Source organism: Prionailurus viverrinus, chromosome A3 (assembly GCF_022837055.1).
Source record: "Prionailurus viverrinus isolate Anna chromosome A3, UM_Priviv_1.0, whole genome shotgun sequence".
Classification (NCBI taxonomy): domain Eukaryota; kingdom Metazoa; phylum Chordata; class Mammalia; order Carnivora; family Felidae; genus Prionailurus; species Prionailurus viverrinus.
In genome coordinates this window covers 4,312,859-4,381,380 of record NC_062563.1, presented here as the reverse complement: position 1 = coordinate 4,381,380, position 68,522 = coordinate 4,312,859, and the positions used below count along the sequence as shown (strand labels likewise).

The 68,522-nt window shown below is 51.1% G+C and overlaps 5 protein-coding genes across 7 annotated transcripts in view; 2 read left to right on the top strand and 3 right to left on the bottom strand.

Annotated features, from left to right (window-relative positions):
- NELFCD (negative elongation factor complex member C/D) overlaps positions 1 to 3,943 on the top strand; it is a 12,448-nt gene extending 8,505 nt beyond the window's left edge. For 2 of the 3 annotated variants that reach the window (XM_047851461.1, XM_047851462.1), the window contains exons 9-15: positions 119 to 253; positions 690 to 829; positions 1,521 to 1,635; positions 2,639 to 2,734; positions 2,814 to 2,954; positions 3,306 to 3,435; positions 3,529 to 3,943. In XM_047851461.1, the coding sequence (XP_047707417.1) occupies positions 119 to 253; positions 690 to 829; positions 1,521 to 1,635; positions 2,639 to 2,734; positions 2,814 to 2,954; positions 3,306 to 3,435; positions 3,529 to 3,563 (792 nt within the window). In that variant the 3' untranslated portion in view covers positions 3,564 to 3,943. The remainder of the gene's footprint in view (positions 1 to 118; positions 254 to 689; positions 830 to 1,520; positions 1,636 to 2,638; positions 2,735 to 2,813; positions 2,955 to 3,305; positions 3,436 to 3,528) is intronic. The other variant, XR_007150712.1, reaches the window with a different exon arrangement.
- A 48-nt stretch (positions 3,944 to 3,991) lies between these two features.
- CTSZ (cathepsin Z) lies at positions 3,992 to 12,676 on the bottom strand. The gene is made up of 6 exons (XM_047851465.1): positions 12,509 to 12,676; positions 11,969 to 12,132; positions 7,711 to 7,890; positions 5,810 to 5,960; positions 5,357 to 5,519; positions 3,992 to 4,513 (listed from the first exon to the last, which is right to left on the bottom strand). The coding sequence occupies exons 1-6, from the start codon at positions 12,637 to 12,639 to the stop codon at positions 4,403 to 4,405; spliced, it is 900 nt and encodes a 299-aa protein (XP_047707421.1). The 5' UTR covers positions 12,640 to 12,676; the 3' UTR covers positions 3,992 to 4,402.
- Positions 12,677 to 25,898: 13,222 nt separating this feature from the next.
- Positions 25,899 to 33,240, top strand: TUBB1 (tubulin beta 1 class VI). Its single transcript, XM_047851463.1, has 4 exons — positions 25,899 to 26,023; positions 29,495 to 29,603; positions 30,116 to 30,226; positions 30,349 to 33,240. The coding sequence occupies exons 1-4, from the start codon at positions 25,967 to 25,969 to the stop codon at positions 31,443 to 31,445; spliced, it is 1,374 nt and encodes a 457-aa protein (XP_047707419.1). The 5' UTR covers positions 25,899 to 25,966; the 3' UTR covers positions 31,446 to 33,240.
- Positions 33,241 to 35,084: 1,844 nt separating this feature from the next.
- Positions 35,085 to 38,631, bottom strand: ATP5F1E (ATP synthase F1 subunit epsilon). Its single transcript, XM_047851467.1, has 3 exons — positions 38,475 to 38,631; positions 36,713 to 36,839; positions 35,085 to 35,240 (listed from the first exon to the last, which is right to left on the bottom strand). The coding sequence occupies exons 1-2, from the start codon at positions 38,504 to 38,506 to the stop codon at positions 36,716 to 36,718; spliced, it is 156 nt and encodes a 51-aa protein (XP_047707423.1). The 5' UTR covers positions 38,507 to 38,631; the 3' UTR covers positions 35,085 to 35,240; positions 36,713 to 36,715.
- An 845-nt stretch (positions 38,632 to 39,476) lies between these two features.
- PRELID3B (PRELI domain containing 3B) lies at positions 39,477 to 49,054 on the bottom strand. The gene is made up of 6 exons (XM_047851466.1): positions 48,921 to 49,054; positions 44,915 to 45,083; positions 43,622 to 43,711; positions 43,112 to 43,182; positions 42,886 to 42,988; positions 39,477 to 41,233 (listed from the first exon to the last, which is right to left on the bottom strand). Exons 1-6 carry the CDS (start codon positions 48,950 to 48,952, stop codon positions 41,114 to 41,116), a joined length of 585 nt encoding a protein of 194 aa, XP_047707422.1. The 5' UTR covers positions 48,953 to 49,054; the 3' UTR covers positions 39,477 to 41,113.
- Between the last annotated feature and the right edge of the window lie 19,468 nt (positions 49,055 to 68,522).

Sequence of the window (68,522 nt, the reverse complement as noted above, 5' to 3'; positions counted from 1 at the left end):
TCCTCATCCTCCCCCGTCACGTCCTCGGCGTGCCCTCACTCCTGCCGTAAGCGCATATGGACTGACCTGACGTCTCCTCCTCGCGTTCCTTTTCATCGAGCCGTGTGTGTCTCCTCAGATCCGGGTGCCGGCCTTCCTGGACCTGTTCATGCAGTCGCTCTTTAAACCAGGGGCCCGGATCAACCAGGACCACAAGCACAAGTACATCCACATCTTGGCGTATGCTGCCAGCGTGGTTGAGACCTGGAAAAAGGTACCATCAGTTCTGAGGATCGATGCACTTTTAGGGGGACAAGTAACCTCCTCTCTTTGGTGTTATTTGGGAATTTGGGCTGTAAGAAGTCATGAGCCCAACTAGTGTCAGAAACCTGTTTGTAGTGTTCGTGCATGAAATAGTCGAAGTGCTGAATGTCTCAAGAGAACGTGCATAGCATCTGTTAATACCTTTCGCACTGGAATTTGAAGCGCGACTACAGAAATAAGCAGGTCCCTCTCTGCCACAGGCCCAGCCTCACTGGCTTGTTCCTGCACGCTGGGCGACTCTGACGGGTGGCAGCCGAAAGGACTCGACTCCAGGGACAGGGAAGGGGGTTTGCAGAGAGGGGTAGCCTGTAGCAGATGACCCCAACTGCAAGGCCACCGGGACTCACTAACTCTGTGTGTGTGTGTGTGTGTGTGTGTGTGTTCAGAACAAGCGCGTGGGCATCAACAAAGATGAGCTGAAGTCAACGTCAAAAGCCGTGGAGACTGTTCACAACTTGTGCTGTAATGAAAACAAAGGGGCCTCCGAGCTAGTGGCCGAGCTCAGTACACTTTATCAGTGCATCAGGTGAGCAAATTAAACCTTAGTTCTGAACTTGATCCTTCTGGAGGAGGTTGGTTGAATTTTCTTTTTATTAAAAGCTTATGTATTTAACAAAAGCTTCAGAGACACTGATTTCAGTTTTTTGTAAAATGTATATAGAGGACTTTAAATTGTTTCAGCAGCACAAGTACTTCTCAGGTGCCGGAAGTCTGTTCATGAGTTAGCCTGAGGAAATGGAAGACCAACCAGAATTACAAAAGCTGCTTTGAAGGGAAGGGTCTATTTACCGTAAAAATCAGGCCAACGAAGTGTTGCTTGTGTAGAAGTGACGTGATCACAGCAAGGATACAGACGCCTGCGTTGATCAGACAGGCTTACAGATAGGGTGGTCCTCTTAGGTGTTTGAGGCTTTCCCCTGGTAGTCTCTACTAGGGACCGAGAGAGGGTTTGCCAAATAAACCTTCAGCCCAGTCCAGGCTCCCTGAGAGTTCTGCATTAACGATCTTTTAAACCAATAGTGGTTGAAAATAAGCCAGTTACTGAGTTTGGGTCCCTGTAGCACACGTTGAGAGGATCCCGGCCTCCTGAGACCGTCTCTCTGACCAGCATCTCCTTGGCAGAGCAGAGGGAGAGCCACTTGCTGGGATAGATGGGGTGGTGGTGTTTCTTTTTTTAACTTCATTTAAAGGAAGCATTGTGCCCCATTTTCCCGTAGGTTCCCGGTGGTGGCCATGGGTGTGCTCAAGTGGGTGGACTGGACTGTGTCAGAGCCGCGATACTTCCAGCTACAGACCGACCACACCCCGGTACACCTGGCCTTGCTGGACGAGGTACGGGGGCTGCGGGGCCTTGGGCGGCACTCGGTGTCCGTGCCTTATCCTGCTCGTGCCTGTCCTGCCAGTACCTCTGTCACTGAATCCACAGGCTACTCGGTACAGAGCTAGTGACTTTTTATCCTCAGGGAGGATTTTTCTTTTAAGGAACTGGTTTTGGGGTGCCTAGATGGCTCAGTCTGTTAAGCGTCTGACTCTTGATTTTGGCTCAGGTCGTGATCTCACCATTCATGAGATTGAGCCCCCCACCAGGCTCTCTCCACTGACAGCATGCAGCCCGCTTGGGATTTTCTCTCTCCCTCTCTGCTCCTCCCCCTGCCCCCAGAAAAAATTTTGTAATGTTTCCTGATCTATTTTAATTTTTTTAATGTTGTTTATTTATTCTTGAGTTAGAGAGACAGCACGAGCAGGGGAGGGGCAGAGAGAGGGAGGGGCAGAGGGGGAGACACAGAATCGGAAGCAGGCTCCAGGCTCCGAGCTGTCAGCACAGAGCCCGATGTGGGGCTCAAACTTGTGAGCCACGAGATGACCTGAACCAACGTCGGATGCTCAACCGACTGAGCCACCCAGGCGCCCCTATTTTTGAGAGAGGGAGCACAAGCTGGGGAGGGACAGAGTTAAGGGGACAGAGGATCTGAAGCAGGCTCTGTGTTCCCATCAGAGAGCCCGGTGAGGGGCTCGAACTCGGGAACCATGAAATCGTGTCCTGAACTGAAATCAAGAGTTGGACGCTTAACCACTGAGCTTCCCGAGGGTCCCAAATAAAAAGAAAATTTAAAGAAGGAACTTGTTTCATTGGCTCCATAGATTTCTCAGTTTTTAGCAAGTGTTCCGAAAGGACGAGCAAAGGCACGAAAGCTGACCGGCTTTGGGCGAGGGCTGCCGTCATTAGCCGCCCGCCGTCTGCCGGCCGCGACGGTGATGGCGGTTCCGGGCACCGATGGTGAGCCCGGGGGCCCGGCCGCGGTGCTCAGCGAGGCCCCCTTTGGCGTGTTTGTAGATCAGCACCTGCCACCAGCTCCTGCACCCCCAGGTCCTGCAGCTGCTTGTTAAGCTTTTTGAGACGGAGCACTCCCAGCTGGACGTGATGGAGCAGGTGAGCAGGCGGCCCATGGGCTTCTGGAGGCTGGGGAGAGGACCCGTTGTGACGGATTTGTCTGCCCCCGCCCTTGTAGCTTGAGTTGAAGAAGACCCTGTTGGACAGGATGGTTCACCTGCTGAGTCGAGGTTACGTACTTCCTGTTGTCAGTTACATCCGAAAGTGTCTGGAGAAGCTGGACACTGACATTTCACTCATTCGCTATTTTGTAACTGAGGTCAGCAATACACCGTTTGTTTGTTTCACGTTTCTACTGTTAACGCTAGCGGAGCCTTTTGGCTTAATTAGTTTATTTTGTGCCCAGCTCTGAGAACTGTGCTCTCTGCTAATCGTGGTGACAATGGTTACATACCATTTACCAAGCACATCCCACCTTCAGGAGCCATATTCTGTGTTTTGCCCGTAGAACCACATGGGGTCTTAACGTTGGAGGCTCGTATTGTCACCGGGGAGCAAAGAGCGGGGAGGGGAGGGTGACTGTCCCCAAACTGTCTGCCATTTCATCGGATGATGGTGGGACGCCGCTCGTGGGCTGTGTGGGGAACGACCTGGTGCTCTCTCGTCCTAGGTGCTGGACGTTATCGCTCCCCCGTACACCTCTGACTTCGTGCAGCTCTTCCTCCCCATCTTGGAAAACGACAGCATCGCAGGCACCATTAAAACAGAGGGCGAACATGACCCCGTGACGGAATTTATAGGTAGGGTTGGGACGTACGTGTCCCTCCGCCGCGACCTTGTCACCGTTCACCTCCTGTTTCTAACCCCGTGCCTGTTTTCCTTCTGTGTTAAAGCTCACTGCAAGTCTAACTTCATCCTGGTGAACTAATTCGGTGCACCCTCCGGAGCTGACACAGAACGTTCCGAGACCAGTTGTGGGAAAGCCCTCCCAGGAGCCGTTGCCGAAGAGGCCCCGTCCGCATCTTGGGACCGGGCCCTGGGGGAGGAGGTGGGGACTGTGGAGCCGCTGCTACGGGCGGCCCCCTCTCCTAGGGGCTCGCGCTGCCCCCAGACCCTGCTGCCCGTGTTCTCCCCCTGGCGAAGGAACAGAGTCCCTCCCGCGGGTCGCGGCGAGCTCGGGACCAGAGACTCGGAGATGAACTACCTTCCGAGGTGACTTTTCTCCCAAGAACCCGATTGGTTGACATTTTGTCATGTTAATTTTCCAAGAACAAATTAAAAAGTCTTTCTGCTGGATCGGCAGGTGTAGATCCTGGTGGTGTTCTCGTGTGTAAATAAGGCACGCTCAGGCTCCACTCCCGCGGGGAGTCGTGTATTTTATTCATTACCACTCGGGTGATCTGAGATGGCCTTCTCCACCCCCACCACTGATTCCCAGGTGACAGAACAACTGGTGATCAGTCTGACCTCGTTTACCACATTATAGGCCACCGTTGCCCAATAGAAAACACCAAATCACGTACTGAGGAGAACAGAGACCACACTCTGGCCGGGCACACCGTGCTGCCGGCCCCGGGGTCTCCGCCCTCCCATTTCCGACCCTTGAAGGATGGCTTCCCCGCCAGCCGGGCAGCCGTCCGCTCGGGTCAGCCCCGAGTTCCTGCAGACGGCGGCACTCCTGGCCCAGCGCCCTCAGCGATGGGATCCCCCCTGACGAGGGCTCACGATACCATCTCTTAAACCCCTGCTCTTCCGGAGGCCTGGGTCTTAGACGATGGGGTCCCCGAACGTGCAGTTCTCCTCGATAGCGAGGTTGTAGTCGGCACCCTTCCCGTCTTTGTAGGTGCTGGTCACTATCCGCATCCAGCCTCGCTCACCCTGTGGCGGGGGGGGGGGTGGGGGTGGGGGGTGGGGGGTGGGGGGGTGGGAGGGCACCACACGTTCGCTCATCCCCGTCTCCTGTGCCCCCCGCTGCCCGTGCGCTGCCCGCCACCGTCTCAGGCACCGTGCCTGCCCTTCCCGGGACCCCTACTCAGAAATACCTTCTGTGAAATACTTTGGCTTGGTTAATATTTAACAAGCGAGGTACATGGCCCTGTGAGCCCAAAGAAAATTAATGTAACTAAAATGTTGACTCTTCAAGCCAGATGACTTAACTACCTATTAATATCCCCGGTTTATGGTCTTTTAATAAAAACACTGAGTTCATCACTTCGACATTAATCACTCTCCCCCACTTCATAGTAATGAATTTGTGTCTTCAGCTGTTAATGGTTAATACTAGGCCTTAGAAATGAAAATTCTGGCAGTTAATTTATCTCCCCTGGATTTTTGACCCAACTCAAAAGTAGTTTTGAAAAAATGCCGCCGTATTGGGGCGTATCTCCTAAGAGAGCCGAAACTGTGCCGGCAGAAAGGATGAGATGGTTGCAAAGGAACAATCGGGCTGAACCAAAAGTTCCAAAACAGCGCTTTGCAACCAGGGCGGGGTCCCCAGGAGACACTTGGCAAAGTCCAGAGACATTGTTGGTGGCCACGTGGGGCGAGGAGGAGCCACTGGCGTCTAAGGGGTAAGGGGCAATGACAACCCTCCCCCCACGAAGGATCTGACCCTAGATGTCACCGGTGCTCCTGGGCCGGAGCAAGGAGCCCCCCAGCCCCCGCTCAGCGCTGCAGCGCCCGGCTGCGGAGCCTGGGGGAGGGTGGGGGGAGGGCCCTTACCCACGGTTCTCCCCAGGAGTTGCGGACGATCCAGTACTCCGTGCCGTCGCTGACACCCCAGCCGGCCACAGAAATGACGTGGTTTATGTAGGCCTTGTCGTGGTACTCCGCATAGATGCCTCCCGTGTAGTTGACCATCTTCTCCGTCGCCATGATACCGCAGCTGAGCGCAAGCGCTTGAATCAGCACTCGGGTGGGAAGGACTCACCCCCCCTTACAGACGGTCCTGTGGACCCAACCCGGGTCGCGCATCGGGACGACCCTGCCCGAACTTCTGTCCCTCACTCGAGTGTGCACACGTGTGCGTGCGCTTCACCCTCGCTACGATCCCAGACGCCCTACGATCCCTCACACGCCCAGACAGGGAAGTCGGCCCAGGGAGGGGGCGGGGGGGGGGGGGTGACACTGACTGGGGCCCCTGTGCCCAGCTGGCAGGGGGCTCCGGCTCCTCACCTGATGGGGCCGTTGGCGTAGATTTCTGCCATCATCTTCTCCCGCCCGGAGAGGGAGCCATAGTCGCCGACTTTCCAGAGGGTGTAGTTCTGGATGGCATGGCACTCTCTGAATTCAGTACAGGTTCCACACTGGTTAAACTTGTCGCACTCTGCGGGACAGCACGCGAAGTCGGCGTGAGACGGGCCCCTCGGGGACCCGCGAACAAAGAAGCACGTGCACACGCCCTCTCCACGCTTAACTAACAACCGGGAAGCATCTTGCCGACAGGTGCTGCCGAACTAGGCTCTTCGTCCGGCTGCGAGGGAGCGGGGAGGACCCCCTCCCCAGGCTTCGGCAGGGAAGAGCACACAGCTTAATCAGCTCATAGTAGGCACTCAAGAGCGAGCCTGTTCTCCTTTAAAGGCCAAGAGCAGGGTCTTTTCACAACACAGCTGAAAGGAGTGGGATTAAATTATCAGCTTTTAATAAGCTAATTGTATTGCTGGCTAGTGAACAGGCCAATACATTTGGAAAAAATTAAGCATTTTCTTATTTATTTTTTTTGGTTTGAGGAGGTTTCAAGAAGTAGGCTAAAAAAAAAAAAAAAAAGACCAAGTGTGGCTCTTAGTTGTGTAAGAAAACACCATCCCCTGCGCTGTCCCCGGGCCCTCAACATCCCACTTTGCACCCCTCCACCCTGCCTTGTTACGGCTCTCGTGTTACCTACTTGTTACAATTTCCCAGCCGTCCAGATTCCTCCCCCAGGACCACAGACTCCTTGAGGCCTAACCTGCTGGTTTCGTTTGTCCCCAGGACACCAAGTGCCCCAAGCCCAGTATCATTGGCAAGGGACAGATCCGCGGCCACATTTGCTAATACAAAGAGCGGACTATGTACCGGCAAACAGTCGGCTCTGCTCAGTGGCACTGGTGGGTTGGAGGGGCCTGGCCTAGGCTGGACGAGACCAGTGCAGGGTGAGGGAGGGCAGGGCCCCTGGGACCACCTGATCCCCCATCCTGCAGAGCCTTCTCCCCTTCACCTGCCCTCTCCTTGGTTCTCTGACCCCTGTTGTATTTACCACTTCAACAAGACTCACCCAACCAGTCTGGGGGAATTCGTTCTGGCTGGGCACTACGGCTCCGGAGGCGACGTGAGGGCACCGTGGGTGTGGCCCAGAGTATGCTCGGGCCCTGAGAGGGCACTGGGTGCTGCCGGAACTCACCCTTTTATGGAGGGAGAGGGCAGGGGCGGAAACGCACTCGGGCTCCCCCTTCCTCCAACACTGCGGTCTCAAATGTCCCATTAAATTCATCCCAGTTCTCCGCCCTGGCCAAGAGGGAGCTCTGACAGCGACAGGTGACTTAACGGCTAATTACGGGCTGGACCTTCTTTCCTTCGGCTTCCAAGGAAAGCAGCCTAGGGCTGTGCCAGCTCCCGAGACTCCAGGCAGGCTGGCTCTGCTGGTCCCTGCAGGACCCCTCGGCCCCACCCCTGCCCGTGTGCTCAAAGCCCAGGCCGGGGAACGAGCTGATGCCGTGTTCCAGCCGGGCCCTCGTGCCTCCAGTTCCGGGCCGCAACCCACCTGCAGGCCTGCTTTCCTCACCCACCCCTGGAAAACCTTCTCTTCCCTCTGCAGGGCTCACCTTACAGACGCCCAGGAAACCCCCAAAATGCCAACATGGCAGAACCCAAGCACCGTGGCCAGTCCTGGCCACAGGGGACACGAGGCTGGAGACACCCGCCCCAGGTCTTTTCTGGGGGTCTTCTCAGGAAGGACCGTGGACTCCCAGCTGCCCGCTCCCCCAGCCCCACGGGGTTCAATTTCAAGGTGGCGGGGGGCTCCCCGCTCCGTCCCACCCTCCCCCAGCGCCCCAGCCACGCTTTCCCCGGGGGGACGGTGGGGGCGGGCGGGCACCTACCTTGGTCCTTAGCCTGGTAGTTGTTGCAGGTCTCGTCGGGGATGCCGTGCTCGTGGGCGTACCCCCACACCGGCAGGTCGTTGCCCCCCTCGCAGGAGCCCGCGTCGCCGCAGTCGATGACGTGCTGCACGGACAGCAGGGTGGAGGGCCAGGCCCCCTTCCTCTTGATGTTGATCCGGTCTGCGAGGGCAGCACGTGCACCTGGTCAGCGCCCGCCCCTCGGGGTCTCCGCACTCCAGGGCCCCCCGCCCCGGCCCTTCCGGGCACGGAGGCGTCTGTCCACACCACTGGCCACCCGGTGCCACGCGGGCAGGGCCAGGTCCGTCTGCCCCGCTGCCCGCGCCTCGGAAGGGCCTGCTGAAGGGCCCACAGGCCCCCAAGACAAGAGCGCGGGACAGGACAGTCCTGCCCCTTGAGGCGCCACCCCCACAGCAGCCCTGGGGCCCCCTCACCTCCCTGGTGTCACCGCACAGACCTCCACTCATCTGACCAGCCCCGTGCCTTCAGAAACCCGCCGTCAATCTGCGCCCGCTGCCCCTTCCTCCGTGCTCCCTGGCCGCTCCTTGGCCCAGAGAGCTGTCCCTGGGGACAGCCCTGTGCAGCCCCCGGGCCTCCCCGGCCGCGCCAGCTCCAAGCAGCTGCCGCCACCTCACCTGCTGACGACTGCACGTACTTCCCTGGGCCCGTGTCCCGCAGGGCTCAGCTCCAGACCCCAAGCACGCCGCCTGACACGCAGCAGGGGTTCACGAAGTACCAGCCGCGTAAATGAGGGAACGAATTTTCTTTTCCTGACCCGAGCCCGGCCCTGGCTGCTGACCCCGGGAGGTCACGCCCCTGGCAGCTCCTGATGGAGGCTCCCCAGCCTCACACCCCGCGGTGCAGGGCCTGCGGGCCAGGAGAGGGCCCCCTTCGCCCTACTGCCCTCTCCAAGCCATTTTGCCTCCACCGGTCTCGGTTTCCTTCCACACGGCGGTAAGGGTGTCCCCGTTCTTGGGCTGATGCCTGCTGGTGCACGGGAGGGTTTGCCCTCAGCCTCAGCCCCAACCCCCACCCATCTGAGGGCTCTCCAGATTCCACTGGAAAACTCCAAGGCAGGTCCCTCGACTCCCTGCCACCCGGGGTACAGGCTTTCTGCAGCCCGCACCCACCTTCTGTGGCACATCCCTGCCCGCCCACCCGAGGCCCAAGCGGGCCCTGGGCCCTCTCTCCCCCATCAGTACCTGCACACACGTGGACCTGCCTCCCCTTCCTCCCTCCCCCCTCTCTCGTCCTTCTCTTTCTTTTTTTTAATGTTTATTTTGAGAGACTGAGGAGGAGAGGCAGAGAACGTCCCAAGCAGGCTCCATGCTGTCAGCGCAGAGCCTGACGTGGGGCTGGATCCCATGACTCCGATGCTTAGAGCCACCCGGGTGCCCCCGACATCGGCAAAGGGCCCCTGAGCCCCGCACGCGCCTCCCCACACACTGCAGTTCTCTGCTGCCTCGTGAGGCTCCCGGCAGCCCTCCGGGTCTCCATTCCCAGCCCCGCTGTCCCTTCGGCGCCGGGCCAACCTGGCTGGGGTCTCCTCCCCACTGAGGAAGCTGCTCTTGGAAGGCCGAGGACCTCCATGCTGCCAACTCTGAGGCCTACTTCCCCAGCCTCGTCTCCTCCGGGCCCTGCCCGGCAGCGGTGGGCAGCAAGGCTGCTCCATCCGCGGCCCGGTCTGGCCTCCCCTGCACCCGGATCAGGCGTCCCCTCCCTCCCTGACCCAACCCCCGGGGGGGGGGGTGGTCAAAGACGCTCCCCGCGTGGCCCGAACGTAACTGGAAGTTCCTCTCCACCTGCTCGTCTTCCTCCATCACCCACAGGTGCTTGTCCACACCTGCTGTGCGCCCGGCGGTTTTCCGCACTGGGAACCCAGCGCTGGACACAAAAACAGTCAAAGCCCCGACCCGTGGGGTCCCCACACAGGACAGGGAGCCCGCGTACAGAGGCTCTCGTAGGTCAAGTAAGCATTCTGTGCTCGCTCTGCGTGCAATCGCGGAGGGTTTCCAGTGGGACAGAAGTACAGTCCGACCTGGGGCTCAGTAGACAGGTGGACGGCAGGGGGGCGAGGGGGCAGAGACCAGGCGGTGCCAGCGCCCGGGGCTCAGAGTAGGGGTGCAGCGATGGGGGCTGCAAAAAGCAGAGGGGTTCAGAACATACCCTGCAGGTGAAACCGACAAGATCCGTCCCAGGATCGAAAGGGGGGCGGCGCTAGGCTTCCACGGGAGCGACGGGAAGGATGAGTGGCTCGGCCAGGTGGGGTGGGGGGGCTGAGGCGTGAGGTGTCCGGGCAGAGGGAGGGCAGCGGACAGCTGGTGTCACGGAGGCGCAGGTGAAGGCTGAGACCCGGGGAACCCAGTGCTCACGGGGAGGGGGAGGAGCTGGCAGAGGATATGGAGGCGCAGCCAGGAAGTAGGAAGAGCCGTAGTGTGTGGTGAAAGGCGGGGACAGCGCGCCAGGGACAGGTAGGTGATCAAGCGCGACCGTGGAGGGTGAGGCCCGGCGGCTGACGGCTGCACCTGCCGGCGTGGCGGCCCCTCGCGCCGAGTGGGAGGTGAAGTGAGGCTGGACGGGGTCCGAGGACAGAGGAAGGGGCCCGCAAGTGGGGCAGTGGCTGGGGCGGCATGGGCTCCAGGCCTCCTGCTCACGTGCTCCTGGCGATGGCCGGGTCCAAGCACAGGGCAAAGGGCCCGGGGACAGGAGGAGAGGCAGACCACGACCGGCTGTGTTAGGTGGCAGCCCGCCGGGCCGGCGCCCCTGGAAGTCCCCTTTTGAGGGCTTCTGTTTTCTCAGTGAAAGAGGAAGAAGGGTCCTGCTGCTGGGGGACAGCGTCATGGGAGGAGACGGTTGCCCCGGAGAGTCCGCTCCGGAGATGCGGCAGGGCTGACCCTCTGAAAATGGAACCAGGTCGAGGGCTCGCCCTGGTGACCTTTGTGGCTCTTCTGTCCATCCCCCACCCCGAGGGCCACCACAAAGGCCCTCTTTCAGTTCCGCGCTGTGAGCACCATGCCCGCCGAGGCCTTTGCCCTGACCCTCCGCCTGGGCCTGCCCACACCCTGCCCGCCCGGCCCAAGGCCTTGCAGGGGCTGCAGGGGTTAAGCCTCTGGCTCCACATCCCAATCAGGGGGCCTCCCAAGCCTCCCACACCTTGGAATGGCACCGCAGCCTATCTGCCCCCCTTTCCTCCTCCTTCCGGCAGGGCCAGAAGGATGCCCCAGACCACCCCCCTCCACTCCTCGACCCAAAGACGCCCAGCAGAAGTCCTGGCCCAAAGGCCAGGCTTCTGGGCTCTACTCCCAGCTGCCACTCACACCACACCCGAGTCTCCTGACCTCCTTGCCAGGGACCTCAGCTTCCTCATCTGCAAAGTGGGAACAGTCCCAGGGCAGCTCGGAGGCTTCAATGGAGCCACCAAGCCTCAGAAGCGGCAGCAGCCTCCCTGTTCTTAATCAAGTTAACACAAGGCCACGAGTACACCAGGCCTGCCCAGTGAGCTGCCCCGCGGGGACGAGGCAGTGGTCCCCTGCCCCCCCAGCCAGCCAGTCCCTTCTGCAACGGAACTCTCCCGTCACTGGAGGCCCCTGGGTCGCCACTGGAGGTGGCGGAGCCCCTCCCGCACCTCCCAAGCCAGCCTGAGGCTGAATGGAGGCCCGAGGCTGGGGGAGGTCTCTGCTCCCTGCTCTCCCAAGGCAAGGCCCAACAGCCCTCGTGGGTGGTGTGGCCCTCAGCTTCCCCTCCTTCGTCCCCTCACCGGGGCCAGGGGCCAGATGAGAAAACCGGCCAGCCTTGCTCAATATTCCAAGCCCAGGATGGGCGTCAGCTCAAATATTAACTGCTGCTGCAAAGCAGTTTCACTTCCTCGTCCCCAAATACTGGCAGGGGATTTTGGGTGAGTCTCACCTCTGGTCTGATCCCAAAGGGCCGGGGTCACAAGCTTTGGGGGAGAAACGGCACCTGGGAGCCGCATGTCACGGGGCGGCTGGCCCTCGTCCTGTCTGCCACCCACGGGCCCCAGGCGGACGCACAGTCCAGCCTGCAGTACTTTGGCCTTCCCTCCACGGGGAGGAACCGCAGAGGTCACAGGTCAGCTCCCCTAGGCTGGAGAGGCTCGGCCACCTCCCGCCCCACGCTGAGCCCTGGCGCAGAATCCCGGTGGCTGCCTGTGCCGCCCAGGAGGCAGTGTGGACAGGCCTTTGCGGCCCACGGTCCGGAGGGGCTGCGGAAGCCCACCTACCCGCCATGGCGCTGGTGCTGCCGTGGGCCCAGCAGGAGCCGCAGTACTGGGGGATGTGCTGGTTCCTGGTGACACTGGCGTAGTTGACGCCGTTCACGTTCCGCCAGTCCCAGCTCTTGGGCAGGTCCCTCGGGGACAGATACTCGTGAGGCCGGGGGTACGTCCTGGGAAGAGACCAGCACGAACAGATTCAGCGCCCGCTCCCCTCCCCAGAATGACAGGCTGTGGGAGCCAGCGCCCGAACCCCCAGGGGAGCCCCTCTCCCAGGGGGCACCCCAGCCCCCCCCCAGGGGGTCGTGAAGGAGGCAGCGCAACCCCACATGCGGGAACCACATGGCTTCCCCGCAAGCCCCCGCCCCCACCCAGGCCCCCAGGTGAGGCTTGTCCCACCTTCCAAAGGTAAAGAAAAAGAGCGATCCCCCCCAAAAAAACACAGGATCTGGATTTGACCCTCAAAGGTCACGGGAGGCAGGCAGCACACCAGGTTCCTGTAACCCGGGGGAGCCCGGGGTGGGGGGCCCGGCCCCGCGCGCGGCCGACCTGCGCCCCAGCTTGGACAGCTGGTCCCCCCGCAGGGGCAGGCGGCAGCTGTGACCCGCTCGGAAGTAGGGCCCGGCCCGCGCGCCCGCCAGCAGCAGCAGCAGCAGCAGCAGCGGCCCGGACGGCGCCATGGCTCCCGGCCCGCCGGCCTCTCCCAGCCCTCCCCGCCCCGCCCGGGCCTTAAGCCGGCCGCGCCCGGCGACACACCCCCGGGGCGGGGCCGGCCGCTGGCCCCGACCCCGCCCGCCGCCCCGCCGCCAGGCCCGCGGCCCGGCAGGTGCAGCCGCCCCCGCATCCCGCGCGCGCATCCCACCGCGAGGCCCGCGCGCGGCCCCAGGTCTGCGCCCCGGGCCTGGCCTTCCCGGCCCCGTTCCCCGGAGGCCCGGGCTCTCCCCGGAGAGGCGCTCCCCGTATGCAGAGAAGGAAGGAGAGATCCGTCTAGAAGATCCCCGCCCCCCCACCCGCCCCAAGGAGAAATTCCACCCGGCCCAGAAATCATTACCTCTACGTTCCAACTTCCAAAGATGCTTGAAAAGCTTTCCTGCTAACAAAACGCGTCATGGGTCAAAGGGGAACCGAAAGCAGAAGTGGGTCCCCGAGGCCCTGGTTTTACGACCTAACAGTGCCTCCCTCCCTCCTGCTCCTCGTGGGTGGCAGTCACTTGAGCAGACCCACTGGCGGCCGCCTTCCTCCAGGAAGAAGAGGTCCAGGCGCTTCATGCCAGGGGCCTCACCGGCCGTGGGGGCCACGGACGAGCCCACGCTGCTCTTGCGGGGCTCCAATGGGCATTCCGTGGCCTCCCCGCGGCCCCTCCCTCTGCTCGCGCCAGGCTGGCCATCAGACGTGAACACGCGTGCCTCGTGGGCTTCCAGCAACTTCCCAGACCACCCTCGGAAGCGCTGAGGTGGTCGGGGAATCCCGGCAGAGCGGGGAAGCCTGTCTGGCAGAGCCTGTCGGAGCCCGGCGGGCCGCAGAGGCAACGTCCGGCCCTGCTTTACCCGTCCAGAAGTTTAGTCCCTGCTCCTGAAAAGCCGTTCGCTGAGGCACCGCGCGGACCTGGGCTCTAACCACTGACGTGTCCTTTAGCTTCTTGCGAAGTCGGCTCCTGGTTGGGAGGTGGGGTGGGGGTGGGATGGGGCTGCCTCCTGGTTCTGGGAGATCAAGCTCAAGACTGCACTGGGGGGAGGGGGCAACTGAAACCCGGCCTCCAGATGCTGGTTTGCCCCAGCACGTGTCCCGAGGCCTGGCCTCAGAGCCCTTTGCTCCACTCTGGGTAGGAAATGTGTCGCACAGGCTTCCCCTGCCGCGTCACATCCACTGAGGTGAATCAGGTCACCCACGTGGGGGAAGAAAGCCAGTGGCTGTCCCTGTCATGTCACCGGGTGGGGTATTCCTGAAAGGTGGACTTCTGGTACCTTCTAAAGAGGAAGCTAGAAGTTCATCACTGCTTCGGGACAGCCAGAGTGCTCACAACATGGCGGGTGACAAATATCTTGGAGACCCTTATCTCGACAGACGGTCACGGTCCAGACGGCAGTCACGTGTTTTACAACATCAGATCTGAAAGTCCAGGATGGGGAAGGCTCACTCAGTGCTTCCCCTCTGATGGCTGGGCTGTGAGGTCTGAGGCCTCATCCCTAATAATGGGTGAAACTGTGCTGACCTGTAAGTTTTTCCACCGCAGGGGCTGAGGGCAGGTCACCCGAAGTGGCCGCTTTGGCGTGAAGGTTACTCTCAGTGGAAGGCAGCTGAGACCCTGCGGGCTCAGAAGGAACGTCTGCCCCTCCCTTAACTCCATCAAAGAATCTAAATTGTGGGTCTTTCCCGGAAGAAAGGTTACTGGCAGAGATGCATTTTATCTGGGCCACCCATCTGTGTGGCAGGACCGTGGACGTCTAGTTCCCTGCTCTGCTCTTATTGAAAGGGCGGGCCTGAGCTCGAGCTAGCTCGAATAAAGGCTCTTTGCTTTTGCATCGGACTCGGCTCCCTAGTGGTCTTTGGGGATCACGAATTCTGGGCATAACATTATCTCCGTGTGAAGGGCACTCCTTCCCTCTCAAGTCCCAGACCCTGTCCCCCTAGTTCAGGTCACGTATGCCTCATTTTGCCTGTCTTTGGAGTTTCTGTCTGCGTGGATTCCCGGTACGCACGCCATTAAGTGTGATTTTCTCCTGTTACTCTGCCTCGTGTCAATTTGACTCTTACTCCAACTAGAACAACCTTTGAAGGGGACCGGAATCCTTTTTTTTTTTTTTTTAATGTTTATTTACTTTTGAGAGAAAGAGAGACAGAGAGTGAGCAGGGGAGGGGCAGAGAGAGAGGGAGACACAGAATCCGGAGCAGGCTCCAGGCTCCGAGCCGTCAGCGCAGAGCCCGACGCGGGGCTGGAACTCACGAACTGCGAGATCATGAGCTGAGCCGAAGCCAGGTGCTTAACCGACTGAGCCACCCGGGTGCCCCAAAGGGGACGGCAGTTCTTGCTCCCCAACATCATTCATACCGCAGTGGGCGAGCTGGCTGCTCTGAAGATGCGCTGGGTGTAGATACTGCGGACGCAAGCATGTGACCCTGTGCTCAGCCGGTGCCCCGCTCGGTCTGACACTGAGGCCCGGGTTTTATTTTGCTCCAGGCCCTGCAAATTCTTTGCTGGGCCTGACTGCTCACTAGGCCTCTCGGGGTGGTCAGGGTCAGACAGAGGGGTGGTGTTTTAAGGTTCCCTGACCCAATTGTAGCCTGAGACGTGGGTCCCCTTCCCGCTACCCCCCCAAACACCAAGCAGTTCTCAGACACCAGTTGGGTGTCTGATTTTTCAGTTCAAATCCTGACATGGTCTGGTGCCGGATTCCAGTCCTACAAGACTGCCCCCACCCCACCCCCCGCCCCCATCAGAGGCCACTTGTGAGCCCCAGGCTGTCACCTGTGCTTCTGGCCGATCGACTACAGATTGGAGGTTCCAAAGACCGCCCCCCACCCCCCGACCTTACATTCGATTAATTTGCCAGAGCAGCTCACAGCACTCGGGGAAATACTTACATTTACCAGCTTATTAAAGGATAAGAATCAATGGCCAGATGAAGAGATATGGAGGTCGAGGTACCCAGGAAGGGGGCGGGGCTTCCAGTTCCCCTCCGGAGGCCTCCCTCCCCGCCCTGCCTTCCATGAACATAACAAAAGACTTTTATCGCCCCGACCGATTTCACAATTCCAAGGCTTTAGATTGCTGTGAGCTAGAAACTGTGGACAAAGACCGAATACCTGGGAGAAACAGATTTTGGTCATCCAAGTGACCAAATATGAAGTTCCTATAAATCACGACATTGCAGGTGGAAAGTCAGGTGGAAAGGTCTGGAAGCATCAGCCCTGTGGAAGGCAGGTTGCAGGGAGGGGCGGGGTAACGAACAGGACCTCTGGAGGTGGCAAGTTGGGACACCCCACGATCTTCCTGACAAAGAAGCAGCTCACGCTCGAAAAATGACGGAAAACCGGACAGGAGGAGGGGTAGGGAGTCCGGACATTTCAAATCACAACTTTCAGGCCGCCTGGGTGGCCCAGTCGGTTAAGCGTCCGACTTCGGCTCAGGTTATGATCTCGAGACTTGTGGGTTCGAGCCCCGCGTGGGCCTCTGTGCTGACGGCTCGGAGCCTGGAGCCTGCTTTGGGTTCTGTGTGTCCCCCTCTCTCTGCCCCTCCCACTCACACTCTGTCTCTCTCTCTTTATCTCTCGCTCTCAAAAATAACTAAAACATTCAAAAAAATTAAAACCACAAGTTTCAAGGCAAGGAGAAGGAAGTGAGGTCTCATGTGATCACCCTGTCGCCTCGGCCCCTGTGATGTCTCAAACCCGGGGAGCCAAGCGGACGTGGGGCTCTCTCTCACCTCTGAACTTGGCTGTGGTCTGTGGGCGCCTGTGTGCCTGGCTGACCGCTATCAGAGCAGGCCGGCTGTGTCATTTTGGGGGTTACTGGTGTGGCAGGATTTTTTACCACAATACCCGGGATTCATTCCTGCTTCGAAGAATGAAGAGGTGAACACAAAATGAGCAGCAGCCAGAAGTTTCTTAGACCGTAAGATCCGAAACAGAATAGTAGGAAAGCTCTCTCTACAGAGAAGGGACGTTGCGAAAGTGAATGCCTGAGGACTATAGGCGAGGGTCCTTGGTTGTTTTTTTTCTTTATTTTACTTTTTTAAGGTTTATTCATTTTTCAGAGACAGAGCGTGAGCAGGGGAGGGGCAGAGAGAGAGAGAGGGAGACACAGAATCCGAAGCAGCTCCAGGCTCTGAGCAGTCAGCACAGAGCCTGATGCGGGGCTCGAACTCATGAGCCGTGAGAGCATGACCCGAGCCGAGGTCAGACGCCCAACCCAACGAGCCACCCAGGGTCCTCGTTTTATAACGTTCTGGTCAGCGCCCCCTTCCCTGCCTCCTGGTTCCTTCTCAGGTTCTACCCTTACTGGCTTGACAGCTCTGGGCACTGGATTGTCCTTCCCGATTGGCTCATTTCCGTTGTACAAAGGGTGGTCTGTGGCCATAAAAACTTAGGTCTTTTGTCAAATTCGAGGGCAACCTGGGGGGGGGGGTAGGAAGTGGGGTCTGTTCCATTCTTAAGTTCCAAGATAGGTGTCTTCCCCCTCCCCCACTCCCGCCAGGAACCTCAGGCCCTAATCTTTCCCTCTCTGCCCACTGAATCCTACAGCCACTGGGTGGGGGACTCCTTTCCGCCGACGCTTCCAAAACACGTTCCATTGAGGGGGTGGCTGTGGACACTGGCGAACCCGATTTCGGCCCAGCGGCTGTGCCGAGAGCAGTGTTGGGATGAACTGCTGCTGGTGAAGCGGGTTTGGCCCCGGAGCCCTCGGAAGGGCACGCAGATCAACTCGGACGGTGCCTGGGACCCAGAGGAAGGCACCTGCCTGAACTGGCCACCTCCCCCAGTGGCTGCCCCGGGTCCCGGTGGAATCTACCCTCAGGATCTGCTCTCTTCAGAGCAGAGCCACCGGACCAGCAGCTTTGGGGACTCGGCAAACCGGACTCCCATTCGGTTTTCGACTCCACTCGGCTGGTTCCCGACTCCACTCGGCTTGCCTGAGGGCATCATCGAGATAATGATTCCTCTACTCTACCCGCCTGGGCTGGAGGAGGCTCAGGGCAGGGCCCCAAGCCCAGCTCGTCTCTGGGGCCCCCGCTGCCTGGGCTTGGCTCTGGCCGCTGCCCTCTCAGCTATGGTTAAGCCACCGGCAAGGAGTCTGGGGCAGCATCTAGAAGCTATGTGAGAGCTCAGAGCCTCCCCTGAAACCGCTACAAAGTGGCCTTCCTGGGAACTGACTGGGCGCCCGAGGCCCTTCTTCCTGGATGAGACCAGAGTCATACCTGTTCCCCCGGTGGTGCTTAAAGGCAGAGGTGCTGGCATTCCAGAAGACTCTACAGTTTGGCAAGTGTCTGTCCTCACTTGATTCTTGGCACAGTTCTGGGAGGTGGGGGTCAGAGGCCATCGTCCCATTTCACAGGTGGGAAGATGGGCTCCAGGAGGTCGAGAGACCCCCGGTCAGCGTGAGGCCTGTCGCTGGCAGGTTTGAGAACCCTTTTTGGTTTTTTTTTTAACCCCATCAAAAAAAAAAATCTCCAGGCAAACAAGTGACCCAAGGCCCCAACACAAAAGCCTGCTCATTTCTAAATATAAGGGTGATTTCTTTTCCCCCCTTGTTGTGAGGAATAGCACGCAACCTTACAGTTAGGCCCGGGCTGGCCTGCCCTCGCAACCTGAAGAAGGACACAGGATGAGCTTTCGTTTAAGCTGGGGTTGCCTCAAAATCCTTTCTTTCCTCCCTCCTTTGTGCCGCATTGTTCCCGCCCGCCAAGCTGCGGACATTTCCCATCATTCCACATTCCTGAGTGTGGCCACATCCTGGCTCCCGGCGTCTGTTTTGCTGGGTGCCGACGGTGCTCGGTGCTCAGTAGGCAAGTCTGGCTTTGCAGGGCACCGCGGCCTCCTTGCACATCCACACTCACGCTCACTTCCCAGGCACCTTTGCAGCGAAGGCCTTTCCGAGGGGCGGCCAGGTGCACAGGCCATCCTGCCCCTGCCCCCAAGTGCCTTCGTCGCCACGCCCTCTCCTGGCTGCACCCGTCCGCTCGGGAGGGAACGCGGCTCCCTGGGGCCCCACCGGCAGGCTGACCCCCAGCATCACCTTCAGAATGCACGGGGCACAGCTGGGCAGGCCACATACAGCCCACTCGGGAGCTGGCCCGTGACCAGAGGGGTCCTGGACACTGAAGGACTGATCAAGCCTGCGGCCTCCCTACAGTCAGGCCGTCAGCGGTTTGTGGCAGGTCACTGTCCCAGCCCTGGGGATACAGCAGAGGTAAAGTCCTTGGGGCATGCTGGAGACAGGGGTCCTCTGGGGAGTTTGGTCTGGGACGGTTCTTTTAGCCATCCAAGGGGTTGTTGGGATTGAATGATGAGGACATAGCCCTGGAAAGTGCTGGACTCTTAAAACAGAAGGATGTATGCAAAGGCCTTGAAATACAAACACACTGGTAAGCGTGACCAACTGGAAGAATCCAGTGGGGGTCGTGAGTGGCCCGGAGGTAGGCAGGGGTGAAGTCACCGGAGAGCAAATGGGACCCTCTGCGCACCTCCCAGACCTCACAGCCACAGGGACCCCAGCTTCGACCTTGCACCCCAGGCGATGCTCCCACAAGAGCCTGCCCGGTTCTGCCCCCCTCTCAGGGCAGGCCTGCACCTGGCTCTGCTCCGGCTCCCCCCACAGGCCCCTGCCAGGTGTCTCCCATCAGGGATCAGAATGACGACACATCAACTGTGGCATGAGGGTGAAGAAGGTTGGTTTTCCGCTGGTTGCTGCTAGTTTCCCGGAAGGCAGTGGGCGAGGTTTGATTTCTGTTTTATGAGATCTTGTGACCATGGGGAGGGTGAAAGGAAAGAGGCAGGAACGGGGGGGGGGGGGGATGGGGAGGTCCAGGGGTCCTGTGGTCGTGGGTGGTAGAGCTGGTGGCGATTGGGGGTGGGTGCTCCCGGAGAGGTGGTGACAGTGGACGCATAGGACCACGCACCTGGGAGGTGGACAGACCCACTTACCGACCAGAGGCGAGGAGGAAGGTGAGCTGAGCCGAATGGTCCAGATGCCTCAGATGCCCAGCTGGAGGCCGTCTGGCCAGCCTTCTTCTTCTTTTTCTTTTTAATGTTTATTTATTTTGAGAGAGAGAGAGAGAGAGAGAGAGAGCACAAGCAGGGGAGGAGCAGACAGAGAGGGAGAATTCCCAAGCAGGCTGCGCACTGTTTGCACAGAGCCCAGCGTGGGGCTTGAACCCACCGACTGTGAGATCGTGACCTGAGCCGAAATCGAGAGTCGGACACATAACCGACGGAGCCACTCAGGCGCCCCAGCTGGCCTCCTTCCCGACCTTGAAGCGTATCCCTAGATGTCAGGGTCCAAAGACCCGGGCCCCATCTCCGTTTCTGCCATGTTCTCCTGGGAGGCTCCCTCTCCAAGCCTGTTTCCACCGCATGTGGAGAGCACCTTGCTCCAAGGCGGGCCCAAGATGCCAGAGAGCTGGGCGAAGGCCAGCGGGAAGGGGGCGGTGCTGTGCCGTCTCTGGGGTGTGGGGCCCAAACCTTCCTCTTCCCGGAGGTCCCTCAAGCCCCCACGTGGTGCTCGGCCAATATTTGTTGGGTAAACGGATGGATTTCTGAGACTTTACAGCAGAGGTTTCTTGGGCAAATATGGGGCCTTGAGCCGTACGTGTTCTTGTTTCATTTCGGCTCCGGGTACTGGGCCATACACACGGTGCTTATCTCTGCTGCTGCCACGGCATAACACTGACCAGGAGCTGCACGCCTTGGGAGACGGGAGACATTCGGCTGAGGTTAGCGTGGCCACCCACCTCCAGGGTCACCGCGGCCCAGGGGACGTGATGTGCGTGCACCTGCGTGTGCGTCTCCTCGTCTCCTCCTGCAGACCCGCAGCACAGCGTTGACTCTACCCGGGCCCAGAGGCTGGACGGGGGTGGAGGGCAGCCCGGCGAGTCCCACGAGGTGCGGCGGTGGGGCGACGGGCTGCCCTCCTCCGTGCAGCGGGGCAGCCCGGCTTTGGTGGAAACCAGCGATGTCTTCCCGGTTCTCTTCTCTTCTACTGACTTATTCATCCTCCCAGAACTTTCTTTCACAGTAAGAGAACACGCAGAGAAGCGGAGTACAAGAAAAGTAGAACTCAGTTCATCTGATGATCTGCCCACACCCGCTGACTCACTCATAATGGCCCCTCAGATGTCAGTTTCTTGCGAAGACATTTGGAAAAATTTCTGCTTCTGAATCACAAGCAAACACTATAATTCAACAATCTTCTCTGAGTTATTCAAGGAACTTCAATGCGCTCAGAGGTGGAAGGATCAGGGGTGGATGAAATCGATGAAATCTCTGAGTACCGTGCTTTTCTCTTAACTTCGTTCGCCAGATGGAGGCGGGGGTGGGGGCGGGGCTGGATCTGACCACTGAGGGGCATGTCCCGGGGAAGTCTGGAAGCGGCCGATTGGGGGTTTCTGGGTGACACTTGGTTTTCCTTATCGTCTTAGGGCTGTTCCCATAATAGAGTCAAGTGTCATCCAGGAAAAGGCCGGCTACCACCGCCTCTTCTCGTGGACTGATGGCCTCGGCCTGCCAGGGAGAAGGTGTCACGGCTCAGGGCCGGCCTGGTCGTACTTTGCCCTCTCGGCGTCCCTGTCCTGTGGCATCACCCACCGTGCAGTCGCAGGGAGGCTTTTGCTCCTGCCCTGTGCCTTCTCGGGCGGTGCTCTAACCAGCCTCTGCCACAGCCCTTCTTCGTGGGCAGAAAATGACTTTCTCCTTCATCACAGACCGTCGCTCTGAATCCCTGCTGCTGTTCAGGGCGGCGGGGGGGGGGGGGGGGGGGGGCGCCTTCAGCCGGGCTGGAGAACGGACCACGGGGAATGGTGGCCTCTCAAGGGCCACTGTTCACCTGCGTCCCGGGAAGGGACCATTTCTGTGAGTCTGAGAAAGGCACACACATCCGCCATTTCCCTGGCTTTTTGCTAAGCGGGCGTCCGAGGAGAGCTCTTTCCTCGGGGGAACAGGTACCTTGGTAAAGGACACCAGAGCGGAGGCGGTGGGGTCTGTGCATCAGACCTACCGCTTTCCCCTGGGCTCCCTCCACACGGTTCAAGCCCAGCGCGGAGCCCTCTGTCTGTGCCCCTGACACACAGTAGGCACGCAGTTCCTAGGTGCCGAATGAAGGGCGTCGTCCACGCATCTGCCTCCAGCCTGTGACGCCCGTGTGAAAAACACTGCCTGCAAAGGGGTGTTGGGGGGCCGCCCCTGCCTACTCTGTCTTCCTTGCAAAGCCGGGACTCAGGACCATCATCCCATTTCACAGCTGAGAAAATTCAGATCTGGGGAGGAGGTGGGCCCCCCTTTCGAGCGGCAGGGCCGGTCCCTCCCCCCACCCCTGGCCGCAAAGTGTCCCTGCCCAGATCTGCCCTGCCCCTCACAGCATCCGAAGCTCAGACAGCCACCCAGACTGAGTCAACACTGCCGGTGGAGCCCAGAATCAAAGCAAACAGGGCTCCTCTGCCCCCCTCCCCTTTTTGCCAACTGCCCCATTAACAGAAAAACCTTTTAAGCGCCCATCTGGAAAGCTGGCCTTTTCCCTCCCTGAGCAAACTGAGATGACCAAGGGGAATGTGCTCCAGGGTGTAGGTTTGGCGGCGGGGGGTGGGGGGGGGGCCCAACACACTGGCTCCTGCTCATACAGCAAAGAATGAACACAGGAAGATCAAAAATGCCCCCCTGGCCCGGCCCGGCGGTCCCTGCGGCAGCCAACACGGGCTCTTTCAGCAGCCCTGCCGGCCTCTGCTTCCCGTAATAGCTCGTGCGGTCGTTCCTTCTACGATCTGCTCCTGGCGCCCAGTTTTCTTGGAACCGTTTCTACTTTCAGTCTAGACCACCTCTTAGGGGCCAGAGAGAGAGGTCCTCAGGCACCACGCCCCCACCTGGCCCACCAGGACATACTGGTGAATAAATACATCACGGGCTTTAAGAAAATTTGCCATTCTGGGGCGCCTGGGTGGCTCGGTGGGTGAAGCACCCGACTTCGGCTCCGGTCATGATCCTGCAACTCTGAGTTCGAGCCCCGCGTCGGGCTCTGTGCCGACAGCTCCGAGCCTGGAGCCTGCTTCGGATTCCGTGTCTCCCTCTCTCCGCCCCTCCCCCGCACGTGCTCTGTCTCTATCTCTCTCAGAAGTGAACAAACGTTAAAAAAAAAAAAAAAAATTAAAAAAAGGAAAAAAGGAAAGTTGCCATTCTGAGCATGGCCTCAGCCCTGCCCAGCTGTCGGTGTGCACTCTAACATTTACTGAGGCCCCCTCGTGGATCGGGCACTTTGGGGACTCAGAGGTGAGGTGACAGGGCCGGCGGGGAGATGAGGCAGGGGCATAAGTCATTAGCAAACACAGCCACGTGCAGACACTGTCCGCTCAGTGCTGGCGAGGCCGCGGGGTCCCTGACCCAGGGAGCTGCCAGCGGGACGACGGGCTCCTGGGGCACAGCCCACGGGCTGCCTTGGGCTTTTGCGCTCTGATGAACAGGGGGAGGGCAGGGAAGGCAGGTGAGGGGTCACCAGGAAAAGCAAAGGGTCGAGCAAAGGCAAACTCGGGGCCGGCGGGGGGTGGGGGGTGACCTCTATGGGAGCTGAAAGGCTCATTCTGCCTGCATTTTGTACCTTGTGAAAAAAGACTGCTAATTCCATGCAAATTTCCTGCTCTTGAATTTACACTTTCTTCTCTGGACTTCTCTGCACCACACTTCTTCTGTTTGCGGCTGGCGGGGTTTGGACCGGAAGCGTCCGTACTCAGGCGGTCATTCGGATTTGAGTAGGAAAAGATTCCAAGCTTAGAAATGTCGCAAGAGTATTCACCTTGCACTCGGTTTGCAAAGATTCACCGACTGTTAACATTTGGCCGCATGCGCTGAACCTGTCTCTCTCCGTTTACCACATTGTTACTGTTGTTGCCCAACTGTGTGAGAAGACCCTGGACCCTGAATATTACATAGTACCTTTTGAAAGCAAGAATTTTCATTTGTGTAACCCTGGCCATGATCAAATTCCGGAGCTGTAACACGGATTCACTGTGACTCTCCAAGCCACACAGTCTGTATTTAAATCTCATAGTTGTCCTGGGACCGTCCCTTACGGCAACTTCTCTCCTGGCCCGAGACCAGACCCAGGGGCCCTGGGTGCTCTTGGCTGGCACGTTGCCTGTGAGGTCACTGGACAGCGGAGGACAGGAGTGCGTGCGGTGCCGGCATCCGCAGGACAAAGTCCTTGTTTCCCATGTGGGTCTTCTCTCCTAGGGTGCTGTTCGGCTGCTCTTACTTTGTGGCTGAATCCCTTGGGAGAAGGAGAAGCTATTTTCCAGCAAAAAGGCCACGAAAAAGCAGTTAATGACTTTCCCGTCCGTATCACTGACCTCGTTTCTTGGGCCTCACCTGGCTCGTAGAAAGTGCACAGGGTTTAGGAGCTGACTGTCAGGGTGGGGCTTGGGCCGAGGCAAGGCAGACCCCTTGGTCAAGGTCACCTGTCAGAGGCAGGGGCAGGGGCAGGGGCAGGGGCAGGGGCAGGGACAGGAGCAGGGGCAGGAGGGCCCGGGGACCGGTTTTCAGTTCTGCCTTTGAATTCACGTCCAGGGGCCTGTGGCTTCCATGGAGAGTTCCTCCACCAGTTCAGGGACTGCCCACATCTGTCTCTGTCATTTCCATATCCCCGGTTCCCAATGTGTGCCCGGCATATGGCAGGTCCCTGTCTGTAGCTGTTCAGAGAGTGGGGGTTTGGGGAGCCTGGCAAACACTGGAGAGAGCCCTGGAGAAGCAGGTGCTCGCCCGGGGTGGTTACCTGCTTCCCGGGGGCTTGAGGAGAGAGGCCCCGGCCTGGGAGAAGTTCTACAGTCCTCAGAAGGGCAGGGATTGGCGTGTAAGGCAGGGCGTGAACCAGCGTGGCGGGAGAGGGAGGTGGCCACAAAGCCGACGGCCCCACGTGGAGGCATCCAGAGCTCTGACGGCATCCTTGCCAAGGAGTGAAGTCCAGGAAAGGGGCTGGAAAGGAAGTTTGGGGCTACGTGGAGAAAGGCCTCGATGGAGAACCACGGAGTTTCGATTTAATCTCTCTCTTTTAAAAAGTTTATTTATGTATTTGGAGAGAGAGAGAGAGACAAAGATTGCAAGCAGGAGAGGGGCAGAGAGACAGAGAAAGAGAAAATCCCAACCAGGCTCTGCACTATGGGTGCAGAGCCCAATGTGGGGCTCGATCCCACAAACCGTGAGACCATGACCTGAGCCAAAACCAAGAGTCGGATGCTTAACCGACTGAGCCACCCAGGCGCCCTTAGATTTCATCTCTTGATAGTTTCCCCGACTCCGAAGAATCACATGTTGCCTTCACAACTTTGGCCAAGTTCAAAAGGACACTTTCTCTTATCATTTTACTATTATAAATACTAGTTATTTTTTTCTATTAACATTAAAGTAGACAAAGTAAGAATAAAAAACTGTCCCTTCATGGTCCACCCCCGAGGGCCCCTCTGTGCTGCCAGTGGCTGTCAGACCAGTCCTTAGGAATCACAGCTGAAGAGCCTGGGAGCCATGGCCAGTTCCTAAGGCAAAGTAGGGGCATGTCTCACCAGTCCTGTGGCTACAGTGAAGTCACTTCATGCTCTGGGATGTTGTGGCCTCATCTGTCATGTGATGGGCTTAGACAAAAGGATTTCTTTCTTCTTTTCTTTTTTTTTTAACGTTTTATTTTTTGAGAGAGACAGAGCGTGAGCAGGGGAGGGGCAGAGAGAGACAGAGACACAGAATCCGAAGCAGGCTCCAGGCTCTGAGCTGTCAGCACAGAGCCCGACGCGGGGCTCGAACCCACGAGCCGCGAGATCATGACCTGAGCCGAAGTCGGACGCTTCACCAACTGAGCCACCCGGGAGCCCCTGGACAAAAGGATTTTTAATAACACACCTGGCTTGGTCAAGGAAAGCTCCCTACAGGTGGTCCGGTCACCCCCCGATCTGGGAGCTGGGAGCTTGTCATAGCGTGAGCCCGGGGCCAGCGCTGGTGCCCCGAGTCCACCATGGCAAGACCCACACCTGCTGTTAGACCACCAGGCGCTGTGCACAAAGACAGCCTCTGGTCTTAAACTCTAGGAAGTGACTGGGTAATATTCTGTGTTGGGAGAGGAAGAAACACCCCTCTCACCAGGATGATAGCAGAGTGGGGGCTGGGTCCCTGGGCTGGACACACCCTTGGAGCAGTCACACTGGGATGGGCTTGGGTCAGCTGGTCCCATCACCGCAGTGCCCAGAGTGTGTGGGGGTCACACCAGTGAAGGGCGGCTCCAGAGACGGAAGGTTCTGCGAAGATCTTACACTTGGACGGGAAGCGAGGATGCGTGAAATCGTACACATTCAGATCGGCCAGTGTGGTAACCAGATCGGAGCCAAGGTAAGGAAAGTTCTATTCCTAGGACCAGCTTGCCTACTGCCCCTAGGTGTAGCCGGCAAAGAAATATCTTAAGTCAGCAGGTGAGACAACAAGTCAGCAGATGGAAGGAAGCACTTGCTGAATACTTGCCTCCTTAAACCACACCCTTCGTTAAAGAGACACAGGAAGTAGTAAAGGCCTAAAGCGTCAATTTAATTCATGTTAATTTCATCATCAGTTACATGCCACCCATGTTTACCTTTATGACTTTAGCAATGAATTTTTCATATCTAAAGATACGAAAACGCTGGGCTCACTTGGTTAAGCGTCCGGGACTCTTGGTTTCAGCTCAGGTTATGATCTCACGGCTCATGAGTCTGAGCCCTGCGTCGGGCTCTGGGCTGATGGTGCAGAGCCTGCTTGGAATTCTCTCTCCGTCTCTCTGCCTCTCCCCTGCTCACATCTGTCTCTCTCAGAATTAAAAAAAAAAAAAAAAAAAAAGAGTAATTTTCTCAAAACAGTTTTCCAGTTTGTTGGGCAACTTTTTACAGCATATTACTAAGATGCCTTCCTTCTCTCATGTTTATACTGCAAAGTTTAAAAAAAATCAACATGTTTGATTTAGTATGAAATAGAAAATTAAGGAGGCAAACCTAGAAGTTTTGGGGTGTGGTAGCAGAAACAATTAAAATACAGTCTCTGGAATGAATACGAACGCGTGTTTGTTCTCCCCACCTAAATTTTTGTACAAAGTGCCTGGTTCAATGGCTGATACTATGAAAACAGATGATACAGCCTAACAGGTCTCTAACCTGAATTTGAATCCTAATTTTACACAACTGTACTGTGTAACAGCTGATTGTTCCCTTTGCCATTCCGAAATTACTTTCACTAGTATGAACCGCATTAAAAATGTAATTGCATTAAGCGTGAAGTTCTTAAAAAATTGTGGTAAAACTGGGGGGCCTGAGTGGTTCAGTTAGTTGAGCATCTGACTTCGGCTCAGGTCACGATCTCACTGTTTGTGAGTTTGACTCCCGTGCCGGGCTCTGTGCGGACAGCTCGGAGCCTGGAGCCTGCTTCGGATTCTGTGTCTTCCTCTCTCTCTGCCCGTTCCCTGCTCACGCTCTGTCTCTCAAAAATAAATAAAACGTTAAAAAAATTTAAAAATTGTGGTAAAATACCGTGTACAATTTATCATCTAGCCACCTTTTTTATCATTTAACCACTTTTTTTTTTTTTTTTCTGGCACTGTCTGTCTGAGAGGGCACAAGTGAGTGAGGGCGAGAGAAACAGAGAGAGGGAGAAAATCACATGAGGGGTAGAATGACAGAGAGGGAGAAGCAGGGCTCACTCAAAGTGGCTCAAGCTCACGAACTGTGAGATCATGACTTGAACTGAAGTCAGATGCTTGACCCACTGAACCACCCAGGGGCCCCATCCATCTTAACCATTCAAAAACAATTTTTTTAATGTTTATCTATTTTTGAGAGACAGAGTGCGAGTGGGTGAGTGGCAGGGAGAGAGGGAGGCACAGAATCGGAAGCAGGCTCCAGGCTCTGAGCTGTCAGCACAGAGCCCATTGCGGGGCCCAAACTCAAGAACCGTGAGCTCATGACCTGAGCCGAAGTCAGAGGCTCAACCGACTGAGCCACCCAGGCGTCCCTAAATGTTTATTTTTGAGAGAGAGAGAGAGAGAGAGAGAGAGCATGAGTGGGGGAGGGTCAGAGAGAGGGAGACACAGAACCCGAAGCAGGTTCCAGGCTCCGAGCTGTCAGCACAGAGCCCGATGCGGGGCTCCAACTCATGAGCCGTGAGATCATGACCCGAGCTGAGTCAGACAGTTAACCGACTGAGCCACCCAGGCGCCCCATCCATCTTAACCATTTTTAAGTGCACAGTTCAATAGTGTTAAGTATATTCACCGTGTTGTGCATCTAATCTCCAAAGTGCTTTTCCGTTTGCAAAACTGAAACTCGGTCCCCAGTAAATACTAATCCCCCACACCCCCTTCCCCAGCCCCTGGCACCCACCCTTCCACTTTCTGTCTCTAAGAATTTGAACTCTTCTCGGGACCTCACAAAAGTGACATCACACAGTATCTGCCCTTCTGTGTCTGGCTTATTTGTCTCAGCATAACGTCTTCAGGGTTCAACCACGTTGAAGCCGGTGTCAGAATCGCCTTCCTTTTTAAGGCCGAATAATAGTCCATTGCGTGGATACACCACGTTTGGTTCCTCCGGTTATCCGTCGACGGACTCACGGGTCGTTTCCAACTTTTGGCTATGGCGAGTAATGCAGCTACGAAAAATGAAAGTCTTCTAACGTGGGTGTTTAAAACCTGGGGCAAAGAATATCACTGCTTGGAAAGGAGTTGCCACCTTCCCATGCCACAGCGATGAGCTGTTCCTGAGTCAAGCACGCGGAGAGGTGGGAGGCCCAGCCCCACTGCTCTGAAATGGGGAGATAATCCGGAGGGAGGCTCGGGAGAGGAATTGCGGGGTCCCGATAGGGTCTGAGCACCTACTCCACAATCACGTTGTCTGGCAGTTCCAGCCGCACCGACTACTGATTACTTGGGGTCATAAGAACTGTAAGAGACTTAAATTTATTTATTCTTTCAGACCCAGAACAGTGCAGGTAATTTACTATGAAATAGAGTCTGGTTAATGAGACCAAGGCCCGAGCAGAGCCATCGCTTATAAGACATGGCTGGGAAAACACCCTTGAGGATTTTAACATAAATGAATATATTTTCATTGCACATATGTGCTTCTCCAGGGCAATGAAAGGGGCCATTTCAGTAACTGTTTCCATATTAAGAGCTGTGCGCGTTCCTATATGAATAAATACTGTATATGTGATTGAAATTGTCATATGTTTCAAACAGTTACAAGAGCTGTACGTAATTTTGAATTGTATGCATACCTGATCATGAAGAATGCACATTGCTAAAAACCATGCCTAGATGTCCTAGTTATGGGCTTTTTGGGAACACTGCATGAAAATAAATCCCCAAGTGAAAGGAGATATTACTGTGAAATCAGATAAGAATTCAGTCTATTTTCATTTAATGGGATCTATACTTTACTAGCTTGAAGCACTATACGGTGAAATTAGAGATACACTCACTGTCGGATGTGAAATTGTAAATTAACAGCTTTAATGTATACAATGGCCTCCACTTAATAGGAGCAAAATCCATTTTAATATTTTATGTGTTGGCATTTTATGTAAGGGGTTCGGGTGGGGAGAAAACACAGTCTTCATACTCCTGTTTAGTGGGGGCAAGAGGAAATTATACAGTGGTGGAGCGGGCATAAAACGGGCCCAAAAACATCCGGGGAGAGAAAGGGCGGCCAGACAGACCCCACCAAGCAGGCCCAAGGGCGCTCACTGTCCGTCTCTGGCCAATCTGCTGGCTCACGGGTGCCTCTCTGGACCTTTCTTGGGGTCCCTCCGTACACTGACCTCCCCTCCTGCCGTTTTCAGTTCTGGGAGGTGATTGGCAAGGAGCATGGGATCGACGCGGCGGGGGGCTACTTTGGTGACTGTGCCTTGCAGCTGGAGAGGATCAGCGTGTACTACAACGAGGCCCACGGTAGGACACTGTGCACGGGTGGCCGTGGTCACCAGCCCCAGGTGCACGGTCGCAGCAAGGTCTGGGCAGAGCAGCAGGATCCCGAGGGTGACAGGTCCCCAGGCCTTGTGCAGGGCAAGGACCCGGGAAGAAGTCACTGGGGGGGAGGTGCGGGGGGGGGGGGGGGGTAGCGGGGGAGGGGGGAAGGGCACGTCTCAACACCAGCAGGTTAAGCACCAAGTTTCCTTTTTAGTTTTTAAATAAAAACCGGAGTCCCTTCCACGAGGGACAGCATCTCTGTGGTTGGCGAGACGGCAAAAGAGAGCACGATGGGAAAAGCAGTTCTGAGGTATTTGAGAGATGTGTGCCCTCGCCGTAGGCATCAAGGACGTTATTTCAAATGTCTTTCTGCCAGAGACACCTTCTAGAAGAATGCCATTTCCTTTGGCCGGTGTCACAGGGTTCTATTTTGACCGAACGTTAACTTCTAGAAACGCGGGTGTCTGCCCACTTCTTCCGACCTTCCTCCACAGGTGGGAAGTACGTGCCGCGGGCCCTGCTGGTGGATCTGGAGCCGGGGACGATGGACAGCATCCGCTCCAGCCAACTGGGAGCCCTCTTTCACCCGGACGGCTTCATCTACGGTAGGTTTTCCTGCAAGGCCTCCGGGACCCGTGAGGGTGCCCCCTGGCGGGCGCCCCGTCCCCCTCCCCCTGGGGGCCAGGTAACCGGCCTCCTCCCCCCCCCCCCGCCCCCTTCCGCACAGGTAACTCTGGGGCCGGCAACAACTGGGCCAAGGGCCACTACACGGAGGGCGCCGAGCTGGCCGAGAGCGTGCTGGACGCCGTGCGCAGCGCCAGCGAGGCCTGCGACTGCCTGCAAGGCTTCCAGCTGGTGCACTCGCTGGGCGGCGGCACGGGCGCGGGCATGGGCACGCTGCTGCTGAGCCGGATCCGCGAGGACTTCCCCGACCGCATCCTGAACGCCTTCAGCGTCCTGCCGTCGCCCAAGGTGTCGGACACGGTGGTGGAGCCCTACAACGCCGTGCTGTCCCTGCGGCAGCTGGCGCGGCACGCCGACGCCTGCTTCTGCATCGACAACGAGGCCCTGTACGACATCTGCTTCCGCACGCTCAAGCTGGCCGCGCCCAGCTACGGCGACCTCAACCACCTGGTGTCCCTGACCATGAGCGGCGTCACCACGTCCCTGCGCTTCCCGGGCCAGCTCAACGCCGACCTGCGCAAGCTGGCCGTGAACATGGTGCCCTTCCCGCGCCTGCACTTTTTCACGCCCGGCTTCGCGCCGCTCACCAGCCGCGACGGCCGCCAGTACCGCGCGCTCACGGTGGCCGAGCTCACGCAGCAGGTGTTCGACGCGCGCAACGCCATGGCCGCCTGCGACCCGCGCCGCGGCCGCTACCTGACGGTGGCCTGCTTCTTCCGCGGGCGCATGTCCACCAAGGAAGTGGACGAGCAGATGCTCGCCGTGCAGACGCGCCACAGCGCCTGCTTCGTGGACTGGATCCCCAACAACGTCAAGGTGGCCGTCTGCGACATCCCGCCGCCGGGGCTCGGCATGGCCGCCACCTTCGTGGGCAACAGCACGGCGGTGCAGGAGCTGTTCGGCCGCGTGTCCGAGCACTTCTCGGCCATGTTCCGGAGGAGGGCGTTCGTGCACTGGTACACCTGCGAGGGCATGGACGTCGGCGAGTTTGCCGAGGCCGAGAGCGACATCCACGACCTGGTGTCCGAGTACCAGCAGCTTCAAGACGCCAGAGCGGTTCCCGAGGAAGACGGAGACGTCGTGGGGGAGGCAGAGATGGAACCGGAAGACGGGCCCCGGGCACCTGGCGGGGCCGTGTGAGCGGCGGCCGCAGGGAGCCCCCCTCTCGCCGGGGCGCCCCGGGGCCGCGCGACCGCAGGGACCTCAGGGCCTTCCGCCGGCATCTGCTGACCTTCCAGACTCCGACGTTCAGTGCACCCACCCTCTATTAGCTGGTTTGAAATAGCAAAGCGAATTCGTGGGGGAATTGCTCCCTTTGGGCCGTTCCTGGGCGCACGGCCCCGTGCCAGGCATCGAGACCCCCCCGCCTGGGTCTCGTGGGCGGCCTCTGCAGCCCACGCTCGCCTTCGACCCCCTCGGGCCGCCCAGCGGCACCCGGGAGCCCTTGCCCGGCATCCTCGCCAGGTGTCTTACCTCGGCTTCTCTGCCATGCACTCTGCCCAGCACCCTACCTCCTGGTACTTGCTGGCCTCCGGAAAAGCCAGGTGACTAATTGGTGCGTGGGGAGCTCCGCAGCCGAGGCAAAATGTGAGTCAGCATCCACTAGCGAATAGTGCAGACCTCGTGTGTGCCTGTCAGAGTACTAGCCGCAAAGGGAAAAGGGAAGGACCAGAACGAGTGGCAGTGCCTGATCCACTGAGACACCTGGCCAAAGACACCCCCAAGCAAGCAAGACCCACCAACTCCAAACCTCTGCTCTTTACTGCTGCACAGCTGGCTTTTAACATACACGGTTACACTGTCGGTTCCCTCTTAGTGCTGGGTTCTGGGAATTCATGAATCACTGTCTTCGGTTTCCCTTGTAAAGGCTATTTCAAAATGCCCTTTTCACTTTCAGTCAGTCATCACCTTCTGAAAATGCTCTGTGGCCTCTGCTCTTTCAGAAAGGGCACACGGCGCGGTGCGCTGGGCAGCCATTCGCATGCAGGAAGGAGGCAGCACCGGGCTGGCCGGTGTCCTTCTCGGTTCCAGGAGGACGCCGTCTCATGAGGGAACTTTCACAGTTCAAATTAATTTGCCGAAGTTGCCATAAACGTCGGCACGACGAGACAGCTTTCACCGTTACATGATTTTCATCTGCTCACGTTACAAAAGGACGCAATACACAAGAGTGTAATCGAATCATCCATAACTTTTTAATTAAGGTTTACCTATTTCTGACATACAGCACAGCCATCCCTTCCGGGCCCATAAGGGCTTTAATGGCCTTCTGGAACGACCACTGAGCTATACTATATGATCCGTGGTCAGTCAGCAATGGGAAGATGCTCCGACCTTCACTGCAGGAAATATTTACTTGCAGGCCACCAGGTTCTCTCCCGATTCGTTTTTGTCACCTGCAATAATACAGTAGCAGGTGGACGGATGACAGTACCTCCTTCAGAAAAACTTCACTCCTTCCCATATGCATTGTAAGGAAGTAACGAAGACACGTACAGAGAGAAAATTAAGTCTTGCTGTCAGTATCATGACAAGCCTTCTATTTACAAAACTTAAAAAAAAAAGTTGTATACACTTTCTCCTTGTGGTTCAAGCACTAAAAACAAAAGCAGATTTAATAAGCTGTTACCTATCCACTCTCAGAAGTTCATAACTTCTTAGAAGCCAGAAAAGACTTACGACCTCTGAGTTTACAAGAATTTATACACACGCTTCCTCTAGCAAGCACTTTCCTTCTCAAATCCGAAAAGGCAATCAAGTAGATGCAAGGAAGGATACAGACCCAAATTAAAAAAACCAAAACCCAAAAAACCTGCTGATTTATACTGCTGTCAAGATTTTTGTTGCTCAATAGTAATCATTAAAATACAAGGAAATTCAATTTTAAATGGCTAAATTGCTTTATTTCAGACTAAATAAATTCCTTTTCTTGGAGCCTAACCGCCCAGACTGATTAATTTGAGTAGTTAAAAATATTTCAAAATGTATCTCACCATCCTACTCTTTTCTATGGTAGGAATAGATTAAAACACACACAACACACACACACACACACACACACACACACACACACACAAGCCCACCAGAAACCAAAAGAAATCTGTCCCCTCAGATTTGGAGGAGTCTAGTCCTTCAGTGGTACAGTTGCCATGGCAACACTGGTCTCAGAGACGAGAGACCCGGGATCAGAATTTGAGAGCTTGTCCGGTTCCTTCACTTCACTCCCAAGAATGCTGCGCGAGCAGAGATTGAGGAGTCCCTCAGAAATCACTCACATGGTTAGTGAAATACCCACCACTAGGTTTGATCAGGGTCCCCTGGTCATCTGGACACAGTAGTCCTGCCAGCTGACCCCCAGCCCCCAGGTCTGGATGCAGGAAGTTTACTTTATCACAGTGATCAGTTCAGGATTTTTAACTACAGAGAAAGAGGCTCAAAGAATCTTTGCTGGGTGGTAACCTGGCTATTTTTTACTTTCCCCCTTTCCCTAGAAGCAGCCCTGGCCCCGAGTCTCACCTTCATTACCTCCCAAGCTGACCGAGGACTTCTCTCTAGTTACTCAGCTGCAAAGAATTCAGCCCTTTGACCATCAGCTTCGTCCATGAAAAACGCCTGATGGCCTTGAGATTCATTTATTCCTGTCCTTGTAATGAGAGATGCTTCCTAGTGCCTTGACCTTGGGGACCTCAGCGCCGGGAACTGGGGTGCCCTGACTTTAGAACAGCACAACAGCCCTGAGGGAAAAAGCTCACGAATGGGGGGGGGGGCTTGGAGTGGCTACTGCCCCACGGCCACCCCCCCGCCCCCCATTCATCCTGGAGCTCTTCCTTGAGTGCCCTGGGCCAAGAATGAAATAAAACCTACAGGTCAAGTGTCCCGGGGCGGGGGCAGGAAACTGCCTCCAGAAGGCCGAGAACAAAGACATTTTCTTGGGCTCCTCCTCGGCCCTGCTCAGTGGCCCCGAAAACTTATTGTCAGCTTAAGTACCGTGGTGAGAACTGGTCCTGGCAGAGAAGCTGAACAGTGTTTCAAAATTTCCCGTTCACATTTGATTTCTCCGTTCTCCAAAAACAGTGAAAATCAAGCAATGAACTTTGCAGTGGGTGTTTTACTCAGCCAAGTGCTTCCAAGTTTCAAAGGAAGATAAAAACAAAACATTTGCAACAAGTCTTCATGCCTGAGTATTTAATGAGTAAGCCAGTCACCACGCAAACGCCACCGAGCTGTCGTCATCCCCGCGCCCCGAGACCTGCAGGCAAGAATCTTACGAGATTTAACTTCAGCTCTGAGGAGCGAGTTACTGAAAGGCTCTGCCCCACTCCCCGTGCGAAGTGCTCCCAGGACACAGATTCACCCACAAGACCATGTGAAGCACGTTTCTTGCTTAAATCCCGACATTAGTAATTCTTCTCCACAGGTGTTAAGTGTACAATTAAAAAAAAAAAAAAAGACCACACTGTAGTGTTTTCTCTTCTAATCTACGCTTTTAGCAATTATTTTCATTATAACCCATCCGCCACTCTGACGTGATTTCGTAGTTCAAAGATAAGGGACGGTGAAAGCCTCACCAAGAGGCTCCTTTTGTTAAGTGACATCACAAAAAAGAGAACTTTCTATCCCGAGACATTTAAAACATGGTTCTGGCATCCCTCAGCTCACTAGATACCACAGCTGCTTGCCCCAACTTAAGAGACTCTGGCTCGTGAGGTCATATGCTGCAGGCACGCAGAGTTCCTCTGAAGACAAAGCCTGAAGGAAAACAAACACCAACAGCAGGAGTGGACCATACTTCAATTTATTGGCATCGTCCATCTAGAACAAGACAGGGTTTTTTTTGTTTCGTTTTTTGACGAAGGGAGGTGGTTTCCAGTCGGCCATAGCATATACCCACACATCTTCACCTTGAAAATGCAGCATTTCAAGCTCTGGGCGGGTCTGGGAGGAAAAAAGAAAATGCAACAGTTGCGAGTTCTTTGTGTTTTAACTGTCCGGCACGACCGTGGCAGTGACTTCCTTGTCATGAGCTAAGATAACTCTGGCGTCACTTCACGTGGCTAATGCTGACCCTTGGCTCTTGGCTGTAGAAAGTGCTAGTTCACGTGCACTGCCTCAGCTGCACAGAACTTCCCTTCTAAGTAGAACCAAGTTCTCTCCTAGCAATAAAGAAACTACTCGGCCTTTCAAAAGACACTAAAAGCCCCCTGTGCTGATGGGCTGGGGTCATCCCCTGCAGGACCTCGGGAGAGCTGTTTTGTTCTACTGGATCTGGATACTACTTTCTGACCCCAAGGACACCACAAGGTCAAGGGAGCGCGATGCGCAGCGTGGCTTGGCCATGCTGCAGAGGCTCAGTGACTTTGGCAGCCAGGTCACTTTTAAGACAAAACCACCCAACGTAAGACCAGGTCTCATTACTTAGAATTATGAGGGGAGACAGAGAGCCCCTAGAAGAAGGGCTTAGAAGAAGGGCTAAAACACCGCATCTCCAGACTCATGATAAAATATTTACTAATTCAAAATGAAAATGAAAAGTGCTTAGGGGAGACGGTTCCAATAAGTAAAATTGCTCATAACCACAAGCTGCCAAAGGATGAATATTTATCACATTTCTCTGCTACTGCAGGTCTGAAGCCTTGTTTAAAGCAAAACAAGAAAATTAAGTCTGAAAAACAGCTCTCTGGTTATTTGCCTTGTTTATCTTTGAAATAACAACGTCAAGAAAAAGGATGAGAGATCACGTCACTTTAGCAGTTTGGAGCGAAGAGTCAGAACTTCTCGAGTGTACGAAACTGTCTTTTACTGCACAGGATGTAACTCTACATGACCGACACCTCTGGAAAAGTAAAACGCACCAAGCACTCAGAAAGAATAATACATTTAGCAAAAGCAGTTTTCACTGCAGGGTCTTGGATTCTGCTGCTCGATAACTTAGCAGGACGCTGGCCTGTACTCGCAGCCCTGATGTTCAGGAAGCAGTCCTTTGTGAGAACACTGGCAGACGTGGGGGAAATGAAGACGCAGAGCACTGTAATTTGTCATGCCCCTGAACTGTTACATAACTCTGACGGCAATTACAAAAGCGGGGAGTTTATCCTCCGAATTATTTGATGTTGTGCAGACAAATGAAACAGGTTTAATTAAAATAAGATGGCTCTCTACCTAAGCATTGCTAAATGAGCTGAAAATCAATGTGCCAATTACTTCTGCCTGTCAGGGCCTGAAACGAGATCCTTTTATGATGCCGCGGCACTTGTATCACCTCTGTGCTTTAAATTACTACCCCACGGACTAACACCTAAATGTACTGGTTGAACGAAAAATGGGCAGGATTGAAAAACTAGAATTACTTTTGTTTCACGTGCTCTAAGAACTTAAGATGCAGCTCTTCTAATAAGTCAGTAACTTACCGATTACTCCTTCTTCACTTTCACAATTTTCACGGTGCTGCCAGAAGTCTTCTCGGCATTTGCTTTGAATTCTGTCTTCAGTGCATCTCTCACTGCTTTTGCACAAATCTGGGAGTATCGGATGTAGCTGGGAGGAAATCAGAGACAACATACAATTCATTACCAATGACCCAGCCAGACTGGCTGTGTTACTGTGATTTTTTTTCTTCCCATACGTTAACTTTTGGTTTGGTTGTACAGTATAGTTGCACTGGACTTAAAGTTCACCAGTGCCAGAAGGAATCTATACAGAGCAAAATGTATATGTACTAAAGTCTTAAAATGAAGACTTAAAATGAAATGTACTAAAGTCTTAATCTTGGTGTTTGCATGGGTAATCTTGGTTTCTCTTCTTTGTACCCATTTAATACCTGTTCATTTAAAATAGAAGACTCACAGGTGTTTAAAAAAATCCTATAGCAGAGGAAATAGACTGAAATGTTATGAGAGGCTCTGACAGAAGGGGCATTTCCCCCCACGTCTCTACTCGAGATTTTTTCTTTACGCATGTTATTCTTACAAGGTAAAATACATAAAATTAAAAGAGAAAAACTATTTTGAATTCAGCAGTTCTTCCTCGGAGTAATTATTTAAAGGTTTTTCTGGAGAATACTGGATTTTGTTTCATAAGTCTGCCATTGAAGATACTTCCCAATCAAGGTTTCTAAATTAAACCTAAAAGCTCTTTGAGAACATCATCAATTCTAACAAAAGATCTAACAGCCTGCTTCCTGTTTGGTAGATGGACTCCCATCAACATCTTATTTTCCAAAAGATGTCAGTTCAGTCTTTATACTTTTTGAAAACAGGAAGGCGGGGGGGAGGGGGGGGGGCTGCTGCTGTCTATTTTCTCATGTTTCAGATTTGTTTTCTGGGCCAGAAGCAGGCGTTCCAACGCCTGTCTGCACAGTGACTAATTGGGTTGACCTTCAGGCTGCTTAATCTTTCCGGCTACTTTATCCACCTGTAGAAACGAGAATAAAACAGAAGACTAATATTACTGGCCCCACTGGTGGATGGGAGGAGACACAAGTGTGAAGGGCAGGGCCCAGCACACCTGTCACAGAGTAGGTGCTTGATTCGATGGCACCCGTTACTGGGACTGTCATCCTTCCAAGGCCACAGATCCGTGCTCACCCCCCCCCCCCCCCCAGGTCAGGCACCTGCTGGGCTGCTCAGCTGTCCCAGTCATGGGCCCACTAGAAGGTGTCCCTCTGGGCAAGTCACAAGCGCTAGCTCCATCGAGGGCACAAAGAGCTCAGGTGCGAAGGCCGCACCGCTGGTGCCCCCATGTCACTAGAGGTCGTGTCTTCAGTCGCGTCAGTACGTGAGCCTCGCAGGAGCACCGCCCCCCTGCGTGCAGCGCTCTCCAGTGTACAGGGACCTTCCCCCTTTTCACCGGGCAGGAAGCACAGGCATGTGCGTGCTGGGCAGAAGGCCGGGGCGCTGGCAGCGCCGGGTAGGGGCACGAGGACCCTGCACGCGGGTCCCGGCGTCGGCGCGCCTCGCGTTCACCCGGGGCGCTCGTGGGGGCGCGGCCGCACCCCCAAGGGGACGAGCGTAGGTGCTCGGCCCGCGGCACAGGCCACGCGCCCCGCACGCTCGAGGCCGCCCCGGCCGCCATCTTGGAGCCGCGCTCCCCCGGCCGCGACCCCCGCCGCGCTGGCGCGACCTCCGACCCCCGGCCGCGCCGCCGGCCCCCGCCCCCCAGGCGCGGGCCTACCTGAGTCCAGCCTGTCGCCAGTACGCCACCATGATGTCGCGAGAGTGGGCGAGTCGGGCCAAATCGCGAGGACGCCTCAATGTCGGCCCGGTGCGCGGCCCAGCTGCAGGAAGGTCAAGCCTGTGAACCGGAAGAGGCGGGACTCCGGACCTGCCAATCCCGCCTCCTCTTGCCCCGCCCGCCGGCCCGAGCAGCCCCTGCTGCCCCGCCGCGGAATCCCCCCGACGCCGGGAGCCAATGGGGACGCGCGGCCGGGGCCTCGCGTGCCAATCCCCGGGCGGGACGGCCGGCAGCGCCCCCCGATTGGCTCCGCGGGAGTCCCGAGCGTGTTCCCCGCGGGCTTCCGTAGTGCCCCGGCCGACGCGGCCGGGTGAAGAGGGCAGCTGGGGGCAGCGCGGGACACGGCCCCCACCTCAACATCCCCCCCCCCCCCCGCCGGGGTCACGGCCCCGCCCGGACGTCGGCACGGAACCCTTGAGCCCCCACCCCCGAGAGGCAGGGATCAAAAGCGAACCTCGGCCCTGACACAGCCTTGGCTTTCGGGGTGGTCCCCCGACGTGCGACAGGACGGGCCAGGGCCTTGCTGGCGGCGCGCGGGGACGGAGGGGGGGGGGGGAGCGCGGGCGGGGGGCGGGGGGGCAGGTGACCCAGTGCATTCGCAGGAGGAACAAAATCTCTCTTGCGCTTCACAGTGATTAAAAAGAAATTATCATCAGGAAACACATCATAGTTAAAAGTTTTCAGGAAGAAAGGTTTTTCTTAATATAGCTTCCATTTTTAATATTAAATAGGATTAAGGTGCTCCATGGTCCCCGAGTCTAATCTGCGAACACCGTCCAGTTTAGTCTCTCAAACACATCTACTTGCTGTAGATTTGTATTTTAAAAGGTAAAAGCCACAAACTACCAGCTATTTCACTGAAAGTAACTACACTGGAAAATGAAAATTTCTAGAATTTTATCATTAGGTCAGAGTTAAAAAAAAAATCAAACAGGAAAAAAATTTGTTCAGAAATCGTTTTATCATTAGGGCATTACACCTTTTTTACAAGTATAATTTACAGAAATTATACAAGGCAACTTTTAAATCAAATATCAGTATTTTCCAATGTTCTGTCTAACTGAAATGTTATTTCAATTGTAAAAACCATCTCCGGTTACAAAAAATAATAAAAACCTTATTGGATTTCAGTTGCTTTTACAAAAGTCCTAAGAAGTCTTAAGCTAAACAATACTCTGAGTAGAAAAACACTAATTTTTAAATAGTTTGCTATAGTATTTCTGTGGTTTATGTACATATATTAACTGGTTTCTTTTCCAGGAAACCTGAGGAGTTTGTTACATTAAGCTTTGTAAAATAAAGACAAGAGCTAATCACGTTCTAAGAAAAATACTCCGTATGCAACAACTGCACGTATCAAAGATATTATTTACTGGTTGGGAACTGCCTGCCTACAAAATGGGAAATACGTTTTCAGACCGCAGCTGCCCCGTGGTATCCAAAGTAAGGATTTCCCATAAATAAAAGCTGCAAAGCAATTCACAGAGTGGTTGGTTTAGGTCAATGCTTCTTTTCTCATCATTATTCTTTTTTCCTTCCCCTCCGCCCCCACCATATTACTAAAAACACTGAGTACCCGGGATTTATGCTTCAGGAAGACATCGGTTTGAGTAATTTCAAATGACGTACAGCTCTTCATGTAAAAAAGATGTTTTGTGGTCACAAGTACTTCAAAAAGTAATTATATTCAAATAACCTGACATATCATGCTTTAGCAATTACGGAGCCAGGATTTTGACACACGGCAATTTGTAAGTTAGGCAAATGTGAAATGCTAGAAGATGTGTACAGCTGTTCTGTTTCAGTTTGGAGTGCTGCAGGATTTCGGTAATGACTTTATTTTTTCAGTGAACATCACCAGCCCACGGGAGAGCACGCCAAGTCATAAAGTACAAATCCAAGGGAGGTGATACCTTTCCCTAAGTTACAAAACTCTGGCAAATTAACACAGTACTCTTTAATACGATGAAATCCTTTCTGTTGCTGTTGGGAGTCATGTATTCTTTTAGTGATAATTTTCACCCCGAAAATGTCATTGAAGTACCAAAACCAAACACTGTGATTTTTTAATGATGGTTTGTAGCAGAGCAAGTTATTTTACACAAATTAGCATGTCCTTTTAAAACCATGTAATTTCTCCTTTTAAAGAGCACCCCCTCACGCCAGCTCGCGAAGTTTACCGCAGCGGGGTAACTGCGTGAACTTAGACGGCTCTGCTTTGTTCTGGGGTTGGTCCAAAGCTAGGTAGAGTTCCAACGCACGAAAATCTTTAAAATACTACCTTAAGGGAGATTTAACGCGCCAATGAGATTTTCCAAGTACTTTTCGAAAACTGTTAAATTTTCACATAAATACTAGAATCCTCACAATTAGATGGTCACTTCAAACCATACTACTCCTGGATGATCCCTTGTATTTAGAAACCCCGCACCTCTTTGTTTTGATCCAAAGTCATACAGCTTTCCTTCAGCTTAAAAAAAAAAAAAATCCTACCTAAAATATAGTTTTATTTTTTTAAATAACAAATAAATACATTGCCAGCTTGCAGAGACCTGGGGGGGGCGTGGGGCCTTCGATCCTCACTTCTCTACAAATGCCGCCGCTGCCATCGGTGTCCTTATGCTCCCTCTCGCCGAAGCCGCCAATTCTTCAATCTCGGCATTTAACTTATGTATTACCCACTCCATCGCTTCTCGGCCCTTCAAAAAAAATTCAATACATATCTATTCTCACCACGTGAGAGCGAAGGCACGTATCACATAAATGGCACATCAGGAAGTAACAAGGAGCATTACAAATGTAACTAAATCTCACCGGGATGGACCGTTTTTGTCCTTGCTTTTTTTTTTTTTTTTTTTTTAAATGTTTATTTATTCTGGAGAGAGAGACAGAGCATGGGCAGGGGAGGGGCAGAGAGAGAGGGAGACACAGAATCCGAAGCAGGCTCCAGGCTCCGAGCTGTCAGCAGAGCCTGACGCGGAGCTCGAACTCATGAACCATGAGATCGTGACCTGAGCGGAAGCCGGAGGCTTAAGCGACTGAGCCACTCAGGCGCCCCTGTCCTTACTTTTTGTTCTTTAATATTGTTTACCAAATTATCGAATGCTTTGGGCAACTAGATTGATCTATAAACTGCTTTTTCTTTTGCATGCAAAAGATGTTCTCAAAAGAACCTACAATTAAATGATAGTGATGGTTTACTTATTTCTGATCAGAGCGGTCCCTTTCTTGGGGGCCAAAAGGTCAAACTCGGTTTTTCTTTTTATGTCCATTATTTTAAACCAAAATCCTGCAAGAGGCCCTGAAAGAGCTGGTCCCTGACTTTTTCTTCAACCATTCTCTCCTGGTGCTTGATGCAATTCCTTGAGAAAAAGAGGGGGCACTTCATGCTTCCTCTGTCTCAGGCCCTTTGCACATGCAGTTCCTCTGCTGGAAATGCTTCCTAGCATCCCCCTCACAACCAACATGCCCCTCCTTCAGCACTCAACACAACACTCATTAAATACTCATGTCTTTTTGTACCTTTCCTTTCCTAATGACGTGTGATTAATGTTGACTTCTTCTTAGTTCCATGAGGGCAGGGACCATACTTGTTTTGTCCCCTGCTGTATCCCTAGTCTAGCCTAGCCCTCTGCCTGGCACGGAGAATGCAGCTAGAAATATCTTTTGACTGCCAAGTAAGTATAGTAAACCTGTGTTATAGAAGAGTGCATTATGTACCTCTTTCTCTAAACTTATTTTGTTTTAAATCATGCATTCTCCAAGGGGCAAAAATCAGTTGGGGGTTGGGGGAGGTGGAAAAATCTCACTCTTTTTAGGTACAAAGCATATCCATCTATCCATGGTGTTGAGTGTTAAATACTTTCATGAGCTGGTGGCTGTTCGAGAAAAAAAGGTCTGTGATGGACCTGGGGGTTGTTGGGCGGAGACAATAATGAAAAGGGTTGAGAATTGGGTGTTTTAAACAATGGCACACAGTGACACATCATCAAGCACTTCCCACATGCTGGGCCCTGGGCCACACGCGCTTTCCATACGTTGTCTCATCTCATTTAGTCTTCATGCCCAACCCGGTTAAGATGGCTAACTGACCTCCACTTCACAGATGGGAAACTGAGGCACAGGAAGGTTAACCTAATTGTCCAAGGTTGAAAGGCTGGTAAGAGTTATAGCCTGCACGTAAACCCAGTGGGGCTAGACCCTACTGTGCAAAAAACGGCCTTTACGGATGCTCACCGCATCATGGTTCAGAATCCGTTTTCCAGGACAGACACAAGTTTGGTACTAAGCTCTTCCAAGAAAGGAAACCCAAACCCAGGAGTAACAGCAACTAGGGAGCAGCCTGACTTACTTTATTAGCATTTGAAGATATCGTACTCGCCATTAGTCCTTCAAGGTAACTGCTGAGACTGACTCCTTTCACGGTGATTATGGCTTCTTGAGTCAAAACAGTTCTGGAACAAAACACATCCACACAGCTTCAGGATGACCTTGCATTTTTCAAAGAAATATATGACTTGAATAAAAAATTCAAACACCCTGTAAAATAAGTTTGTCAAAACATTTTTTTTACTCACTTTCCTGGGTCCTGAGGATGTGGTTTGTATATGAGTCTCTCATCTACTGAAACCATATTTGTAAATGAAATCTACAGAATGAAAAAGAAAAAAATCAAACCATTTTGGAAACCAAGATTAAAAACATTCCCCAAATTAACTCACAAGCCCAAATCTTGCTAGGTAAATACACAAATAAATCACTTTGATATACTGCAAATCCGGAACTTAAATTTCACCATTCACTGCTTTCTTTTTATTAAAAAAATAATATAACAAAAGTGTTATCGTCACAATATGCACATGATCCCGAATTCAATTTATTGAGTGCTGACCCCTAGAAATAATCAGTGGGCTCATGGGAGCAGGAAAGCTCGAGGCTGCAAACAGGAAAGACAATGCAGCACATGAGCGCTGATTTCCTGTTAAAGAGTATACATGCGCCTGTGTATCAACTATAACAGAGACCACCGCCCCCCCCCCCCCACATTAAGCCGAATAGTTTTAAATTAAAAGGGAGCTCAAACTTACATTAGTAGATTTAAGTTCCATTGTTCTGTCTACGGGATCAACTACAGAATGTTCTTGCACGTATGTTTTTGTTCTTGCTGCACCAATAAGCTAAAAAGAACATTCACAATTAGTAATCAGAGGAGGAAGGGTTTCTTAACAAGTAAACCGATGTTTTATTTCAAGGCAGAGACCTGTTAACATCTCGAACTGAAAAATCTGCTTCCTAAACAACAGGAGGAATCAGACAAAGGTCAGAAAGGAGGCCCGTTTGAGGGTCACGAGAGTTCATGCGCCATGAATGAGAGGGGACTAACAGACACACAAAACCCTTCCCAGAGGCAATTAGCGAGCAGCCCAGGGAGAATGCACGCAGTATAAAGCAGACCCCGAAACCACCAAGGTGTGACAACGGAGCACTGAGCCCGAAACATGGAAATCAGAATATCTGGGTAAACACGGCGTCTAGAAAAACGAGAGCTCAAGAGTCTCTGTCGAGGCTTTGCTAGAGCAGTCTGAGGGAGACGGTGCCGTGGCTTGGTTCTCCAGGGAGAAAAATGGCCATTTCATGACGGAGGATAACGCATCACATCCGACATCACCCGCTGGGCTGAGACCCCAGACCACCCCCCGACCTTGCTCATTTCTGTGTCCTCACTACCGAACACGGTGGTTCGTACCAAGGAAGCCATCAGTACATTCCTGTTGAAAAATGGGTCCTTTGGTTTTCTGAGTGGATCTATCTTCCATAAGGAGAAACTCTAAAGGAAACAGAGTCCATTCATTACTCCAGAACTCTTTCACACTGTAATGATCTGGCATTCCGGTTTCTTACTGAAAGCCTGCTCACATGTAAAGGAAGAGAATTCTGTTTTTAAACATACGGGGAGGAGTGTCAGACCTTGGAAGAAAGGTGGCGAGAGCAAAGTCTGAGGATAGGCTCTTCGCTCAACGTGCACGAGCCACCACTGACCACGGCGAGCTAAGCTAACCACCACCACCAGCCCACTGCTTCCAGACCTTACTACGGGCCTGGAGCTGCCGGCCAATGCAGGAGGAGCAGAGCAGAACTCCTTTTAGATTACAGAGCATTAGCCGGCTTCCTTCAGAAGGTTTTATCGGGTGCCTTCATGAAGACTGTAATAATATTTCCAATTCATTATACACTCATAACTCAAGTTTATTATAATACAATTTGAACTGATGCGAAAATGACACTCAGAATCGGCTCCCACAACCTATTTGAAATTATAATGTGGTTTAGAAAACTTCTCTACAGCAGTCACATTTCCACAGGAATAAAGACGCACTTACAGATTTCACAATGGAAGGCAGTCCCCACTCTGTGCTGAGAAGTCTATGGCTGTGCAACTTTCCAGAGGGGTCTATATGTCTGTCCAGTACGTCCACCCCAACCACACTCGGGTTCATAGGGTTTGGGTATTTCTGCATTGCAGCTGTCGTAACGGTTTCCCAAGGGTGGCTGTGGACAGGAACCAAGAAAACCAAATGCTTGAAAACATACGCATATAAGCTAAACCATTTTCATAACCCAGCAAATCATTCTTTACAGTTGAAGTTTAATTAATTTAACTAGGGAAAATTATTTTCTGAAACACCGAGCGTAAGATGATTCGGGGAGCTCAATCTACATTTTAAACATGTACGGAAATCAGTATTTTTTGAGCACACGGGCTGCTACATGGTACAAGTGATGTCCATAAAGATAAACAGAGCCGATGATGCATTACAGTACAGTTTCGCACACAATCTTTCCTATTTACCCGTGTTCACTTTCACATGCGAATCCTGTTGCTAAGAACCACTGATTCATAACAATGTATTTACAAAATGTGTTCTATGAAAACAAGCAGCAAAAATTATTATCATACCATTTACTCTTTTGCCTGGTCCCAAGTCCCCAGAGTTATAAAGACGTTAACAAAAGTTAACGAACTTATAGACGCCATAAATTCTTTTAGGGATTACAAGAAGATCCAGAGCCTTATGGATTTGAATACCGTAATATTAAAAAAACGTATTCTTCTCTAGATTAAGGTAATAAAAAATAGTGGCCCCTCCAGTCAATCTTTCTTTATTGCCTTCCTCAAAGGAGTGATTCTGATTTGTTTTGAAAGGGTCACACACTACCACAAAGTGCTTTTAAGGTACTCCTAACACACTCTCTTCTAATATTCTCTCTCAGTTATTGTCTTCTTGAAAAAGCACACGTGCTCGGAGGATTCAAAATGTGATGTACACGTGTTCGCTTCACAACCTGTACGAAGGTGATGCTGCTACAGGAGCCATCCTCCTCCAAGGAGCCCCTTATGAAGGACAAGGGGGGGTGAGAGGTGACCGGGCCCACCGGCAGTCTGATGCTACCCTATCTGTGCGCTTGTCTTCGCTGAAAGGAAAAAGAGGTCTGGAGATGATGTCTCACCACATTTACCCATAAACCACACAGCATTACTTTTTCTCTTTCTAAAAGCAGAAGAGGGCGGGAGGCCATTAATCTGGTTCAGCTTTTCAGAGAACCAAGCCTGATGCCGCCTCCTTGCCAACAGAGGGGAAATGTCAACACCATGCATTTCCCAGAACCCTGGACAACCGGTGACATTACTTCTCATGTTTTCATCTTTGCCATTGTATAAACGCACCCCACTCTGTTTTTAATCTCAAGCTGTATTTGGCAAGCAGTGCAGGTATATAAGGGGAGCTACTTCATAAATCTCAACGGTCCGCACACACAGAAGTGATACAGGCCGAGCACTCAGATGGTTACCAAGGCAACTATCTAAAATGAAAATCAGATGAACCCTGTCCCTGTCTCCATCTAGTCATATACCACGGTTAGCTGGCTTCCTTGCACTTATCTCTTCCCCCGATTCCCTCCAAAAAATTAATAATTGCATGGCTTCAGGGTGGTTATGTATTATTTGTAATATAGTCCTTCTCTTCCGTGAGCCAACCTGAAAACATCGGTGTTGACTTAACTTGAACTGAGACTGCTTTATGGAACGTCATCAGCTCAAACATTACAAAGGATGCATGCTAGCAGTCTTCCAGCAATTAATCTGAACCCTACCAATGTAATTATGTGAAAAGACACTCAGAATGGCACCAGAGGGCAGGCAGAACCTTACCCACCTGCCCAGGTCCTTCACCTATAAAATGAGGTGGGCAGACACTTAAGGACACACAAAACTCCAGCCAGGCAGCAACGATGTCTTGATTCATCTACCAAAATGTAACCAAAGAACAGCCCAGGCACATAGTAGACATTCCTATCTGTTGAAGGAGTCAGTGGATGGCTTCACCTGGATGCCAACTATAGGTGAAGTCTCAGAAGGAAGTGCTGGACACATATGGGCAAGACATGGAACGAGGACTTGCGATGCTGTAGACAGTAGAGCCCTCAAGATGGGAAACACGGCAACGCAAGATCTGTGCGGGAAGATGGTAACTTCCAGTTCAGGGCGGAGTTTGGCGAGCCCACAGGACGTGTGAGCAGAGATGCCTGGTGAAGACCTGAAGATGAGGATTTGAGGTTCAAGAGAGGCTGGAGCCCAAGGTACAGATCTGGGCGTCCTAAGTATGGATGTATCGGCTGGGACCCTGACCGAAAAGCCCGGATTATTTGGGGAGAATCGGGGACAGGGCTGCTGCTCCCAGGACACGTACGGCCTTTATTTGCACACGTCTATCTTCTGGGAGGAGAGTCCCAGCACTCTCATCAAATCTCAGAGAGGTCTGTGGCACAAAGATTAGAATCACTGAAATGGCAAGACGAGAAGGCCAATAACAGAATCTCCTTGAACTTTTAGGGGAAGAGGGGGAAACACTGGCGAGAAGAGCAGAAAGAGTGGAAACGGTAGCAGAGAGGAGTGTTAGGGAAGACAGAGAGAAGAAAGTTCTAAGGAGACGCGGGGACTCCAAATTTCAAAGAACTTCTGAAGCACTGACATCCAGAAGCAGACCGTCAAACGAACACCATCCGTGATGCCAAGGGCTGAAACAGAGTAGTAAAGGCTGTTACCGGGTAGGGAGCAGCACAAAGACCACAAATCTAGGGTCTTTTTTACCCAGGAGAGCCAGCACTGGGGAAAGAGGAAATCTCCCCTCTGATTCTAACATTCTATACATTCCGGGACCCGGTGGACTCTTGGATGGGAGTGGGTCACCGAGGACGCAAAAAGTTTACAACTTCTTTTAAAACTGCCCTCGGAATCATGGTTTAAACGATCAAATGGCTGAACCAAAACATACTTCGAAGCTATGAAAATTAAAACAGTGTGGCGGCAATAACAAGATCAGAGGAACAGAGAGCAGAGAGCTCAGCAGTGGATTCAAATGTAAAATCACAACAGTGTGTAGGACAACGGTGGCATTTCAGAAGAGTGACAAGAAGACGCATTAGCCCGCTGAGGAGTGCTTCCCTGGATTAACTATTAGGATTGTTTCTTTTCCCAAAAAATGATAATAGCTGCTTAAACGCCTGCTTCGTTTGTATATGGAACCGCGGGACCAAAAGGGAATTTCATTCCCAACATCCACGTGGGGTCAAGGCCTATTTTGTAACCAAGAACTTTTTCCAACCAAGAGACGTCCCTGAGCGTGGCCTCAAAGACATCTCTTGGTGGCAGGCCCTGACGGCACCGTCATCTTCCGTGTCTCCGGTGCAAACGGGAACCCAAGGTCACGCAGGTTGCTGGAACCAGAGCTGGACCTTGGACTCCAATTTTCAGGCTCTGTTCCTCAGGTCTCGAGCTGCCGGAAAAGTTTCGCCTCCTGGTCGTTCGACCTCACCCGGTACCATCCTCCTCCCGAAAGGTGGCCGGGCGAGGTGGCCCGGCGAGGAGACTCGCCCACGCCTTCCCGCTGGGTTCCGCCGGGGTGGGGGGACCCGTCCTACCGGGTTTGGCAAGGCCGATGTGACAAGCAGGGCCCTCTGCCACCCGAGTGCAGTCGAGGACTTCCGTGCCCGGCGACGCCCCCACCAGCCTGGGCGGGGGGAGGGGGCCTCCCTGGGGGGCGGGCCGCTAGTGCCCGTCCCGGGCCTCCCCCACAGCCCGGGCGGCCGCGGGGACTGGGCGTCCGAGGGCTCCCTCCTCGGGGGACCCGCTCCGGGACGGCAGACCGAGAGTCCCCGCCCCCGGGGCCCCTCGGGGCTCGGGCCCAGCTCCCCCAACTAGGCCCGACGCCTGGAAGCTTCCTGAGGGGCGCCCCGGCCTCGCCACCACTCCCGGCCCAACCTGCCCTCCCCACCCTGCAGTTGCCCCGTGCGCCCCGCCGACCGGCCCAATTTCCTCAAACTTACTCAAAGACGTGCTCTGAAGTCCAGATCTTCATGGTGCCGGCAGCCTACGCGATGCCCGGGCGGCGCTAGGGGACAATGAGGCAAAAAAGCCACACTTGCCCCCGCCCCGCCCCCCAGGCCTCCCCGCCGGCCGCGCAGCGCGCACGCGCCGTCGGGCCCGACGCGAGGGACGTCCCGACGCGCTGCCCCACGCCCTATCCCGGCCCGGGTTTTGCCCCGGTCTTGCGCGCGGCGCAACGAAACCCCGCCCCTTAGCGCCGGGCGCAACGCGCCGGCGCAGTTCCGGGGGCAGCGCCCGGGGCCGCCGGCGTAGGCGCTGTGCTGCGCAGGCGCGGGATGCGCCCGGCCGGCTGCCCCCTCGCGGGCGTCGCCGGGAGCGCTGACCTCTGGACAGAGTTGGGCCGGGCCCAGCGGGTGCCTGGGCGCCCTGGCCCTGCCCGCCTCGCCTGCAGTTTCCCGCCCGGCTCCTGGCTCGCCTTATGCTGCCAGGCCTGTAGACGGGTCCAGTAAACCCGCACACGCGGACGGTCCTGTGGTGTGCGCGTGAGCAAATTGTCATGGCACCTCGTTACAAAGTTCCAACCAACTCTTCTCTTAACCCGGACTGTGGGTCTCCAGAGTCATCCAACCAAACAACCAGCCGCCTCCTGTCTCTGCCCGGACTGCGGGGGCCCCAAAGTAATCCCACCAACCCACCAGCCAATCAGCTCTGTGCTTATGCTTCTTGCCCTCCACGCGGTTAGGACCCCCAGGTGGGCGGAAGATACGTAGACAAGGAGAAACTAACATCAGACAGTGTGATTGATGCCCAAATGAAAGGTGCATTTAGGAAGAATGGGTCCTAGTTGGAACAGAGGAGAAAACTTCATGGCCCTGGGTTTATAGATGGGTCTTATCTCAGATGTCCCCCCCCTGAGGGACACCTCTCATCACCCTTCCTTAGACATCCTCCAACCCTTAGTTCCTCCATCACAACATCCCACTACATTTTTCTTAGCATGCATCAGTCTATGAGACTGTCTTATTTGTTTAACTCCCACTTGAATGCAAGCCCTTGAAGGCAAGGATCTTGCCTCTTTTGCCCAATAAATGATTCTCAGCACCTCGTATATAGTAAAGGTTCAATGATTATTTATTGAAAAATGAAATAATAATTTGTGGAATGAACGAATTACTGAGATCATCGGGTGTATCTGTTTAACTTCCACTAGACTGTAAGCCCTTGAGGGTGAGGCTCTTGCCAGACTCGTTCCATGATTCCCTCATCCCTACGTAATAATTATTGGCTGCCTAAGCGAGTGAGTCACTAAGAAGCGAGCGCCAGGCAGGAATGGCCTGTGATGTCATACACAGGTGAGCCTTGCCCAGTGAACAAAGTGCCAGGCCTAGGTTTCAGGCTAAGCCCTCCCTTCCCCCCTGCCCCTCCTGCCCCTGTGCCTAAAGGTACAGCTTGCCATTTTAAATGATGGCTGTGGACAAAATCTTCACATCTGGTTACTTAGAAGCCGGTTGGAAGCAGTGCCTCATTCTTGTTCTTAGCTCGTTTGATTGTTAAAAACAAATAAAAGCCAGGTTCATTTAGGAGGGAGGATAATTTTTTAAAAATAGCTCAAGTCCTTTATATAGAAAAACAGAAAAATTACATTAGGCAGGAAGGAAATAATATGGTTGGGTAGTTGCTAAGTGCAATTTGCGGTGCCTAGGACGTAAAAAAAAAAAAAGCTCTGTGGTACTTGGAGTGAATTCTTGGGGAGGTAATGCTTTGAAGGCGGCCCAGAGTGGCTCAACCTTGATTAAGATGCGAAGTTAATGTTGCCGGGTGTTTAAAACACTGGTTCAGAACCCGAGAGCACAGAACAACCTGTCCCTGCTATTCCTGGAGCTCCACGGAGCTCTTCGCCATCCAGGATTCCTATTCTGTTTATTTGAAAGAACACCATTCTTCCCCCTCGTTCGAGATTTCTGTTCTTCAAAGTTAGGAAAATTAATGGACACCGATCTCCCACTCTCACGGTATCAGTCTATTGATGTTACTTGCTGCCTCTGGAGTGAGTTATGGGGCCAGGGGCATGGGAGAGTGGGACTTTAGGACCCGATTGTCTTTTCTGTGCACTTCCCCAAGGTAGAAATAACATCACCTTGCACTTGGACTTAGAGAGCAAGACCTTTACACGTATTATCTCCCCAGAGGAAACAAATGATTGGTTTTTAGATAGCTAAGAATTGCATCACTGACTGTGCCTGTCACAGAAATAGGGAAACTATTAGCAGGTCATAACTTTAACCTGAAATTAAGTAGGTGACTGGCCCTCACGGCAGTTGCCCCAGGGTGACAGCCAATCCCCAGGTCTCCACACCCTTCCCTGTGTCTGGGGCTGGAGGGTGGGCCCAGGGAGGGAGGAATGTGAGTGTAATTCCAACCGTCAAGGTACTTCTGGCTGAGGATCCAAAACACAAGTCAAGAGATGACTAGAAGATACCTAAAGTGAAGGTTAGGAGTTTGGAGCGAAGAGATCATGGCCGTGAACCGCAGTCCCGGGGGCAGGCGTCGTGGAGGACGGTGGGCAGAGCACGAGGCTCCTGGGGACTGGTGGTGTGGGCACGCAGAGACCGGGCCGTCAGGACAGGTGGATGAAGTCACACATCTCAGCTTCAGCTGGGCCCCAGCTCCTTTTATGTCCTTCCAAACCTCAGTCCTTCACAGTGCCATCTTCACAGTTTGCCTGCCTAACCTGTCCCACGATGACTTAATGTTTTATATCAGCTTCTTTGTGAGTACGTTTAAATGAAACCTTGAATGGCTACTACTGTCAACAGAATGGGTATTTTTTAATATCTACACTAAACGCCTTACTATTAATGTAAAACAGTAAGCCTGTGGGCTCCCGCTGTCTTTCATACATCCCAGGAGTGTGTGTGTCTCCCTTAAAGCTTTCTCTATACTTTTGTGACTCTCATCCATCCTCTGAAAACTCCAAACCCACCTTTTCTTCTGAACCTCTCAGCAATGACCTTTATCTCCGAATTCAATGAGAGCTCCTGTCACTTTCCTCCACTTCTCTTTAAAATGGTTTGTGGGGCGCCTGGGTGGCGCAGTCGGTCAAGCGTCCGACTTCAGCCAGGTCACAATCTCGCGGTCCGGGAGTTCGAGCCCCGCGTCAGGCTCTGGGCTGATGGCTCGGAGCCTGGAGCCTGTTTCCGATTCTGTGTCTCCCTCTCTCTCTGCCCCTCCCCCGTTCATGCTCTGTCTCTCTCTGTCCCAAAAATAAATAAAAACGTTGAAAAAAAAAAAAGATAAATAGGGGTGCCTGGGTGGCGCAGTCGGTTAAGCATCCGACTTCAGCTCAGGTCACGATCTCGCGGTCCGTGAGTTCGAGCCCCGCGTCGGGCTCTGGGCTGATGGCTCGGAGCCTGGAGCCTGTTTCCGATTCTGTGTCTCCCTCTCTCTCTGCCCTTCCCCCGTTCGTGCTCTGTCTCTCTCTGTCCCAAAAATAAATAAACGTTGAAAAAAAAATTAAAAAAAAATGGTTTGTGTTCTTCCGTATGTCTTCTGGACTCCGAATGTATTCTTTCTCTCTCTAATCGTGTTGCCTTTGCTCCCTTCCTTTATTCATTTAACAAATAGCCCCAGATCACCCATTGGAGGCCATCCCTATCCAGGCGGAGTTTATCCTACATCAGCGGGTTCTCGACCAGGGGCGATTTCCTCCAGGAGATGTGTGACAATGTCTGGAGACCTTATTGGTTGTCACATACAGGGAGGGGCTGCCGCTGGCAGCTAGTGGGTAGAGGCCAGGGATGCTGCTAAGACCCTACGGTGCCCGGGACGGAGACCGTGCCCTGCAACAAAGAAGTAGCTGGCCCCAAATGTCCACAGTGTTGCAGTGTGGAAAGCCTGTGCAGTCCCTAACAGGCTCTTAGAATCTGGCCCAGGCCTCCCGTCTGGACTCAATCTTTTGTCCCTCCATCCCTCAACTCCACCGAACCCTGTGGCTGCTTCCGTTCCTTGCTGTTCCCAGCAGGCCATGCATTTCCACACCCCTGAACTTTGTGCATGGTGTTCTCTGTCCAGAATGCACTTTCCCCCTGCCTGTCCTGAAGAGTCTTACTCACGTCTTGAGACTGTGCAAATACTCCACTGCCCCGAGGGCCTCACTGATATGCCTCTTCCCCGGCTCAGCACAGCGCTTTGCTTCTGCTTTGGGGTTCCTGTTGGCACAGGCACCTCAGATTGTAGTGTGTGTGTGTGTGTGTGTGTGTGTGTGTATGTGTGTGTCTACAACTTAGTTTGTTCGGGCTGCTGGAACAAAGTAGCACAGAGTGGGTGGCTTATAGACAACAGCTTATTCTCACAGTTCTCCAGAAGTTCGAGACCAGACGTCAGCGGGTTCCGGTCACTGACTTCTTGCTGTGTCCTCCAGCGGTGGAAGAGGCGAGGGAAGTCTCTCGGGTCTCTTTTGTAAGAGCGCTAATCCCATTCCCGAGGACTCGTGATGTAAGCCGCTCCCGAAGGCCCACCTCCTCACACCATCACACTGGGCATTAAGATTTCAGCACATGAGGGGCGCCTGGGTGGTTGAGCGTCCAACTCCCGCTCATGATCTTAAGTCATGATCTCGCCGTTCGTGAGTTCGAGCCCCGCGTCAGGCTCTGTGCTGACAGCTCGGAGCCTGCTTCGGATTCTGGGTCTCCCTCTCTCTCTGCCCCTCCCTGGCTTGTGCTCTGTCTCTGTCTCTTTCAAAAATAAATAAAAAACATAAAAAAAAAAAGATTTCAGCACGCGAATTTTGGGGGGATACAACCATTCAAACTATAGTAACTTCTGTGTTAGAGGGACTGGGAACCTCTTATTTAACTTTCCATTTTTTGAGTACTTGCTGTAACGTGGCTGCAGACGGAAGCAAGAATCATCAAAACATGAAAATATTCACTACCAAACCAAGTACTTACAGACGTGATGCCGTGTGAAAACGCTAGCCTGGACCCTCACCTGTTGGGCCCCAGGGTTTGCTGGTCAGTCTCTCACTGGCTGTCCATGGCTAAAAGTGTACCACAAATGACTGGAAAGTAAAGTGGAAACTCTTGGAGAATAGGCATGGTCTCAGCAGATAGCAGAGGGCGATGCTTGAGACCTCCCTCCTCCGTCGTACATGAAACCGCCGAGGGACGACTTCATGTGAATGAAGGCAGCTAACAACTGAGAAGAGAAAGCTGACGAGGGATGGAACTCAAAGCAAAAGCACATCCTAAGGGAGTAATTTAAATAGCTAGAGCCTGGGAGACACCCATGGGGAAGCTAATCAACTCATTGACTATTTCTGCAAAGAGCTCCGTTCCTGTGATTGAGCTGTGAAGTCCGGATGGATTGGGTAGTGCTCTTACCGTTTGGTGGGGAAGATTGTGGTAAAAACCAGCACTTGATTCATTCTGTGTAATAAGAATTTGCATAGACTCACAATTTTAGCCTAAGTTGTGTGTGTGTATATGTATTTCATATGTGAATATATAATCATATGTATATGTATCACCACATATATGCATGTGTATATGTATGTGTATCTCATCTATGAATGTATAATCATATGTGTATATATATCACTGCATATATGCATGTGTATATATATCTCATCTATGAATATATAATCATATGTATATGTATCACCACATATATGCATGTGTCTCTGTGTGTATATATCTCATATATAAATATATAATTATATGTATATGTATCACCACATATATGCATGTGTCTCTGTGTGTATCTCATATATGAATGTATAAGCATATGTATATATATATCACTGCATATATGCATGTGTATATGTGTGTATATATATCTCATCTATGAATATATAAACATATGTATATGTATCATCACATATATGCATGTGTCTCTGTGTGTATATATGTCGTATATAAATATATAATTATATGTATATGTATCACCACATATACGCATGTGTATATGTATGTGTATCTCATCTATGAATGTATAATCATATGTGTATATATATCACTGCATATATGCATGTGTATATATATCTCATCTATGAATATATAATCATATGTATATGTATCACCACATATATGCATGTGTATATGTATCTCATATATGAATATATAATCATATGTATGTATATATATATCACCACATATATGCATGTGTATATGTGTGTATATATATCTCATCTATGAATATATAATCATATGTGTGTGTATCACCACATACATGCATGTATGTATGTATGTAGATATATCATATGAATATATAATCGCATGTATATGTATCACTGCATATATGCATGTGCATGTGTGTATGTGTAAAAACTTGCTTTCATCATTTTATATTTCCTTTTTCAGGATAAAGTCTCAGCCACACACTTCGTTTTTCATTAGTTACTATGAAATTTGGTGTTGGTTTTAAGTGGAGTCAGTGGGCTTGTTAGGCGCCAATTATACACTAAAAAGGAGAGCTTTCTCAAACCCTCAGGTCTGGGTCTGACAGAGGGGTGTGGCTAGGGGAAAGATGCAGAAGTCCACGGGGTGACAAGCAGCGGGGGCAGAGGTGGGGTGGGGCGGGTGGCATTTTGGGGAAAGCGCTGTTGCCCGAGGCCTTGCACAGACGCTCAGCTTTCCACGTAGTGACCTGAACAACCCTCACAAAATGGAGAGCCAGGGTCTGCATGTGGCCTGCCAAGCTCCAGCTGAAGACTTCGATGTCCCGCGGCCTCTCCGGTGCAGGGTTAGGTGTTGGGGGGTGGGGTTGACGGTTCCCCTGGCGCTGGAAAGGGAGAGGAGAGAGAGCAGGAGGAGCCCAGCACCCTCCTCCCCTTCAGGGATCTCACGTTACTTGTAATTGGACAAGTGTCTCGAGTCAAATTCAATTGCATTCCCATTAGCGACTGAAGATTTCGGGTAATTGCTCTGAACTTCCTACCCACGTGATTCACCCCCGCCTCTTATTCACCCCAGTGTCTCACTGAGCTCTGCCTACATTCCTAGCACAAGAAATGAATCTCTCATAAGAAATGAATCTCTCCCAGGAGGACTTTGACTATTCCAGTAACTCCTCATCCTGAGAAATTAAAGGTCATTTCTTCAAGCTGAATCGATTTGTCCTCTTTGCGGTCGTCCCCTCACCAGGCAGTGCCTATCGAAATGAGCATTACTCTGTGCGCAGCACCTCTGCCTTGGAGAGACTTCCTTGCACAGACCCTCGCACAAAGGTCTAAAGCCTGGCCCGGGGTCCTTCCCGGGAGAACAGAAATGTCACCATCGCACGTGTGCCCGGACACAAGCAGCTTCTGCAGTCCTTTGGCATTCGCCAGATGTACTTTGTTTGGTCCCTGTTACCACGCCGGGAGGCGGGAAGGTGGAGGGGGTGCGCTGGCCACGAGTCGAGGTTCTGGAGGCCAAAGAAGCCCCAAAGTAGCATCTTCACGGGCAGACTTACGAGCTTTTTCCTTTTTTTTTTTAACCCTCGTGAAGGACCTTTTTTTTTTTATCTGAAGTCACCCAGACGGTGGTCTGTCGTTTGATGACCACGACAAAAATGGCAAACCAATTCCTCGCCTGTTGTATCAGAAAGGGAGAGGGCCTACGGTCTGTGCTGAGAGGCACAGTCTCTCTGAGAGGCATGATTAGGTTTGCGAAGGGAGACAGCCTGGCTTTCTGTTGTCTGCGGAGCTTGGCAATCTCCCGCGTTTTGCCGGAGGCAAATTAGTTCTCTAGCTTTGCTGGAGGCCAATGGACCCATCCAGAGACAGATGAGGCCCTGTAGGGGGCTCCCCTGCCAAGTACCCCCATCCACAGGGGACCCCGGGAAGCAAGGAATTACAAATGCAGCTGCATATTGGCTGGGGTCGGATTCAGACAGCTCCTTTTTTTGTGCGGCCTATTCTGGCTTGACTTCATCTCGATGGCCTTTCAGATGTAACGTTTCGGTGGCCAGCAGCGTGAACACCGAGGGAGAGAACGATTATAGCCAGAGTCCTGAAAGCCGTTCCGCTGCCTCCGGTTTCAAAAGACCAGCCCCCTGGGGTCCGTCCCATTCAATAATGAGTGTCAGGCCGTATTGTGACGTTGAAGAAATATCTGGCCCTTTCTCCAAGGTCTTTCTCCAAGCTCTCAGCTTAGGGCACATAACACGTATTCTCTCACTGGCCAGGGTGACACCTTGCGCAGGGAGGAGACGGGGGCCATTGTTCCAGCTGGGAGATGGAAGCCGAGAGACAGCCCCGTCTGCCCCGTCACAGGTGCCTTCTTCTCCCCAGCCCAACTCTCTCGTGGTTACATTACGGCGTGGGGACAAAACTTGTGTACCGCACTTCCTCATTGTCTGGGTCCGGCCACGGGAGAGCACAAACGTTTGCAGTCAGAATACGACGTGCCCAGGTCACCCTCATTCCGGCTGTGAGAAGGTGGCTGCGCTCGAATGTTGTAAACCTGAGCGGAAGTGCACTAAATACCCCGTGGATTCTATTCAGAGCAAGGGGGGGGGGGAGAGGCAACTTTTCCTTTATTATGGTCTTAAGAGGTCCGTTCTGCAGCAATGTGACGTTTCGTGTATATTGTAAAAATTGTCATGAAAATCAAGCACAACAGGATGGAAAGGCGGAAGAGAAGTCAGTGGTTTGCCACGAACCGTCTCGTAAGCGCTGATCTGGCCCTTTCAAAAAAAAAAAGAATACATTATTTCATTATCAAGACTCAGTTCCTGGTACAGGAAGGTAGCATAATGGTGTGGAGTGCGCTGAAGAGCTTAAGAGCACGCGGGTAGAAGTTTCTTGAATGTGGCTCCAACGGGAATATTCAGATGGTACTTTAACAAAGCCTTGGGGGTCAACAATACAAACAGCAAGTACCTATGGGCCCAGCAGGGGCCCCTCCTCTACTCACCTGTGAGTCTGTTGCCTTTTGTGATGCCACGATACCCAGACTGGTTACTTCAGGCAGTTAATGAAAGGATGACTAAACTGGATTATTGGCATCCAAGATGGAAACCAGAACACTGGGGGCCAGGCTTGCTGGCAGTGTGTAGGCATAGCCTCTATGCAGCCGAGTACCATGTTGGAAAACCTTTAGGGAGAGATGACATATCGACTTCCATTCCTATCGTATGTTCTGCCGCCTCCCAGACAAAACCAAACAAAACCAGACAAAACAAAAGCGCGTGTCCTTTCTATTTTTATGGCTGCTTCTTGACCGACTGAGGGAACAGAAGGTCTATTCACGTCTCGATGCTCCGGCATCATGTTGGAAATTTGCCAAGTGAGTTTTCCATGAAGTGTGAGATGAACGCATACCAACGTAGACGATGAAGCAGACCAAACCCCAGTACTTAGGATGGGAGGGGGCCAGAGGCTTGCAAGAATGCAGGGGTTTGATCTTGGTTCTGGTGAGAGCACCGGACAGAAGGAGCATTCTGGAGAGATGGCCTGTGTCAGTCACAGCTGAATCTCCAGTGCCTATGACCAAGCACAGTGCCAGACATCGCTTCGCTGTTCAGTAAGCATTTGTTGAGTGAATATAAAGGGATGATAGGAAGCCATGATTCAATGTCTTATTTATCAGTGGGGCCACCGCAAGTATAGACAGACTTATAAAACAGAATCGGGAACTCGCAAGGCACAACCTGAAGGTCCGTAAGCCAGAAAGAACACCGAAAGGGTACTGAGCGAGTGCCTCAGTCTGAGCAGTACCCCCAGCAGCGCTATGGGTCAGTCTCGGAGACTGGTCTTGGAGGCCAGAGCAGAGAGAAGCAGGGACAGGAGCCCAGCTGGTGGCTCAGAGCAGGTCTGGAGGGAGGGAGGTGCCCACAGCCGAAACTGCCTTCATTTGAAAGAACAGCTGTTTGCCTGGACCTAAGGCTGGGGAAAAACCGCTGAGCCATATGTCCTTAGTAAATCAGTGCGTGGCCCTATTAGAAGATGTGCCCGAATGATCAATGAGAAGGTGGCCAGTCAGCCCCTGCAATTCATGTTGGCCTTTCTTCCAGACATTTCAGACACCTAGCAGATGGGGAAACAGAGGCACCAGAACTCACGTGTTGACAATTTGGGGGATGCAGTGAGGGAAAACCCTATCTGTGTATCCGGCCTTTTCCTTTTCTGAGCTGTCTCATCACTGAGAGTAATAGTGTTGAAAAAGCCTTCTGTGAGAGGTCATTTCAGAAGTGTCCTGTTTCTTCAAATGGCATCGACTATAGCTCTGAATAAGACAAAATCCTCAAATCGTTTCAGTTATTTACATCAGCCAACTGGTGTCTCAGCACATTCAGATATTTACATTTTTAACAGGATTTATCAGCACATAGCACTGGTTGTATATCCACTCAAATTTTACTTTGGGCAATACCCTGAAAAGCTAATACAGACCCTTTTAAGTTTTACCTAAAATTAATTGAAAAATACAAAAATCAACAGCTTTCCTTCACACCAGCAAAGATCATTTATAAGCAATAATGGAGAATTTTCACTCAAAATTACCCCAATATGGGATACCCAGGAAGAATTCTTAAAAAATGTTTATTTATTTTGAGAGAGAGAAAGGGAGAGAGAGCAGAGAAGGGGCAGAGAGAGAGAGGGATAGAGAGAATCCCGGGCAGGCTCCATGCTGCTAACAGTGAGATCATGACCTGAGCTGACGTCAAGAGTCAGAAGGTTAACTGACTGAGCCACCCAGGTGCCCCCCTAGGAAGAAACCTTAACAAGAGGTATATAGGACCTATATGAAGAGAATCACAAACATTTAGAGGAATATAACAGGAAACTTGAATAAAGGAAGACCGTGCTCTTGAGTTGGAAGACGGAATGTTTTGATGTCAATTTCCCTCAAATTAGTTTAGTGGAATTGCGATCAAAATCCCAACAGGATGCTTTTTTGCCACAATCACACCTCATAGAGTGATTCCAATGTTCACTTGCAACAATAAATATGTGAGAATATCCAAGAAGGTTTGAAAAGGAAAAGAGGAAAATTTGATCTACCAAATATTACAACATATTATCCAGCTACGGTAGCTAAAATAGTATACTGGGAAAATAGAATATAAAAGTATAAAAGTACCTAAAAAGTAGATACTGGACAAAAATGGAGAAAAGGAAATGGATAGTCTTAAAATTAATCTTAGGATATATGATACTTAGTCATTTGACTTAAATTAGCACATCAAATCCAAGGGGACAGGATAGATTAGCAAATAAATGGTGGTAGGATAGTCCCTTAAGTATTTGGGTGAAAAAAAAAAACCAAACAAACCAGAAAGTTGTATCATCTCAGGCTATATACTTAAACCAATTCTAGGTGAACTAAAGAGATAAATGTTAAAAATCTAATTATTCATACGGATTCAACTGAATAAGTAGGACTGATTCACAAACACCGAAAAGCATCAAAAACAAAATTAGGAAGAAAATGTAGGAAAATATTTATCACAAATATGATGAAGAGCTAATTTTCCTAATGCATTAAAAACCCATAGAACTATTAAAAAGTCACTCAAAACTCTTTAGAAAATAAGAATACTATGCACAGACAATTCATAGAAGAGGTGCAAATGGTTAATAGGTCTGAAAAATGCTCAACTGTATTGGTGATCCAACATATGTAAATCAAAACGGTATGCCCTGTTTGGCCTATTAAGTTAGCAACAACTAAAATATAGCTCTTATTCAGAGTTGGTGAGTGTGAAGTGAGAAAGGCACTTTTATACACTTCTGTTGCAAGTGCAAATTGGTCCAATCTTTCTGGAGAGCAATTTAGCAATATTATCCCAAACCTTAAGCATTCCTCTTTGCCCTGGTGATTCCCAAGGCAGAAATCTACTGTAGCCAAATATCCAGGGATCTGGACAAAGATCTAGATGTCAGAATTATTTGCAGTAATGTAAAACTGGAAAAACTCGAGTGCTCAGAGAAGGATTTACCGGTTGGGTCATGAAGGAAAAGAAGTAGTCTTTCGAGGGGAGGGAGGAGGTGAAAGAAAGTTCCAGGAAAAAGAAGAGCAGGGGTGAGGTGTGTGTGAAATTTTCAGATGGGTGTGTGAAAATTCACTGTGTGGCCAATTTGGAGATGGCAGCGTGCTTGGACATGGCTGAGGTGGGGCGTGTAGGGGGAGTGGGAGAAAGTGAGGCTCAGAAGCTCCTCTGGAGTTGTCCACCTCCCCCATGAGAATTTAAGGTGCAGGGATTCTGTGTTGGTCATTTATACGTCCTCCCCAGTTTCTACTAGGTGCTGAATAAACGTCTGTAAGTTAATAAATAAATAGATTTCTTTCAGATCTTGAGTGGCTTTGAGTTACATGTTATTGAGTTCTGGGGTTACTCTAGAGCCAATGAAGATCCAGCAGGGTTTCTTAGGAAGAAAAGTAATAAAGATTCTTCCTGAGTAACTGGGTTGATTCATTTTTTTTTAATGACACGCTTTAAATGATATTTTAAAACAGACTCATTTGGACTTCAGTCAGTAGGGGGTGCACCAATGCTGGAAATTCCAATACTAATAAAGAATAATGCTTGTTTATTACTCTTATGGGTTTTCATCCTGGGTACTATTTACCTCCTTTGCACCCTTCTCCTTGCTATCTATCCCCCCACAATTTTTCACTTCTCGCTGCCACGCACACTGCTAGTGGATATGTAATGCCTGAAAACAACCAGTTATGAAACTGGTTTTAAAAAGAGTTAATCTAATATTGTTACTTGTTACAGTTGTTAAAAGTAAACGTGACATTTTTAAGAAATTGTGGTAAAAGGAGGAGGGCTTAAATTGTGCTTGTCATTTACTCAGGACAAACTTTCCATCAGAATAGGTGAGAAAGGACTAGAAAAAAAATGGAGGCGATAATTTGATGATTTATGGGAACACTAATACTATAATTGGAGCAAGAATAATAGTGACCTTTAGAGAATGGATATTTTACAAAGGGTTCATTAACAAGAAGGATTTGGCGTTTGGGACATTTTTTCCCCTTAAAGTTCTTCATGAAACAGAATTAATAAAATGCTATGGTTTATTGAAATTAAAAAAAAAAGGACAGAAAGCTGTGGAGTTGTGTAGAAGAATTGAGGGGAAAGTAAGATGATTTTGTACATGGCATTTTTGGGGACAGAAGGAACTTGAATGGTAAATGTATAATAGGAATATGATAACTAAAAATACTGTACCAAAATAATTAGTGTTGATATCAAAACCTAAGAAGTAGAAATCAGCATTTGATGGAAGACAAATGAACAGGTATAGAACGCAAGAAAACACAACCCAAGTAGAAAAAGAGCTATTTGTAGTGGTGGGAAGTTTGGAAACTTAAAGATGCTTACATTTCATTAGACAATGCTGTGATCTTTTGGAACGATGCTATATGGAGGACCAGGGATCCTCTCCCCTTTAATTCTCTTAAAATGCTAACAATGTGGTTTAGAGGAAAGGAAAAAATCGCAATGGAAAATGATTATTCAGATGCATCAAATTCAACCAAAAGTTAAAAAACTTTTGTAGAAGGAAAAATAATAAAACTAAAATAAGAAGACAAACACTGTGTGGAAATTTCTCTAAAAGGCAAAGATGCTCAAAGGGGATTCTAAAAGTTATTTCAACATTGTGCAGTTCAAGAATGACATACTTATAAAAAGTTGTACAGACAACCTAAAATCAAAAAGTTTCATAAAGATATGGCAATGATAATAAATACAGGAAAGCAAAGCTTGCAATAACCATATCAAATAAGTCATGATAAAAACTATTAAGTGAAATAAATGGGTAGTTATAGAAAGATAAACACTTAAGTACATACTTAGGAAATAATAATTGTCAATTTATATGCACCTAATAACATAGCAACAAAACACACAAAGCAAAGAATGTAAGGACTTCCTGTAGAAACTAGGAAAAATTCAGTTACAGGGGAGCATTAAGTTCCTTATAATCAAGACCAGAACAAGTAAAGTAGACAAAATTCTGTAGTCTATACATGAGGTAGAGTGTCTTCAGAATTACTTGAAGGACACTTATTAATCTTATCCCTTGCTAGTTTGTATAAAATTGAGTGAATAAACTTCACCAGAAGTTTTATAGGCTAAATTCTAACCAAAATACAATTAAAAATTGAAATTAGAAGTCTTAAGAATAAACAAACAAAACTGTAAGTTATTCTGATACTTTTAAATAATCTCCTGAAGAGCAACTGGGACAATGGGAAAGTCAAGAACTCAATAACAATTTAGAAAATAATAATAATACACTACATACCAAAATCAGTGGTTAGAGAAAATGTTAGTGAAAGTTTTAAATGTTTTATTGTTAAATTAAAAAGAAAGTAAATAAATTATTCAACTTAGTATCTCAGAGAATAAAAGACACAATAAAATAAATAAAAAGATAAAGGCATAAATTGGAAAGTAAAAAATAAAGTCAACAAAAGCAAGAGATGATTCCTTAACTTTTATTAATATGGACAAGCTTCTGATAAGCCTAATAGGAAAAACTAAACAACACATAAAAATAGAAATTAGAACAGAAATAGAGATGTATTTAAATAACTGTAAGAAATAACTATCTATAAGTATGCTATTGTACTTGTAACTCTAAAAGAAATGGGTAATTTCATTCAAAATAAAAATTCCTAAAGTTGATACAAGACAAAGAAAATCTTCATAGATTGATGAGAGGGGAAGAATCAGAAAGTCATAAAAAATTATTACAATCTCAAGGAAAAAACTCTGAATTCTGAGGCAATTTTAAAAAATATTTTAAGAAATAGATAATACTATGTTACAAAGAGTATTCCTGCAGAGAATACACTTCTGATAAGTATAAACACCCCAAACAACTAGTAAATGCAATGAATATAGATGGGAAAATCTTAAATAAAACCTGTAAAGTGGGCATTGCAATATAAAGTTAAATGTATCCCTGAAATGCAAGGATGGTTCAATTGCAACATCTTATAAGACATCAGTGAATTAAATAAAAATCCATATATATAGGCATTTCCATAGATGCTAAAAAGTAATTAAAAAAATTCAACACATAGTCCAAGTACACACTTTTTTCCAAGAGGATTAAAAGTTTTTCTTTCTTTCTTTCTTTCTTTCTTTCTTTCTTTCTTTCTTTCTTTCTTATTTTTTTTAAAGATTTTATTTTTAAAATAATCTCTATACCCAACATGGGGATGGAACTCACAACCCTGAGATCAGGAGTCACATGCTCTAGTGATTGAGCCAGCCAGGCACCCCTAAAAGTATATTTTATTAATATATTATGAAATTATTTTTTTCAATAATGTTAAGTAACAATGATTTAGTCAATGGACAGCCCCAGAGCCATTTCTTTAAAAGCAGAATAAAATTAAGGTGCTGCCTTAATTTAACATTGTTTTGTAATGTCTGTTCAATAAATTAAGAACCAAAATTAAGACATAAGAAGAATTCATGTTGGGCCCATAGAGACAAAATATTCAATTTCAGGTGATAAAAAGTGCAAATAAGCTTTGCCATGTTGTCAGATACACGAAATGTCTAAAATCAATAGTATTCTAACGTTCCAGCATTAACATCTCATTAATTATAACAAGAAAGAAATTACAACAAGAAAATTATGCATTTCTTACTTAGGAAAACAGACTATGGAAAGCAATGAACAATTTCCTGGTAAGTACAGACAATGGGATGTAGACCAACGCTGTGTTCTAGAAGAGAAGAAATTTTCCAAGGATGATAATTCTCCCCAAGTTGAGTAAAAATTCCTAGATAATGTTAAGCAGAACAAACAAATGAAAACCACCAAAGAAAAGAATTATAAAATTCATGAGGACAAAAAGACCACAATACCATATGTTTTCACTCTTATGTGGATCCTGAGAAACTTAACAGAAGACCATGGGGGAGGGGAAGGAAAAAAAAAAGAGGTTAGAGAGGGAGGGAGCCAAAAATTAAGAGACTCTTAAAAAACTGAGAATAAACTGAGGGTTGATGGGGGGTAGGAGGGAGGGGTGGGTGGGTGATGGGTATTAAGGAGGGCACCTGTTGGGATGAGCACTGGGTGTTGTATGGAAACCAATTTGACAATAAATTTCATATTAAAATAAAATAAATAAAATAAAATAAATAAACAAACAAATAAATAAAAGAAAAGAAGGGAAAAAAAGACCACAAAAAATGTAAACAATTTAAATAAGTGGTAACTAGTCCCGCTGGCAGAAGTAGATATGAAAGTTAAGTTCTTATAGTTTCTGTAAATTTTACAAAAGTAAGTGTGTTTCCATTATATTTCTCCATCCTCCAAATTGGTTACGCTCCCTCAAATTGTAGAAGATGCCACAATATTTCATTCTACCATGCCAGATAAAATATTATGTTATAAAACTACAATAATTAAAAGTTTACCCAAGTAGAAAAACAAATCAATAGAATGGGAAAAAGAAAAAGCTAGAAATAAGTCCACTGATATGTAAATTTTAGCTATATGAGAAAGTGTCACAAAAATGTGATGAGCGGATGAATAATTTAATATAAGGTGTTGGGTAACAACTCAGGTGATGTCCAAAATATTGGCAACAGTATGGGATGTGCATGGGAACACATGTTGGCCGTTCCTACCCGGTGTCACTCTACAGGTGGGTGTGAACTTGATTTAGCTCTGTCTTAAATTAGGAAATTGGGAAAAATACACTGTAGATCCATATTCCACACTATGTTGAACTCTGGATGGATTAGCACATTAAACATAAGGTTTGGGTTCTTTTTTTTTTTCCTTTTTAAAAAATGTTTACTTATTTTTGAGAGAGAGTGGGGGAGGGGCAGAGAAAGAGGGTGACAGGATACAAAGTGGGTTCTGTGCTGACAGCGGAGAGCCCAATGCAGACGTGAGCTCACTAACTGTGGAGATCATGACCTGAGCCGAAGTCAGATGCTTAACCGACTGAGCCACCCAGGCGCCCTGAGGTTTGGCTTCTAACTAGTTATTTAGAAGAGGGATACAACTTTCTAAGGGCTGAGCAAAACAGGAAACTGAACATGTGACTATTGGATTGTATGCCACTTTCATAAAATGAAAATTAATGAAATAAAAAAGGAAACAATTACCTGGGAAAAAATGTGGGAGTCAAATATAACAAAGGGTTAATGTTTAAAGAAGCCACTTAAATACGTCAATACAATGAAGAGTCCAATTAACAAAGAGACACAGTTCGGGGGCGCCTGGGTGGCTCAGTCGGCTGAGCGTCTGACTTGAGCTCAGGTCATGGTCTCACGGTTGATGGGTTCGAGCCCACGTCGGGCTCTGTGCTGACATCTTAGAGCCTGCTTTGTGGATTGTGTCTCCCTCTCTGCTCCTCCCTTGCTCGTGCTCTGTCTCTCTCTCTCTCAAAAATAAATAAACATAAAAAAGTAAAAAACAAAACAAACCAAAGAGACCGAGTTCATAAGTGAGCAATATACACAAGTGTGGAGATGAAGCAAACAGAAGAAAAGGTGTTGGCCTTCCACACGAAATGAAAGAAATGCTAAGCAAGATAGCTATAGGTGCTGTTAAAACAATTCACATCAGCAAAAGTGTTTTTTTTTAAGAGTATTTATTTTGAGAGAGAGATAGAGAGCACATGGGGGGCGAGGGTAGAGAGAGAGGGAGACAGAGAATCCCAAGCAGGTTCTGCACCGTCAGCACAGAGCCTGTTGCGGAGCTCAAACCCACAAACCTTCAGATCGTGGCCTGAGCTGAAACCAAGAGTCTGACCCTTAACCGACTGAGCCACTCAGGGGCCCCAGCAAAATGTTTTAAAAGATTGGGTGCCTGGCTGGCTTAGTCGGTAGAGCGTGCGACTCTAGTTCTTGGGGTTGTGAGTTCCAGTCTCACATTGGGTGTACAGATTACTCAAAAATAAAATCTTTGGGGCGTCTGGCTGTTTTGGTAAGTGGAGTGTGCTACTCTGGATCTTGGGGTTGTGAGTTCCAGCCCCAGGTTGGGTGTAGAGATTACTTAAAAAAAAAAAAAATCTTAAAAAAAAGATAATGCCTATTGCTGGTACAGCTGCAGTTACACTGGCAACTGTGTACGTTACATGTAGTAGTTTTCTTTCAAACAGAAATAAAAGGAATATATTTGCAATATGAAAAATAGAATAATAAAAATGTTTCTGCCTCTTTATAATCATACATCTGAGAAAAATCACAGTTCACCAAGAGGATATGGAATGTTGAGTCGGGAATTTTAGGTTTGAATCTGGATTCTAGTATTTTCAAGCTGCGTGATCCTGGGAATGCTGTTTACTTTTTCCTCCTCAGTTTCCTCATTTGCAAAGGTGAAATTATCATATGTATCTCAGAGGATTGCAGGGAGGGTTAAATGCAATGGTGTGCATGGAAATTGAAAAGTGCTGCATTTCCGTGACACTTTGCACCTTTGCCCACAAGCCTCAGTTTCCTTATCTGTCACATGGGGACGATGATACATACCTATTTCGCGAGTTCTTTGGGATAATGCACGCATTCTTTCATTCAACCGCCAGGATTCAGTAGTCATGGGGGTGCTGACCTAGGTGCTGGCCGCACTGGGGTGATCCAACTGGACTTGAGTCCAGGGACAAGCTTGTCCGGTGGTGATCATGCTGTGGGGCTCAACAAACACAAACGTGCTATCATCAGCCGTTCTGGGAACGTGGTGCACTCAGAGCTCCTCCAAGGAGATCTCGCATTTGCAATCCTTATTTGCGTCCTCGGCATAGAACGGGGGCTCAAATTAATGCTCCCCCAATTGGATGGAGGGGCAAATGCATGCATACATGTTTACAGGAAGGTGATTGTTTTAATGAATAATCTGAAGTCCCCTAAATGCCCAACAGAAGACGAGTGGCTGAGCAAACGGTGTTGCAATCATTCAGCAGAAGAGTCTGCAGCCATTAAAATGGAAAATTATGGGGATCACGAAAGACAGAGACGCACTGGATATAATATTACATGGGGAACAAAAGCAGAATACAAAGCAGCACATACCTTCCCAATTACAACTGTATCTCCACGTGAAAGCATACTGAAAACAAACGCTTTTATTACAGTAGCGGGGATTCTGGGTGAACTAAAAAAAATTCCTTTGACGGCTTGAAACATTAGGTATGCAATGAAATAAGGAGAAAGAAAATGGTTGTTGTACAGAGAGAAAGCATAGGTGACCGTATTCGATTTTTGCCCTGAAGTAGAACGTGCAAAGTGCACTGGGGCGTACCCTCCGTGCATCTGTGTAACCTCCACCCAGATCAACTCCTAGAACATTAAAACTGGGTAGTTCTGGGGCGCCTGGGTGGCCCAGTCGGTTAAGCGGCCGACTTCGGCTCAGGTCATGATCTCGCGGTCTGTGAGTTCGAGCCCCGCGTCGGGCTCTGTGCTGACAGCTCAGAACCTGGAGCCTGTTTCAGACTCTGTGTCTCCCTCTCTCTCTGACCCTCCCCCGTTCATGCTCTGTCTCTCTCTGTCTCAAAAATAAATAAACGTTAAAAAAAAAAATTTAAAACTGGGTAGTTCTAAACAGGAAAAAGGGCTTTGCTGTATACCCGCGAGGGGTGCAGGGAAAACTAACAGACAATCCTACTTTGCGGAAAGCTATCGCTGTGTTT

What these genes read in the sequence shown, in the direction of transcription:
- ATP5F1E (XM_047851467.1), bottom strand. Translation starts at nt 38,506, where the DNA reads ATGGTGGCGTACTGGCGACAGGCTGGACTCAG. An exon ending in TGGCGACAGGCTGGACTCAG is followed by an intron (nt 36,840 to 38,474) that starts GTAGGCCCGCGC and finishes ATTTCCTCCCAG; the next exon opens with CTACATCCGATACTCCCAGA.
- CTSZ (XM_047851465.1), bottom strand. Translation starts at nt 12,639, where the DNA reads ATGGCGCCGTCCGGGCCGCTGCTGCTGCTGCTGCTGCTGCTGGCGGGC. An exon ending in CTGTCCAAGCTGGGGCGCAG is followed by an intron (nt 12,133 to 12,508) that starts GTCGGCCGCGCG and finishes GTCTCTTCCCAG; the next exon opens with GACGTACCCCCGGCCTCACG. An exon ending in ACTCCTGGGGAGAACCGTGG is followed by an intron (nt 4,514 to 5,356) that starts GTAAGGGCCCTC and finishes CCCCCGCCACAG; the next exon opens with GGTGAGCGAGGCTGGATGCG.
- TUBB1 (XM_047851463.1), top strand. Translation starts at nt 25,967, where the DNA reads ATGCGTGAAATCGTACACATTCAGATCGGCCAGTGTGGTAACCAGATC. An exon ending in GTAACCAGATCGGAGCCAAG is followed by an intron (nt 26,024 to 29,494) that starts GTAAGGAAAGTT and finishes TGCCGTTTTCAG; the next exon opens with TTCTGGGAGGTGATTGGCAA. An exon ending in CCCGGACGGCTTCATCTACG is followed by an intron (nt 30,227 to 30,348) that starts GTAGGTTTTCCT and finishes CCTTCCGCACAG; the next exon opens with GTAACTCTGGGGCCGGCAAC.
- PRELID3B (XM_047851466.1), bottom strand. Translation starts at nt 48,952, where the DNA reads ATGAAGATCTGGACTTCAGAGCACGTCTTTGA. An exon ending in TGGAACTTAAATCTACTAAT is followed by an intron (nt 43,183 to 43,621) that starts GTAAGTTTGAGC and finishes TTCATTCTGTAG; the next exon opens with ATTTCATTTACAAATATGGT. An exon ending in CATCCTCAGGACCCAGGAAA is followed by an intron (nt 42,989 to 43,111) that starts GTGAGTAAAAAA and finishes GTTTTGTTCCAG; the next exon opens with AACTGTTTTGACTCAAGAAG.